The sequence below is a fragment of the Actinia tenebrosa genome, unplaced genomic scaffold (genome assembly GCF_029948245.1).
Source record: "Actinia tenebrosa isolate PJP-AT-01 unplaced genomic scaffold, QUT_ActTen_1.0 PGA_scaffold4__44_contigs__length_22323623, whole genome shotgun sequence".
Lineage (NCBI taxonomy): Eukaryota > Metazoa > Cnidaria > Anthozoa > Actiniaria > Actiniidae > Actinia > Actinia tenebrosa.
In genome coordinates this window covers 11,957,925-12,021,327 of record NW_028292581.1, presented here as the reverse complement: position 1 = coordinate 12,021,327, position 63,403 = coordinate 11,957,925, and the positions used below count along the sequence as shown (strand labels likewise).

The window sequence follows — 63,403 nt, the reverse complement described above, 5'->3', positions numbered from 1 at the left end:
GGGCTGTTGTAACGTTGCAATTAGGTTAGTTTCTGTCATACTTTTAGATACGATTGTCGTAGATGTGTAGTTGTGATTTCGGCTTTAGATATGCAGTGCAAGTCTCCGCAGGATACGGTATACAATATCAACAATACTTGCACTTAGTCCGGTGCTTGGGGACGGGTGTGCAGGGACCTACAGACCGAATGATTGATTACCCAGTAGCCAGTAAAGGGATTTAGATCTTGTACAGTTTGTGTTCAAGAATACGACTTAGATATCGAAAGTCTTGAGCCCATTGACCTTGATAAAAAAGAGAAAAGAAATTATCTTTGTGATGAATAAAAGCATTGGTACATTGTGAGTAAGACCATTGAAGTCACTTATACTTTAAAGAGCCAGTTGAGATGTCTGGCCCTAAATTCGTTGAAGCAGGGTTGCAAGGGGTTATTAGAGTCAGCGCGATTTCCAGATAAATGCGCCCAAACTTTTGATTAACGCGGTCTGTTTGTCATGATGCCGAACACAGTTGGTTTAGTAATCATAGTTTTCGTTCTTCGAGTGCCAACAGTCTCGTAAACAACGCACTATTTGGGCACGCTTAGAATAAACCATTTATTTTTCTTGTAGAAAATAAACGCATGAATCGCTTTTGCTTAGCATAAGCAATTTCTCGTCCCCATGGCGTTCGTTTTCAACCTATGGCCCCAAATGCACCAGCTAGAACTGAACCCTTTCTTACTTTAAAACAAAAATGAGAGGCTTTAAGGTCAAAGTTCAAAACTTGAAGTGCATACTTGCGCGTGCCATTTGGATCGACAATAACCTGCTTCGAGACTTATACTATTTCTGATGTTTCAGACCAAACTAAGTGCGCCTGAGCCACATGTCAATTACGAAATAATTTCTCAATCAAAGAATTCAAGCCTATTTGAGTAAAAAGCTATTTGCGTAAATTTAGCAGATTATGTGTTGGTATTTAAGCCTAATCTTATTAAAACATGCAAATAGTCATTGGGTTTTATTTCTTTTGTTTTGCGACGTGTTAAATATCTTGTCACTTTAAGTAGTGCTTTGTTACCCCCGTAGTAAAGTCCCAAATTTGTCATTGATATGTACTCTTTTGAGTTCTCATAACATATATGACTCTTCGAAATAAAAGGACAATCCCCAAAAATTGACAGCCGGGAAGTTTTCCATAATTCGTTTTAAGTGTGTTTGGTTTAACAGTAATAGTAATATGACAATAATAACCTTATTTAATTAAGTGTCAATGTCTTTAACAGAAAATAAATTAAAATAAAAAGTAAAATATTAAAATCTATACCTATATCTATTCATAAATCTGTTAATACAATTAAACTATATTAAGAATTTCTCAGGAAATGCACCTTTTGCAAATATGGGTATCATTGACTAAAAGCTTATCTAGGTCCATTTTTCTAATTTTCATGTTAAAAGAGTTAATACTAACCGATGATCTTAGATCATATCAAGCTTTGACAAAATATGTGGCTCTCAATACCTAATAGAATGCTTACCATAACTAACAGTATCAAATCTTGTAATAGTTAAATCGGCATTATTCCTGATTGAATATCGCGAAAGTACACTGAAAAAGTCGTAACTGCATTTTATGACATTTCTATCGTCCCTATTCTAGACAAAAAGCCAACTATGGTGGAAAAGGTTTTCTTATACAATTTGTGTCGGTTGCCTGTATAAGTCACGCAGCTGCGATTCTTTTTATTGAAAGGAAACATAAAATATTGTTCTGGCGCCACATCAAACAGAGAAGTATTAAGCCCTTCGGCATAACAAATATCTAATAGTGTCTGTTAAAGATTACAGATATACATCTTCCTTTTTATTTCCTTTTCTAATTTTTTTATTTGAGTTTTACGCTCCGCAATAATTTCTTTTGTCGTTATCTTGCCTTCTTCACTAGCTAAAAATGCAAAGCGATAAAAGTTATTTTTATTGCGAAGCCTTTCAACTTGCGCATGTCAGATACAGTGTGCAGGAAGTACCGACTTTTTCTCTCATGCAAACAACGTAGACTGACAGACATACTCCATGTTTAATACTCTATTTTATTCTTATATTACCTATAATCCATCCATATCACGCATCTTTTCATTTCGCTGTCCTGTCTTGTGATTTTATTTTTGTTATCAGCTGTGCATGCCAAGGTAAGTTTTTACTTCTGATCGATCACATTCCGTTTTCATTTCTTTTGTAGCCTTCGCTCTGGTCTTGGACATTTTTGAACCCAGAATACTAATTCAAAACTCAATCTGAACTAAAGATGTGTAAACAGCTTTACAGTTATTAAGGGCAAAATCTCTTCAACATGAGTGATTGTTGGCTATAGCGTGTGAAACGTGAGCGCCAAAATCCGGTATTTTTGATTGCGTGGAATGCATTTTCCAAGTGTTAGTACTGCAACTATGAAACAGAGCCTTGCATTTTGTGTAGAGGCCGCTTTAGTGGACTAAAACACTACGGGTTTCAACAATCCAGACCTTGGACGTTCCACTTGGATACCCAACCATACAGGCAAGGTAAAGCTAATTCCGACGGAATGCCATTATCTGATCAACAGAGATAAAAGGAAAAGATCTGAAACACGTCGGATTACTGATACGATTTTCAGCCTTGTTCGACTTTGGTCATTACACATGCTCTGGTTTTGAAGAACTGTCGACACCCATTACACTGACACCACTTTACCTGTTGGTATGGAACTTTTTTTACGTTATGTGTTGACATGTCCGAATTGGATACATTGTTTTCGGGGTTCAAATAATTCCTAGCAAGTTTCCCTATATATTTCCATTTTTTCGTGATACCTGTTTATCGTACTTGTTTTGCCTTTTCTTCCTGAGTTAATTTTCTCGTTGCTTAATTATCACCCACACGTCACTACTCTTTGCTTTAGAAGTTTCTTCCGTGACATTTCAAGTCTTTAAAAAAATATTAAGATATCGTTAAAACGTGCACGCTCGCAGCCATAGAATTATAAGGTAAAATGTTTACTATACTTCAGCAAAGGCAACACCACCACCAGATATTTTATACATTACTTCACTTATAACATTTAGTTGAAGAAGCTTGTTTGGGTAAAACAAGCAATCCCCCACTCTCCTTGCCGACCCCTCTCCTGCTCCCCTGGCATTCAGAATGATATTTGTCGTGATCAAAAAAAACAAACTAATTGCTCATGGTATCACGTACCACCTGCTGTTTTGCTACTTCTTGCATGACATTTCTAAGATCTCAGATATGATTGACGTGTATTTAAAATATTTGTTCGATTAGTAGATATATACTTACCAGGGGGTTGGCCTTGGGGTCATATAGGCTCTGTAGTCATGCACAGTACAAGCAATCTGTATCACAAAACCCGCACAAAACAGTCGATTTGACTAAATCCCTTTCATACAGCATGAAAGCTTACTTCGAATACCTGGGAAGACATTGATGTTCATTATTTGTTTTTTACCAGTGCATGTTTATCAGTAGTTTTCGTGTTTTTGTCCATGTGAAGACAATACCTCCTTAGGCTGCGTTCATAATGTATGGCAGGGGGGGGGGGGGGGGGAGTAGGTGAAGTTAAGGGGGCATCGGAAACTTTTTTACCAGTAAAATGGGAAGAGGACAGAATTGGGGGATGCAAAATCTTTAGAAGAAGCTACAAGAGATTGTCCGCGGGGGAAGAGGGGGGGGGGGGGGGGGGGGGGAGATTTAGCAATTTTTGTGGGGTCTTAAGAATTTTCTTTGTCGTTTAAAGATTTCACCTGCCTCCCCTCTGCCATACATTATGAGCACAGCCTTACTCTAGAACTAATATCTATTCTAAAGCTAATGTCTTGACTCTTGTTTAGTACTAGTGGTTTAACGAACCGTGTACTCGATGAACTAATTTTAGTATCATTTTTTGAACGACTCCTGTCACTCAGTAGTCTAAGGACTTTGTTAAGCCTTGGAATGTTCAACCTGTAGTCAAAACATCTTGATTTTAAAGAGACACTCGAACTTCTAACCGCTTCATGATGGCGGTCCTCGTGGAGCCGCACTAATGTACGTAAGGGCGTTCAGTCTAATATTCTTTTATTATGGAAGTCATATAAGCGAGGCTAATGAGTTTCATACCTACGTAATGTACGATAATAATAATTTATATGGCGCAAATTTGCAGGTGGTCGTAATCAAATGCTAACTCCTGATATATATCTGCTAAAAGATTCCGTATATCGGCATTTTCATATCCACCGGTATGTTCCTTTTATCAGTAAAACTGATTATCAGTATTTTCTGATTTAATTTACAATGCTTAGAAGTGTTACAGAAAATGCATTGAACAAGTGGTCAAACTTTACTTTTAAAAACACTTCTTCATCAAAATTGTTTCGAATTACAATATAATTATTTTATATTCTGGGCTGCGTTTCCAGCGTCTGGACTAGGGAAGAGGAGCTGCCTAATTTTTCTTGCTTTTCGTTGCTTCTTGCATGTCCATTCTCTTTTCAAATCTTCTTCTATCTTTCTTTTGATTTTCTTTATAAAGAGAATTTATCGTCACAGTTCACTGTAGTGCTCAGTATTCGAAAATTGATGATATCTTGAAGATAGAAAGAAAAATATGTAAAATATAATAACAATAAAATCTCAATGCACTTACAAAAGTTAAAAAATAAATTGATAATTCAATAAAACATAATAATAGTCGTAATATCAAAGATAACTGACAGAGCTTCAATATGGGAACAAATATTTTGAAAAGGATATATGTACTGAGTGTAATGATTTAATTCTACAGCAAGTTATGTAATAAGCCTGAAGCGAGATGACGTTTTACCCCCGACTCTATACCATAATAGTTTTTAAAATTCTTTCATATTAAAATTTTTAATTCCTTAGAGAATACAGGAACAATAGTCATAATTAAAGAACAAAAGCAGTGTGAAATTAAAAGGATTATGGTCTAGAGACGGGGGTAAAACCTCATCTCGCTTCAGGCTTATTGGTGTCCCAAGACCTTAACGATGCGCACAAATTCAGACCCTCTTACCTCCAAAAAGGAAGCCAAAAAGGTAGTCGTCAATTATAGTATTTATCTATATCTACCCACCCACCATTCAAAACATTCTTCCATCCTTACACAATACCGGACTTACGCATATATCACGCTTGCAATATTTTAAAAGCGGATGTCAATTTACGTCAGTAGTATAGAGCGCATGCAGTAAAACCATGAAATAAAAACAAATGATGCTAACAAATATAGTAGCTACTTAGTGACTAATAGTTGCTAGCACTCAACATTTATTAAACAAAAGACAAATGGTCTCGGCTCTTGTGTATTTGTCTTTGTATGATAAGTGTTCGGGGAGGGGGGGGGGCTGAAGCCCCCCTTCAGCAGAAAAAAACAAAACTGAAGAATTAGATGCTTTTTTTGATTGTTTTCCGTTGTGTTGACAGAACTAGAGAAACTCAATTAGCCCCCCTAAACTGAAGTAGCCCCCCCCCCCCTAAAATTTTGGTCAACATGGGTGGTTGCTGGAATGTACACTGATGTAAAGCTAGCGCTCTACTCCACTCCAACGAACACGCTCAACTTATTTTTAGTGCGCCTACGAACGGATGTCTCATTTTCCTTATCACGCGACAAACAGCACACGGTGATCAGGAAAAACATCGAAACCTACGCTATTGTCGATTGTTGGATGTGTTTATGAAAGTCCTTATCGAGGTTATATATATTTCCTCTTAGAGTTTTTCGCAAGTATTGTTAAGAGGCAATTAAGTTAAAAGTGATCAGTATTTTTCGATGGCCTCGCACACATTCTACGCAGGGTTCGTGCTACTCCTAAACTCCTTGAATTTAATTCATGTTTTCAAGGGCACTTTGAAAAGCTCTTGAATTTCATGATTTTAGAGAAACTCCTTGAATTTTTGCTTTGATCATTACTTGCATGGTTCTGAAATAGATCTAGTCAGAAAGATTGGAAGATATGAAAGTTGGCCATGTGCAACCACCGTGTAAAACCTTGGCATATTTAGCTGAACATACTCCTTGAAAATTCATTTTTGGGTCCTTGTATACTTACTCCTTGAATAGTCCTTGAATTTCAAGTGGTTACCTCAGCACGAACCTTGTGTACGATACAGGACAATTCTATTCCAGTATAGCTAGCTCTAATATAACACCGATAAATCTCTGGGGCCTCGGTTTCGATTCCTGGTTTGCACATCGCATGTGAGAGGAGTTTATTGGGTCTACCCTGATTCAAGGTTTTTTTCCCGATTTTCTACCTCTGAAAAAACTAACACGCTAAATTCCAATTCAATCGGTGAAGACAATGTGCAAGGGTATCGATAAATTTGAAGGGGGCAAGAATGGAGAATGTGGAATAAAGTGCGCTCTTTGCTCCAAATTTTGCGCGGTTTAGATCAAGAAAATATTCGATATTTTAGAGCATAGAATGTGGAAAACACAAGTAAAGGCAATACACGGTTTACTAACACCATCATTACTATAACTACTATAGAAGACAAATCCAGTCCACACGTACTTCTATTTTACAATTCCGCTCATTGTTAGAAAACGCAGCAATACCGTAGATAGCCATACAAACCCCATGCTATTTCAAAAGTCATTTCAATCAGCCTAATACAATACAAATATCTAAAATTCTTTCCCCCTTCTATTTAGGCATAATTGGAATAATTTTTGTGGCTTATTCCAGCACTCATTTACGTACAATCAATTAGAATGGCTGTCTATTTATTAAAGAAATTTTGTCCAAAAGAAGATCTCTTCTCTCTTGCCACGCCTCAAATTTGGCACAAGTCCAAATTCATTGGATATGGTTTTGGTTGGTGTCTCGAAATAGTTCAGAATTAGTCACCAAAAGGGTGAAATGTCTTGTAAATTTTCTCTCCACACGTTTCCACTGTACTCTATTTGTTCATTGGAGGTGATTCCAGGCTCGACTCTTGTTCCACTATAAAGATTGATATTTATATCTGTGGAATCTGTGCAAGTTGGATGGGCCTCTGGGCGATCAACCGCCTGTCTCACGCACTCTCGCATTCGCGCGCACGCTCACGCTCTCTCACAGTCGTTGTCGTCGTGTTACGTCTATACCTGAATTAGAACAGAATATTATCAAGAATTAGTATCTAGAAAAGGAATAAAATGGGCGCGCATTAAAACAGTTGCTAATAGGTGACTGGCTTTTGCATTCATTTTGTTGACTGGCAATCGACAAGGTGAGATATAAAGAGAATATTACACGGTGGCGCGAAGATACGTGTAATTTCTTTTTTATCATATAGATACATTCAAATATGAAACTTGTTGAAAAAATTGGAAAAACGTCATCGATATCTCCACTAGTGAGTATATGAAAAAATCTCACTGAGGATAAAAAATGCCCTACTACCCGCTAACACTAGATACTAACCATCTACAGTTGCTTAAGAGCGCGTAGTTTCCTAGACGCCCAGGTAGAAACTTGTTTAGTCTTGTGATTCTTGGATCGTCGGCCTTCTTGAAGTAAATCACTGATGCTTTGCTTATCGAACATTGGGTACACCTCACCACCAAATGCTTCGCAGATATCCCTAAGGGGTGGAAGTCGTATGGTTAACATTCTGTGCTCAGTTGTATGAAGGGGGAAAGGTAAATAAACTTAAACGTTAAAAACAGCAATTTATCTACTGGTTAAAGATTTATCCATTGGATAGTATTATCTACCCTTAGTACAACCGCGCCCTGGTTGTTTAGGCATACAATAACAATGTGCTTTATTTGTACCACAGATTACAATAAGGAGAAAATATAAATACAAGCATATTTACAAAAGGATGGTAGGGGTACCTAGAATAACTATGAGAGCTAAACGAGCTAGGTAAAACATAACGACACTTGGGGGAAAAACAGTACGAGCCTTGCGTTTCATGACCGGCAGATATTGTTGAGAAACTACGTGTTACTCATAATCAGACGATATTGATAACTAAGCTACTGTATGTTAGTATTCTTAGGAAGTCAATATACCCAATAAGTCCACTACTGCAGGTGACTGTCCCTTCAGAATGATCAGGATCTTCGGCGACTTGCTCCAGAAACCAAACGATGTGGGGAATATGAGGCTTCATAACCAGGACTTCAGCTGTTGATATCGAGAATACAAGGTATAAGAATGAATGTGGGATTATACCCTTCTCTTTCCGTTGTCTCTGGGCCATAAAACAATAAAGACCCTATTGGATACAACGTACAACTGTTGCGAGCAATGTTTAAAGTATAGCAGAGAGGTCACATGTACCAGCTTTTTCTTGCAACAAATGACCGCTACATGGCAAGTTAACAGAGAAACATCACGCCATTGGTACCAAGGGTTGAAACGTCTTTTTATGCCAATAGAATTTATTGCGCGCAGCGTTTCTGGCGATGTAATTTCATACAACAAAAGCAACTTAGTGCGCAACGATTTGTATTGTCGTTGTTGTATGAAATTCATTGTACTAGCCACTGGCCTCCAGTTTCAGTGTGGGTTGGGTTGTGAGCTAATCCCCTGCACCCGGAAAACACCACTGATTATGACAAGTCAAATTATTGTTGTCGACTCACCTGCAGGTGAAGACACAAAGGAATTAAATTGTTATGAATGTACAATACTTACGATCAACAGCCTTTTCATTGTCTCCTTTTAGACCTTGTATGATTCCAGTATAGGCTTCCAGACAAGCCTCGCGTAGTTCGTTTATGTAATCCAACATGTCATAATCAGGCTGTCAGATTAAATACCAAAGACTCAAGATAAGTTGCGGCAGGATAATGAATGGAATAAGACTACATGCACGGAAGATGGGATAAAAACGTTTGAAATTCTATCGAACCTGAAACAAACTTGGGTCAAGGCTAACCCTGAAACAATCTCTGGGCTGATCTAAGTCAGGGCACGGCTAACTCCCAGATTGAACCCTGAAACAACCTCTTGGCTGGCATAAGTCAGGGCACGGCTAACTCCCAGTTTGAACCCTGAAACAACCTCTGCGCTGATCTAAGTTGGGGCACAGCTAACTCAAAGATCAAACCCTAAAACAACCTCTGCGCTGATCTAAGTCATGGCACGGCTAACTCAAAGATCGAACCCTGAAACAACTTCTGGGCTGATCCATAAGTCAGGGTATGGCCATCTCACAGATCGAGTTTGCATTTAGCTTGTTTATAGGTTTTGCAGAGACCTAGCAAACTCTACTCACATGTGATTTCGGGTCCAGAAATCGAAAGCAAAACCCCAGAGGTGAGAGACGTGTACTGCCGCAAAAAAGCTTTTCCATTCAATAAACCAATGAATAACTAAAAGTCTCCACGATAAGAAACCATGTTACCCAAACTGAAGGGGTGGCTTTTATTCATAATCCAAGGGGATGCTAATACTTTACCTTTTCCACATTAAACTGTGAGGCCAGCGTTAGCGCACTGATTACAGCATCCAAGTATTTTTTAAAGTAATGACCAACAGCCAGGGCAATATCACCAAACACTGATAGGATATGTGGCTTGACTGATCTGTGCACATTCTCATCCTAAAATGAAAGAAATGCATTACCACTAAAGGGAAATGTGAGTAAGATTAGATAAACAGATTGTTGAGGGTTCAAAACAGTAACCGTCTTATTAGCTATTCTAAGATTGAAGAAAAAATGGGTTGGCATTGCAGTGCATTGTGGGATTGTTTTAGGGTAGATGCAAAAAATTATAAAACAGTTTTCCTGTATTCTGGTTGGTTGTATTTTCATTGGTGTAGGATAAATAGTTTTACACTTACTGCAAGATGAAGAAGTAGGATCTGCATAAAGGAGTCACAATACTGTGCAATATTGACTCCAAGTCCTCTAGCTATATCCCCCACCAGCCCTACAGCAGCAATGCACACCTATAGAAGGTCAAGAAAAAGTATTAGGATTTGTGTGACTATTTGAACATTCTAACTGGAACCTTGGATGCTGTGACTGGTTAAACATATATGAAGATGATATGAAGATAGAAGAGATACAGTAATCTGCTCTAAAAGGTACAGTACAATAGAATGTTGCAGAGATTGACAGCAGGTGCACAGGCCTCCCCACTATATTCCTACCCAAGGGTCAAAACAATAAAAAATATTTACATCAAAACCTGAAGATTTCAATCCTCAATAGAAGGGAATTCTATCATTTTGACACCCAGGTTGGAATTAGTTCTAGGTGTCTTATAACATAAGGGTACACACAAGTGACCCAATAATCAATATGAGCATATTTCAATAACATTGTCATTGATAGGTCATTCTGACTTAAATAGTTTCGTTGAATACAAAGAACATTGAATCAGTCTCATCACTAAGATCCATGTTCTTGACGAGAATAAGAAGGAGAAACACAAGTCATTCTAGCTATTCTTGAATCTTGAAATGATCTATCTCCTATGGCTTTTCGCCTATTGCCTATCGCCTTTGGTGATGACAATGTTTATTGAAATACAGTTGTTATACATGCGTGTATAGCAGTAAATCGTAGATGTTGAAAAAGAAATACCTGATATTCTGCAACATTCTTTAAACTTAGTTCAAGATAAGGAAGAAAAGGATCCATGTACTTTATGAAATCAACACCAACAACTAAAATGAAAGAAAGATAGCAAACATTGTGTGACGATCCTAACAACATCTGTGTAGGAGGCTAGGATGGCCAATAAACAAAATGGTTTAAATTTCGAATAACCTTTGAATATTCTCATTTTTAAAGTTAATTCACAAGGTAGAAATAATAACCAATCAGAAATGATGATTCTAAGTACTTCCAGCTGATCTGAAATACTGACGTAGAAATGTCATGAAGCCCGTGAAAGTTGACTAACGAAAAATAAATAGCATGCCTGCCAAATATAAAACTCATAATAAATATTGTCACAGGTATCAAGTACTTATTAGCAATGTTATTTTTTCATTTGGTGTCCCAGAAATCCATAATTTTCTCTGTTCCGATTGGCTACTTTCTTTTCTCAGATCAGTTGGTTACGATAAAATTGAAAACAGATGGTAGAATACCTTCTACCAAGGTACCGACAGCCATGAGAGCATCCTCCTGTACACCACAGATGCTGCCCTTGGAAGATGCATCAAACATTTGTAACAAAGCATTCATGATTGGATCAGCTATCTGTTGGGCATCCTGTGGATTAATCTTTCTCAGCACACTCTAAAATGAAATAAGAAATAAAAAATTCTTACAACAAGAAATGTCCCCTATAGGTATGTTCCATTGGGCACTTCAAATTCTTGGATTTCTTTGGCACTTGGTTGTTGACTCAAAAAGGTTTAAAGTGCGGATATTCCCTGCAATAATGCATGAAAAAAGCCTGTTTTTAGGGTTTCACATGGTGTGATCACACCTTTATGCAATAACAGCCATACACACATCATTTACAATTCTATTATTATCATTAGTAATACCTTCCATTTATAATATCCATAATAACTATTTTTATTGATAATCATTAAATTATGTGAGAATAAACTTGAACCTCTATATATCTCTGTTTACGAGTGCATCATTACGAAATACTGTCAATCAATCAAATCTGCCGACCCATACTTTTCGTACAATGTACATGGCACTATTCATTTCAGAGATTTCAACGAACTTATTTAAATAGTATCTTTTGTTATTTTTTAAATCTTACCTGCAGTGTAGCACAAAGTAGTGACTGGAGATCATTGTACTGACTTCTCTCAGCAGACTGAACTTGTCTCTGTGGAAAGCAAAACCATGAGATAAACTTTACTGAAGCCATAAGTACTGGCCTAATAATATCAAAAGTCAACCTCCACTTCCATCCATTATTTCTCAAGTACTGTGCTATATGAAGAATAGAGAAAGAATGGCAGAACGGCAGCCAATCAGCGATGTTGAGTGATGGGAAGACAAAGACAACAAACCAGACAACATTAACAAGGTTTTCAACACATCATGCTTCAAACCGAAAAAAACCCTCATGTATAATTAACAAGTTTGTTTAAGTGGATAGACTGTATTTGCTTGATCTGTTGTATCATGTATGATTGCCTCAAAAAAATATTCAAAACTGCTTTACAAATGTTTTTTATAAGGCTAATTACTATAGTTCATTAAGTTTGTTTTATGTTATTGCTTTGCAATTTTTCAAACAGACAGCAAACACAGTAACGAAAGTGACATGATTGGTAACAAAAGTAATACGCAAATAAGCACATTGTAGCGAAAGTACAGGATACCGAGATGTGTAGGTACCTCAAGGTGCAGAACTTGCTGTAGCCTTTGCATGATGGTCAGTGTAGTCTTCTGTACAACTCCATAGCAATCCTGTCAAAGATTACCAATCAAAGGTAGATGTGTAAAAATAATGGTTATTCAAAACAGCACTGGAGTATTTAGGTACAAAATGAAAATCAAAGGGCAATCATTACTGGTAATCATCAACACAAAAAGACAGTTGACAGAGACAGAATTCTAAACATTTCAGGAAATTTTGAAAAACAGAATATTTCAATTTTTATCTTTGAAATGGCATGATTCCATTTAAAATTGATTGTATACTTTTAGCGGAATTTTGGTTAGTGATATCAATATAAATAAGGTCATTTTACAGGACCTGCACACATACCTTTGCACTGTTCTTGATCATTTCCATGACAGCCTCGTATGCTGCACTTCTTAGATTAGACTGATTTGCATCTGGCCTGTTTGATAAAAACACGAAACAGATTTAAGAAAATAATTCATTTTTATTTTTAAATCGCTAGTCAATTTTTCTTTGAAGTTCTGAAGTTTGTACTGAGGTTGTGAACTTGAGAACAAACTTCGGAAATGGAGTGGTCAAAGTTTCGTGATATCAACTATACAGCAACTATGTTTCAATTAAATAAGGTGTATACAAAAACAATGGTACATGATAAAACAAAATGTGAGACTATTGTACATTGAATTCCCATTCTCATAAAAAAACTGAAAATCGTCCAGCCTTCGAAAAATCAAACGCCAGTGAAATTATTACTTAGGTGTTTAAGAAGACTTTTGTTCTAACCTTACAGTCACTTCCAATAGTTGTTCTACAATTGTTGGGAAGAACTGTGATAAGCAGTATGTTTGTGGTTCTTCATCAGTTTGTGTATCACTGGCTGCTTCATATGCCGCTTCACTCAGGGAATTGAAGGCCTACATCAGGAGAAAATATCAATCATTAGAATGTTATTAGTATAAGTAATACAGGATTAATCAGTTAATTTGAACTAATTAGGAAACATTTTGGTAGGAAAAAGGGGGGAGATGGGCAAATTTCTATCAGAAAAACGGGGGGAAGCACAATAATGTTATTTTAGGAAGAAGCAACAAGCCTTGCTTAGGGGGGATTGTATTTTTTTGCATGACTTTAAGGGGGGTGTTAAGAATTATTCTGGACATTTCAAATTTTCACCTGCCATCCTCCCCCCCCCCCCCCCCCCCCCCCCCCCGCCATACATTATGAATGAAGCCTTACTTACCCAGCACACATTAGCAGCAACTCTGGGCTCAGCAGATAGACTCTGGGTTAGTGTAGTAACGACCATGACCAAGAATTTCTCACTAATCACTAAATGGGGCATAAGTTCACAAACACGGCCAATAACCCATGCTGCTGAGTCCCTAACTACTACACTATCATCAGCCAAACGTTGAGCAATAACTGGCAATGCCTTGAAAACAAATGTAAAAAAAATTTTTTTTGAGTAATACAAAAAGAAATAGAAGTGCCATTGTGATGAGAAAACTTCATGTAATGTCAAATGTAAGTAAGAGTGCTGATATTCCAAACACCAAGAGCCGAGATAAAAATACGAGACCTATTCTGATATATGTTAAGCAACATCTGTTTTCAAGGTTAGAAGTGTGTAGGGGGTTCAATAAAATAACATTTTGGTGATCTACATTACTGTAAAATTCTGTTCAGTGAACAGAAAAAATTCCCATACTTACATCAGCTACATATGGTTCTAGTGTTTTAATATCTGGACCTTCTAGAATAGTACCTGAATATTTCAAAAAAATGTATCTTGTCAAGTGTTTGAAGATGCACGTATGTATATAACCATAATAAGATCAAACTAGAATAATGGACTAGAAAGACAACCTCAGCTTATTAGCATCTTTCACTCCTTCCTACCCTTTTTAATTGCTACAGCAATTCTTCTAAAGTTATACAAACTCTGTCTCCTCTATGGCAAGCCAATGGTAGCAATATTTAATGCACAAATAAAATATTTAATCCACGAAGAAAATATTTAAATCATGGCTTTAAATATTTAAAAGTGTAAAAAATATACTTAATTTAAACTTTAATTTTTTTATTTATTCCTTTTTTAATTTTCTGAAGTTTAAAATTTTTATTTAATTCTACAGATTTTTATTTAAACTTCATAAATATCTTTAAAATCAAAATTATTTATTTAATCTTTACATTTTCATTTAATATTCCTGGGACGGGCTCGGCCAAATCTGTCTGGGAACGAGAATCGAATGCTAAAAACAAAAATGGCTACGGTACCTGACCGATACTATTTTTAATGACCGATACTATTTTTAATATATATCAACGATCTTCCAGCTAAACTACAGTCCAAAGTTCGACTATTTGCGGATGATACTACTGTGTATATGACTGTGGCTATTGAAACTGATGCTGCCACCTTACAGAAAGATCTTAAACTTCTTGAAGAATGGGAAAATAAGCCGCAGATGTCTTTCCACCCTGACAACATAATGTGCTTTGAGTCACATGGCGTAGGTCTGCATCTTTTTCCTTAAGGGTCTGGTTGTGTAGGACGTAATCATAGATTACAGGCTTGAAGCTTAAGGAAAAAGATGCAGTTAAGCACCTTGGTGTCACTGTACATCATAAGCTCTCTTGGAATGAACATATATGCTCTGTATTCAAGAAAGCAAATTCATCCATAGGCTTTCTGAGACGGAACTTGCAAATTCACCAAAAACACATCAAGCTAACGCATACAAAACCCTTGTTCATCCTCAAATTGAGTATGCGTCTGTGTGGGACCCTTTTACCCAAGTGAACCAAAATAAGATCGAAATGGTTCAGAGAAGAGCAGCCAGATTTGCTTGTAACAACTACAGCCGCGAATCAATTGTACCGCAATGTTGGAAGAGCTTGGTTGGCGCAGTCTTAAGCAGCGCAGAGCTGACCAGTGATTAGTTATGCTGTACAAATTTATAAACAACTTAGTTGATGTAGATCTCTGTAATGAACTGATACCCTTGACAAGAAACTCAAGAAATAATCACAACAGATCCTTTAAGATTCCTCTCGAGAAAAAAACATATATACAATACAGCTTTCTACCATGGACAATAAATCAATGGAACAATCTACCCGCTGAATTAGTCACAGCCCCAAATGTTAATGCATTTAAAAGTGGGGTCTGTAAATTAGAACACTAACTTTGATCCTGACCTACCTGAGCACTTAAGCCTCGAAGAGAGGGCATGCTTGTAATTTGGTAAATGTAAATGTACCAATGGCGTAAACAGAAGCGAAGAGAGGAAAAGAGTTTTTCTCCGACCTTTTCCCTCTCTTCACTTCTGTTTACGCTGTCACCCATGGTAGCCATTTTTGTTTTTAGCATTCGATTCTCGTTCCCAGACAGATTTGGCCGAGCCCATCCCAGGAATATTAAATGAAAATGTAAAGTTTAAATAAATAATTTTGATTTTAAAGATATTTATGAAGTTTAAATAAAAATCTGTAGAATTAAATAAAAATTTTAAACTTCAGAAAATTAAAAAAGGAATAAATAAAAAAATTAAAGTTTAAATTAAGTATATTTTTTACACTTTTAAATATTTAAGCCATGATTTAAATATTTTCTTCATGGATTAAATATTTTATTTGTGCATTAAATATTGCTACCATTGGCTTGCCATACTCCTCTACCAAAATACCTGTTCCCTCTTACTAGAGCAATGTAATGGAAGGATAATGGCAAAATGACACATTTCTATCTGATCAAATACAGGTGCCTATAAATATGCCTGCCAAAATGAAATATATATCTAACACACCTAGTCTGGGTGCTCTTAAATTACATCAAAATAAAAGTCAGGATAGCCTACCCAAACATATTAAGCTTTTAAAATAATTAAACAAGCAAAATGCAATAAAGAGTTTGAAACTCGCTTAAAAAAGGAAAAGAAAAAACTCTTAAATAGTAGGGGGGTCTAGTCTCCCCTACCACCTGCCTCTGCACCTCCTCTGCACTAAAGGCCATAATTATTCATCTCCGTCTTACAAACTAACTCTACTTTCCCTTCCCCTCTTACCAAAGGCCATGATAGCTGCATCCCTTTCTTTCCAGTTGGTGCTTTGGAAGTTATTATGTACAAACTCCAGCATTGGTTGTACTACCATATTCTCACAGCACTGAGCTAACAACATTAAACATACGCCAGCAGCTTTTGAAGGAATCCAGTCATCTTCATCATCAAATTCTTCCTATTTATGTTAAAGAGGCTTTATTAACATATAAGGCAACCCTAACCCTATCCTACTAGCCATTCATTCTTTCTTTCATTTATTCTTTTTCTATTTTCTTCAGTTTATCTTTTGTACTTTCTTTCTTTCCTTTCTTCTTTCTGTCTTTGGTTCATTCATTCTTTAATCATTAAATTAATGGTCGTATAAATCATTATATTATTTTTATTTATTTATTTAATTATCTATTTATTAATAATTGTTAAATTGCACTAAATTAAAATATAAATCCAACACTCAAAACTGCAATCAAGAATGCCTGATCCTTTTCCTGATTGTGTAGTTCCAGAAATTATTCATACCGCCCACCCCCCAAAGAGGAATTTGGAATTTCCGAGGGGTTGGAGGGGATCAAAGAAAGAACAAAATTACAGAGTTTGTAGGGAAGAAAATCCGAATTTCCGGGGGTTGGAGGGGGGTTTGAAAAAAATCCTGTGGGGGGAGGGGTATGTATAATTTCTGGAACTACACATTTTCAACATTAGAGAACTGTGAACTTGAGTGAACTTGAGAACCAGGAAGGCTACAACCCCCAATATCAACCTACTAGCCTATTGTTGACTGCGTTCATAAATCAATTTGTTAGTCATTAGTTCTTTAAACTCACCTGCTTTGTCAAACAGTTGGTCAGTGGTTTGATGAGGTGCATCAAGGCTCCCTTTGCATAGAACCTACTTGCCTGTTCTGGGGTTCTATGCTGTTCTTCAGCCTAGAAAATCAAATCCAATAATATATTATAAAACTGTTAAGTATCCTCTAAATCAAAAGTATGTGTGTGCATGTGTGTGGGGGGGAGGGGGAGGGGGAGGGTGTTTAGATTTGAATATACAGACTTGTGTTATGCACAGTTAAGACTAGACGTTGGTGACTCTTGTCATAGTAACAAGAGGGTTTTCCTTAAGGGTCAGAGATTGGAGAATGCTCCAGTAATTGAGCAAAGTACTTCGGCTTCAACTACCATGATATTCCCCTATTATTTCAAAACTTAACGAAAACCCTACCAGGACTCTCTGGTTGGTTCAAAATCTTTGATTATTTCAAAACTTAGTGAAAATCCTGTAACAAATAATTTTCTTTACTATTATTTTGAAATCATAAAAGATTGATACAAATATAATTTACTGGTTTAAGCACCATCCCCATTGAAGTGCTGCATATAAAAGTAAAAATATTGAGGAGTGCCAGCCTCAACTAAATTGCGCAGCACTCATTCTAGACAATGCAGCCAATCACATTTAAAACATGTTTATTTTGTTGTTAACATTTGCTTGTTAACAATTACAAAATAATGTTATGATTTTTAAAGAGTGCTGTCCTCAAATAAGCGCCACCCCAGCATAAGCGCTGCAATCAAAACAATAACACTGCAGCAGTTTATCAAATAGCTACTGTAATGTGAAAATATCGAACACATACCTCAGCCAATTCAATAGCTAAATCCATTTCTTCATCACAGACTGTAGACCAAAATTCAATTCCTTGTAGACTGATTTCATCAACATCAGATTTTATAGCCTCTATCGTGATCTAATGAAAGAAAATCAGGAATTACTTACTATACTGGATAATGCACTCAAAACTTCACAATCCGTTATCAAAAGAATTTGTCAAACTAATGAAATAATCATTATCAAACCAGCAAACACAAAAGCTTTAAAAAATATTTATATAGCGGTCTAGAATTATTATTGTTTTGACAATCACAAGATACAACCAAACAACGGCCAGTCCCTTTGACCAATCACATCAATTGGTCACCAGAGCTAAAAATACAATATCATCTAAGAATTTCCGGCTAGAATTGGAACTTTGTCCGAATAGGAATAATCGCCTTGCTGGTCATTTTTGACCAGTAACGTTAAGCCAGGAACAAGGTATGACTGAGTTACATCAATTTGGCTGGTTATCATGATTAGCCTTGATCATGGATATTTCTGATTATATAATATTAATAATACTTACAGCAAAAAGAGCAACTCTCATGTATTCTTCCATATGTTGATAGTAAAGTGACATGATCTTTACAAGGCACTGTAGTGCTGCAACTTTGATCTGAATAAAATGATACATAAAAAAGAATTACAAATGCTGTTAACATCATGAAGAGTAAATTATGATACAGTATAAACAAATTAGATTTGTTACACATTTAGCGTCGATATCAGTGAAATAAAGCCGTGAATAAAAACCATGTCAGTGAAGTGATATGATATCACTTCATGGTAAAACTGTCCAATAAGATCTCTAGACATATTTTAGTTTTGACCAATCAGAGACAACCCTAAATGTATAATAAACAAATAATCACATGTTAAGAGCCTGATATTGTTTTTATTCACTCATTTTTTGTATCATAATGCTCACTCACTCCAGGACTTGCTTGTTTGCAGCATAATACAAAAAAACTCATGAATAAAAACGATATCAAGCTCTTAACATGTGATAATCTCTATCACATATTAAGAGCCTGATATTATTATTATTCACAAGTTTCCATTGCTCCAGTGAGCGATATGATATGGAAAACAAGGGTCACATTAATTTTAGGGGCAATACATAACATTACAATGTGTAATAAAATAAGAAATGCTTACTGTTGTTTCAGTGCTTTGGGTTGCATCACAGACTACTTCCATTATATAATTCCTTTCAGTCTAAAATAACAAATTTTATTTGACATTAAATAAGAAAACTGTAATCATGTACTTTATGAAAAACAGACTTGTGTCTATCAACAATCAGCTGACTGTTGGCCAATGAATGATAATAATCAATGATTTATGATTTATATAGCACCCTTTCTATATGGATATAATCAAAGGTGCTTTAAATTGAGTTGTGAATGACAGATTGCTATTATACAATTCACAAGCACTTAGAGTTTTCAATGCCAGGGTTTCTTTACATCCTCAGTGGTTCTTTTACATCCCTCCGATATTGGTTAGTAATGATGAGTGCGGACCTGTCATTTAAAGTGGTCATCTGAGCCACTTGAAAGTCTAACCATTTGCAGATGTAATTACAAAGGCAGCACTTTCTCCTCAGTTATTTTAAGACCCTGAGTGTTGGTCCGTATGAATCATGCAAACGCAGCCTATTGTTGACCAATATAAAATGACTGCCTCACAGAAAGAAAAAACTAAAGAAAACCTTACCAGTTGCTCAAAATTCTGCTTAGTAAATTCCAAGGAATTCAAAAGGGCTCTTGTTGCAGCTAATCGAATGTGAATACTGACGAAGGGAGCAGAGAAATATTAGAAAATTGATTTAAAAATAAATAATTTAATTCTTAATTCTTACTGGCTGGAGTCATGTCTGCTTTATGAGAGCAGAAAGCATGCATGCATGCTTTCTATTTTATCATTGTTATGCAAATAATAACTATTCCAATATGTACTGCATTTAAGAAATAAATAGATAAATAAACTTGCTAAAGCAGCATGGGATGGGCAGAACACTTGAGAAATGTCGAGGGACTTCACTATACATCATGGTTCTCCTTTGCATCTTCTCTTATTCTGCCAATCCCACCTTGTTTTATGAGGGCACGTGATACATTCATGCATTTTCTATTTGTCTTCTATAACCAATAATATACACTCGATTGCAGAAGCGTTGTAGCATACATTCATACAAATATCTAATTAGATGCATAATGCAAAATAACCATTTTCCAACTGATTTATAATCAGTACAATCTAATAGACAAGAAATAAAACTTTTGACCGTCATTGAATGAAACAAAAAATGAATAAAGTGATTTTTCCGTTTTGCATATCATTAAATATACTGAATGAATTAGATATTTGTATAAATGCATACTACAACATTTCTGCAATCGAGTGTAATTTACATTATAATATGATACATATATTATATATCGTTTTACCCTTCTTAAGGTAATTCTTTGAAAAATCTTTCAGAAAGCTGAATTATTTCCATAAATCAAAGTGATTAACATGTGATAAACATTATGCCATATATGTTTGTATGATAATTCATTATGAAATAATTGGGGTACTACGCACGCTATGATTGGTCGAAAACCATGTTTGATGAGAGTATCAAAACACGCTACTGTCATTTTTAATCTATTGCGTGCGCTCATTGGTCAGTTTGAATAAGACCGCACGTTTGTTATTTTATAAAACAAATCAAAAACAGTTTTCTATTTGATACTCTGATCAAAACACTTGAGATGTTGGGAGAACACTCGAGAAGCTGGAAACCACTCCGCTACGCGTCGTGGTTTCCTACGCTCCTCTCGTGTTCTCTCAATATCCCACGTGTTTTGATCAGAGTATACCGTTTTTGATCTGTTAAACAACATCGGAACTTTTTGGTAACAGTAATATCAAATACATCACATGCAATCTAGAGGTAAGTCAGTGGACTTTTTAAAATTAGCTAAATCAATATCAATAATAATAAGATACCGATAAACCGATTTGTGTAATGCAAATCACCTTGGTTCATCTTTCTGCATGCCTTGAATGATGGCTGTCAGTATAATATTTGCCTGGGTGACAAGATGTTCAGGTTCCTAGAAAGCAGAAATCATCAGTCCAATATCCAATCATGATTTGTGGTTAAAATTGAGCATGGATAGTTATCAGTGAAAAGTAGAAATGCTAGAAAATTTATAATTGCTACCTATTTCTGGTTTATTTTTATGTGGATTCATAGCCAGCATTCAAAAAGTTAAGTACTTCAAATCAAAGCACCTTTTCCAGTCCTTAAAAATAAGTTATCAAACCCTGAAACAGCCTCTGGGCTGATCTAAGTCAGGGCATGGCCAACTCCCAGATCAAACCCTGAAACAACCTCTGGGCTGGTCAAAGTCAGGGCATGGCTAATTCACAGATCAAACCCTGAAACAACCACTGGGCTGATCAAAGTCAGGACATGGCTAATACACCTTTCCATTTGGATATCCATGAAACAATGGTTTCAAGTTGAGTATGGACTTGATGAATAAAAGTATCAAGTTTAGTCTGGATATCAAACCATTGTTTCATAGCCATCCAATTCAGAAAGGTCTATTTACAGATCAAACCATGAAATATCCTCTGGGCTGATCTAAGTCAGGACTTGGCTAATTTGCAGAACAATTTGGAATTTAGCATGTTAGGTTTTGCTGAGGAATGAAAACCTGGAGAACTCAAAGAAAACCCTTGCACCTATAGAGAGAGGTCCAGCAAAGTTGAATACCTAAAGGTGAGGAGAGGGAGGAGAGGGAGGAGACATCAATGTTTCACAACAGCTGGTATGTGAACTTACAATATCCTGGCAAATGTAGCCAATTGCTTCTAATGTTTGCTCTCGTAGGGCTTCCATGTCTTTAGAAGAATTTGTAACATTGTGCACAAGTTTTTCCATCAAATCTAAATTCTGTCCATTGGGGATTTCTGCACAGGCAATAGCTGCAATACACTGGATTAAAAAAGCTGGATTAATTAACTTAATAGTGTAAAATAAAAATATAAATTTACGGTGTAGGGTTCGACAAACAAAATGACAATATCAGCGAAAATAAATAAATACATATTGAAAAACTTTCGGATTTAAGATCGCTTTTCTCGAGGAAAACTTGAAAATGTTTATAAGAATATAGTCATAAAATGTCGTATGTGGATTAAAGATTTTTGATGATGATTAACATGCTGTTGTTCAAGCGAATTCATAGACGGAAATACGATGGAATCTTACTTGTGGAGCAATGGCTGGTCTAGCTGTTTCTGTTCCAAGAGTAGCCACAGCCTAAAAATAAAAATATACCAGTTTTATAGTAAGCTTACTTGAAAATCAACACCATTTCTTATAGGCCAGAATCCATATTACTTTGATGTACAAAATGTACTGATCTGTACTATAACTACAGGTATAAAATACAATTGAGCTTTGTTATAATATGTTGTACCTGTCGAAAGAGCATTGTTTCTTATTGCATGAGTTCTTACCCGAGTTCTAATATGATCTCTGACATTTGCATCCAGCGAAAGCCACCGTTGTTGAACCTGTGCTCTGATGTTAAGATCTTTCGAGGTGAGCTGGTTCTTTAGCTGTAAACCAGCCGCCATACGAGCAACTTGCGACTTCCCGCCATCCGACAATTCATTGACCAAAGCAACTAGAAACTGAGGCTGTCATAAATCAATAGAGAAACCTTCGTAAGTACGCCATGTTGAGTATGAAAAACGAAAGGACACCGGAAACTCCATTATCAACATTCCTCAACAAACACATAGTCTATACGTTTCATGACGACTAAGCCCAACATTTAGGATTATACATACCAGATTATTAAGAGCAGCTTGTTCCAGGTACTTCTGTGCATTCTGAAGTTCGTTTAGATCTAATTTTTAAAACGATATAAATAAAATTTGAGGTTCTGGTGTAAATTTGCCGGTACTGGAGATATAAACGGGACGTAACGTTAATCGGCCATGTGCTTTCCCGCTCAAAACTCTGCTGACTTTACTGCTTTCCGCCAAACGGCTCATTATCACTAGAATACGTTACCTGATGAAACAGTTGCTTCGAGAACGTGGGTAAGATCCATCCTTAATGGCTGAAAAGCTTGGTAAAAAAGCTTCAAAGTCAGCCTTGAGTAATGGACAGTAATCTCGCACTGGAGGAAATTTTGAAATAGAAGAGACCCGAAGAGTTTTCGCCCCGTCGTGATGAGGGTTCATCAAAAACTAACCAATCACAACGCTCCTTTTCAAACTACGATAAGTTGTCGGTAAAAAGTCGGAGGCTTCTCGAGTTTACGAATATGACCCGACAGAGCTATTAAATCGTTGTTTACTGTCATTTAGCGGGTTTTTTGTCCAAAATATATTCAAGTCAATGTTTGTTTTTCTGTTTTTTGGTTAAGAATTTTTTGAAGAGTTATCAGAGTGTTAAAAATACTTCGTGGAAAATGGGGAAGACTATCAGGGAACTGGGACGAGGAACAACGTGTCGTCAACGTGAAAGTCGAGTCTTACTACATACGTCGTTAGGCGCCGTACTAACAGCGCCGTACGTAATGCATAGAATGTGTCCATGATCATCTAGTATTCTCAACTACATTGATTGTATCAAAAGAATTATATCTTGTCAAGTAGATATGGATGAAACAAAAGAAAAGCAAGAAAACAAGAACGAGTCATTCCTGTTCGATTCAAGCTTATTCCAAGACGTTCAACTGACCAAGGTTTTTGCTCCCGGCATTCTTGCTGCATTATTCTATGGAATCGTGTCAGGATCAATGTCATTTATAAATAAGGTAAATTTTCGAAAGTTCTTCTAACGAGTATAGGCCTTGGGCTTTGCTTGACTTTCTTTTAGTGTTTTTCGGCTTCATTCTTAAATATAAAAAAGTAAGCTTAAACAAATTTGCATGCTAATTAAAATAAGGAATTAATTAATGCTACAATTCGTGAGTTTATTTAAATAATAATTATTATTATTACTAGTCGTTGCAAATTGAAAGTAAAATGCTGCGAGTAGTTAATACGGGATAACGGTGATCTGATTATCAATGGGCGATTGGTTTGATATAGTAGTTGCCTCAACTAAATGGGCGATTGGCTTGGTTTGTTTGCATCGATGCATGCAATGTTGCACCGTGTGTCAACACCTTAAAGGCTCGTCCAATTTTGAAAACTTTCGAAACATCAATCGTACCTATTAACTTTGAATTGTACTCGAGATTGTGCGATTTCCTATACTACTAATAATAATAACCCTTTATTGGGTCACAAAAAAATTGGAACTTTTTTCCAATCTTGCCCATAATTATTTGCTCATTTCATTTTTATATGTAAGCTTTAATAGGTCTTTATATTATGCTGCACATGTAACTTAATTAAGAAATAATTAGATGAGGAAACTTCCTATGACTGCCAAAATTAGATGAGGCCCCTGCCGAGTCCTATTTAATCAATTTTGCATTCAGAGGAATTTTTTGGAGTCTAATTATTTCTTATCAAATCATTAATAATTCATGAGGAAAACAACACAACAGAAATCACAACCGTGAAGAGTGTTGTAAATCTGATACAAAACTGTGTTCATTTGCATAAACTTTAAGTTGGATTTTCTTGGCCAAGTTCACTTAAATTTTGAAAATTTTAGTGAAACACAAAGGAACTAACCTAGACGTTTGATAAGTCATATACAGTATTCCTGTCCGTGTTGTATCAGATATACAATCACTCGGCTACGCCAACACAGCCACTCATACTGTATATATTACTTAAAGACCCATTGCCACTTACCGTGATGCTCCGTGGTCACAGATGAATTTCGTGGTCCATGAAATTCAAAGATTCATATATTGAATAATAACTTCATATTAAATCCTTTTCCAACATAGCACTAAGGCACAAATATGATTCTTTTACATTCTTTTAAGAGTTTATTCAAAAGGTTGGGATTGTTTTTTCAGTGGTGACATGATTCAAAATTTAAACAAATTGTGATGCATCACGGTAAGTGGCAATGGGTCTTTAATTGGACGGCAGGCATGGAGTTCTATGTAACATATACAGTATGAGGCGTAGCCAAGTGATTGTATATCTGATACAACACGGACACGAGGCATAGCCGAGTGATTGTATATCTGATGCAACACGGACATGAATACTGTATATGACTTATCAAACGTCTAGGTTAGTTCCTTTGTGTTTCACTAAAATTTTCAAAATTTAAGTGAATTTGGCCAAGAAAATCCAACTTAAAGCTTATGCAAATGAACACAGTTTTGTATCAGATTTACGACACTCTTCATGGTTGTGATTTCTGTTGCGTTTTCCTCATGAATTATTCATGAGTTTGATAATACCTGTTACAGTAATTTTATTTCTAGCACTAAATATGGGATTAATAAGTAACTAATTACAACTATGAACCTTTGTGGTTGTTTTAACATTTCATTTCAGATTCTACTGACATCCTATGGGTTTCATTTTCCAAATGTATTAATGTTAATTCAAGTTACGGTCACATCAGTGATCTTAGAAGTACTGAGAATGGTTAACGTTTTGAATATACCAAAATACACAATGGAAAGGTATTTTTATAGAAATTATTATTCACTGATTAAAGAAAACTTCATTGGGTAAATCAGATAAAACTGAGACTTTTTTCCCAATATGGCCCGGACATAAATATACAGCTGATTACATATATATATGGCCGTTTCAAATATAAATACAAGTATATCAAAAATATATCAGACAGGGCAGGATATCTTTCTTGATATTTTTTTCAGAAAGCCCTGATGATAGACAACTCAAAAAAAATATGATGGAGGCTATCCCATAATTTTTGATATGCTTTAGATATATTCGTATATATATTGGAAGCGGCCATAATTTTTGCAAATGGCTGCATATATATATACACAGCGATATGCAGAAATTCTGATCCAACCAAGTATAAAGTATATATTTATATCGGGTGCATTATGAGTAATAGACTCGCGGGTTCAAAGTGGGATTAAAAGTACTAAAGCGTTGGCTGGCGTTTTGTTTAAGATAAGTTACCTTTCAAAACAAAATCCGCTTTTTCCAACCAGAAAAAGAATTCACCCTGCCTAGGACTCAACAGTCGGCGTTATTTTTTCAATATAAACCACTGTTTATTCTATGCTATTTTGATTAATACAAACGGTTTTAGTGCAATGATGATTAATATTCAAACTTTTGCTCTCGTTAGTGAACTTGTTTTGCATAAAATTGCAAAGCTTTTATTAGCTTGAGCCAAAAGAGAGAGAGAGAGAGAGAAATAAAAGAAAAAGTAACCACAAAGAATCACTTAAGTTATCAGAGGAGAAGTGTAAGATTAACCTCCATTTATCTAGAAATTATATTCAGCCTGTTCATCAACTGAGATTTGACTAAGTTGACGCTCAATAACAATAACACGGTAGGCTACGAATAAAGCAAAATATCCTATCCAGAGTAGCTCATGGACAATTTTTGTACCACTTTTGTCATAAGTCATATTACTGACTGTTTTGGTTTTGCTGGCCTCGGAGTGGTTGATTGTTTTAGAAGGGCACATATAAATAAGTGAAGAACGAGTTCAGAATTGAGCTCAGCTCAACCGAAACTTCCAAGAAGAGAGATTTCAGAACTGATTTTAAACTCAACCAATTGCAAAACTTCCAACATTTCACTTTACATCAATAAAACCGTTTACAATAAGACATTTTTTTCTAATAGTGTAGAGGTATCAAAGAGTGAACACATTCCCGCCTCTTGACTTTAGCGCTGTTCATAAACAACACTCGGTAGGCCAGCCAACGCATTGGTACTTAGCTTTGAATCCCGCAGGTCCATTACCCATAATGCACCTGATATAGTTATATACTATATGCTTGGTTGGATCAGAATTTCTGCATATCGCTGTGTGTATATATACATATATATATATATATATATATGACAATAAAATGATCAAGCAAATATACCATATTTCCTCTATTTAGTCCTCAGCCTCTAATGATTAAGCCTCCTCCAGTCTGAGGCCAAAAATTAAAGTGCGTTTCTGGTTTGGTATAACGTACAACATGCAACAAAACCTTCAACCTTTTTGAAAAAGCTGTATATACTTATATAGTTGAACATTATGTATTTGAGTGACATACCTAGGAATATTTCACAAGGCATATGTATTTTGTAAATTCCTGTGATGCACAAGAAACCTCCAGAAAAATGAATACAACTGACAAGTTGGATATTCCATGGTGTTCCATGAGAAAGCATTATATTAATATTTTGTTGCAAACCATTGAAAATACCTTTATAGGGTTCTGCATGATGGGGAAAAAACACTGAAATACTTTTGAATATATGGTTTTCCTGCATTTCGTATTGGCTGTACATTTTCAATAGAGTCAGTATATGGTAGAAATGTTTTGTAATTTTACACCAAATCATATATAAAATTATTTGAAAACATAACTTGCATGCTTTTGGTTCTAGGGCTATGAAATTTGCAATTCCATCTGTGTGCTTTGCTCTCCAGACAGCATTAGCCTTAAAGGCTTTAACCATTTTATCAATTCCAATGTAAGTATTCTGCAACATCTAGTTGTAGTAGTTTGAAAATATGTGCAGTTCAGACACATATATGGTGACCTTTAGATCCAACAACAAGCATGTGATCAATGAGCAGTACGAGTTTTATAACTGTGCACGTGGTTAACACTAAATCGTAGTTGATTATCATCTAAAGTTTCAATCTACATACACAATCATGACTACAAAAAGATAGTGCCTCTCTTTAAAAGTTAAAACTTTTACTTGTACTCATTCTCGTACTCGTTGTCAGATGCTTTGTTTTCATCCTCTAGAGTTTTCAGTTAACAGAGTGGCACTTTCATGTTTTTCAATATTTGTGTGTATTGTATTTCTAGGTATAATATCTTGAGAAGATTACTGCCAATTGTTACATTAGTGTTTACTCGACTTATACTTAAGAAAACCCCTTCCATAGTGATTGTACTTGCTATCATAATGGTAGTTTCAGGATGTGTTATAGCAGGTAAATAATAAGTTATTTCCTTCATAACCTGGTTAAGTTAGACACAACTTGCCTCACCTCTTGCCTTCTCTCTCGCTGCTCTATCACCAATAGCATATATCACTCTACCACCTCCAGCACCAGCATACCACTCTACATCCAGCACCAGCATGCCACTCTACCACCATCAACAACTTCCCTTCCACCACCACTCTATCTCCACCACCACCAGCAAACCACCCTATCTCCACCACCACCATAAGCATACCACTCTACCACCACCAACAACTTCCCTTCCAGCACCACCACCAACTTCCCTTCCACCACCACCACCACCATCACCAGCATACCACTCTACAAGCACCAACAACTTCCCTTCCACCACCACCACCACCACTCTATCTCCACCACCACCAGCATACCACTCTATCTCCACCACCACCATAAGAATACCACTACCACTACCACCACCACCAACTTCCCTTCCAGCACCACCACCAACTTCCCTTCCACCACCACAACCACCACCACTCTATCTATACCACCACCAGCATACCACTCTATCTCCACTACCACCACCACCACCACCACCAGCATACCACTCTACCACCACTACCAGCACCACCACCATCAGCATACCACTCTACCACCACCACCACCACCAGTATCACCAGCATACCACTCTACCACCAGCAGCACCACCACCACCACCACCACCAGCATACCACTCTACCACCACCACCAGCTTACCACTCTACCACCATCAGTACCAGCATACCACTCTTCCACTCTACCACAAGCATCAACACTGCCCAACATTCAAGAAAACCCGAACAAAAAAGGATAATCATACAAATAAACATTTTTTGGTTTTTTGTTACTCTTCCAGGAGTAGGAGACTTAAAATTCTCTACAGATGCATATATTTGTGCCTTAGCAAGTGTTTTTTGCCAAGCATTTTACTTGACATTTATACAAAAAACCAATGTTGAAGAAGGATTATCAACGATAGCTGTTCTTCACCTCAACAGTATAAATTGTATTCCCATTATGTTTGTCTATGTGATAATGACCCGAGAAATTCAACAAACCACTAGTTTTGCAGGGTACAAAAGTGCTGGATTTGAGGTAAGTAGATTAGATCCCACATGATGTTAATATTGTTGTGTACAGGCTGCCATGGTGGAATAGTCCCCTTCACAGTTCCCTGTGCCATCTTGAAAGGTAGCCATGCCTTTGCATTGAAGCGAGACGAACAGTGAGCTTGCAATGATATTATTACCTTTTTTAACACCTTGGACAATTATTCATGTCTCTCTCATCGTTTGTCTTGCTTTGATGCAAAGCAAAAGTGCTGGATTTGAGATAAGTAGATTAGATCCCACCTGATGTTAATATTGTTGTGTACTGGCTGAGAATTAGTCCCCTTCACAGCTCCCTGCACTATCTTGAAAGGTAGCGGTGCCTTTGCATCGAAACAAGTAACATATCAAAGGTCATTCATTGTAACTGCCTGATGAGTATTTTATGATCATACAAAACAGACCTGTAGCAATAAACCAACAAATCAATTCTAAAGCCTTGAACAATAATTCTTACAATATTTAATGCTGCTACAAAGTTAAGCTCTCTCTGAAAACTATACTAGTATTAATCAAAATTAGAATTATATATATATCAACATTTATTATCCAACTATACTCAGTAGAGTAAAAATATCACAGGAGAAAGCCTGGACCAAGTACAAATGTCCTGTAATATTTGTACTCTAGGTTATTTTGTACAGTAAAAAAACGGTTTTTGAAAATCAATTCAAAGAAGAACATTCATTTTGAAGCCTTATTTTGGAAAAAAGTAAAATCCATCTGATAATAAATAGCTCATTAGACATTTTAGGGTACTGCAGTTTAAAATATCTAATAAGATATATATATTTGCTGCAATATTAGTAAATTAATAAATCACTGATAAATCATAATTTTAACGTCTTCACAGATAATTCTAATTGTGGATGTTCTTATGGGATGCGTATTAAATTATTCACTTTTCCTTTGTGCGACAATGAATTCTGCACTAACAACAAGGTATAGTGACTCAATTAACAGCTATTCTTTAAACCTTGTTTTAATTTCTCTACCTAATATTGATCATTTGCAAATTACTTCATCGTAGCTACACCTAGATTGTTTGTAGTAAAGGATTCTTAATTTACCCTCCTCTTTGGTAAAGTCAGGGCCGAAGCCACCGATAGGGTTGGTCCGGTTTCAGGGTTGAATTAACAGTTGAACATGGCGGCCATGTTTATCATGATGTGTTTATTTATCTTTAAAACAGTCTTGTGGGAGTCGTCAAAGGTGTCTTAACAACTTTTATTGGTTTCTTCACATTTGGTGGTGTTCCTGCAACATTTCTAACCATTACTGGTATAGCCCTTAACACTTTAGGTAGTGTTTTGTACACCTATGGCAAGTACCTTGAAAACATAGAGAAACAGATCCATAAGCACGTCCATGAACAGTCTATAGAGATACATGAAGACCCTAAGGTAGCCAATGGAATGGTTGTTATTAATGGTAGTACAGATAATCCAGAATTAAAAACAATCAAGGTTCAGTCATGATAACCAAAAGTCATGTAATACATCAAACACATGAAAGAGTGTCTCATCCGATTTCCAAACACCGCCGAAGTGAGTTGAAAAAACGAGGCAGAACTTTTTTTTACCAACTTCAAAGTGTTTGGATAGAGGATGAAGCACTCTTTCAAGTGATTGTTATGGCTTTTTGAACTATTAGTAATTCTTGGAGAACAAATTATTTAAATCATAATTTGCCCAAATTTTATACTTATTAAGAACACATTTTCAAACCTCCTTACAGTAACGCTAACTAGTGATTTTCTTTGTTTCGTCCTCATGAATTAATTGAGTTTGAGAAGTAATTCAAGTATACTATTCCATTGAGGGGGAGAGGAAAGGAGGGACAGAGGGTGTGGGTACACAGCACCTCTTAGTTCCTTATAATGCAATGATATAATCACAAGTTAATTAATTAAATTCAATATTCCTAATTAATTTACTCAAACTAGTCAGTGAAAACTGTCATTTAAGTCAATAACTACTATATTTTATAAATTTTAACTTCGAATTCCTAAATAGGAGATGAGATTTTATTTCTAATTTTTAACACAAATTTCAAATGCTAACTAGTTATTTGATTTTTTTTATTTATTTATTTATTTATTTATTTTTTGTTTTCTTTGAGAAATAGGGACGACCAATTTTTTTCAGTAAGATATGACTTATTTTTGACAGCTTTCCATGTTTGCGTTGTTTGCGCGTTTTTACCGTAAAAAGTGGGAACTTCGACGTGTAGGGATGGTTAGTCGGGGACCCCCCTTTTTTATTTGCTTATTTTACTTCTAGTATGATGTTCTTTCATCGTGCGAAAGTTTTGAAAAATCTGCCGATGGGAACTTTTGCACATGAACATTCTTAAGTCAGTAACGTAGGTTTCCCACTTTACGAAAGCCACTCTATCTAGCAAAACAGCTATTAGTAATTTTCAATAGAACTAACATATGTATTTGAATTAAGATTATATATCAAGTATTTAAGGTAAATCTTTTTATTTATTTATTTATTTAAGTCAATATTCATACAGGCACATCTAGTTTAGCAATGCTAGTTTAAATAGAGTCTTCAATAATCATTGACAAATCGCACGTTTTTATAATGCACCAATTTGCTTATTTTGCCCACCAACTTCCAAGATATGCTTCGCTTTTCAGGCACAAAGGTTTTAATGTGAGGCTTCGTTGCATAATGCTCAGTAATTTGTGACAGGAGAAAAGAATAAATCTAATTTAGCACGTAGCCTCGTACTGAAACCTTTGTGCGTGCAAGCGAAAAAGCATATCTCAAAAGTGGACTCAGTGTTGTGTTCTTCCGTCAATAAATATAAATAAATAAACTTTATTTATAGAGGATAACACTTGACAGTAATCAGTTCAACTGATTAACTCGTGGTCCTCTTTTAACGTCTCTAGTTATTAGGGACGGGACACACACACACACACACACACACACAGTTCAAAAACGTTGTCGTCGACTGGCTCAAGCCTACGCGACTGGACCGAAAGGAATATCGGGTAAAAATCACTGAAGCTGTTAAATATTCGCTCTGAATTAATTGTTCCCGCTAGTAATAAGATAATAATGGCGAGAAACAATCCATGAAATGCATGTTTTCGGGTTTAGGGAAAGAAAAACAAAGTGGTTATGATTCAGTTCACAATTCCGAAAATATGAAGGCATTATAAAAACGTCTCCTTCAACACTTCCCGCTCGCCTACGAAGGTTTGTGCTGTAAAGCAGGCATAACTAGTCAGATAAAATTATGGAGTCAACTCGGCTTCAATGATTACTACCCAGAGTTCTTTTCGGTCCAGTCGCGTAGGCTTGAGTTGGTCGACGACAACATTTTTTGAATTACACACACACACACACACACACACACACACACACACACACACACACACACACACACAAACACACACACACACATGCATGCATGCATGCGCTTAAAAGTATTTAGATATCAAGTATTTATTTGTAAAATAGCCAAGAATTTCATGAAGGCATGCACCAAGCAAAGACGTGTAGAGTATGCGAAACTGAGGTATTTGCTTTTGTTCTGAATGTTCTGCTCAATTGCAAGTAATATCCACTTGAAGATCCAACTTGCAGATCCAACTTCATTTTCTCACTATGAAAAGAAGCTTGCGTTGGCTTGCGCCAGTGCTTATGCTTGTGTCGCAGTAAGATTAAGGTGTAATTAGTTAAATGCAGGGCGAAAAAAGGGAGCCCTCCTTCCTTCCACCCTGTTAAATGAGATAGTAATATGAGCTAATAGGATAGAGTGCTCTTACTTAGCCCGTGAAACAAAGTATGATTAGTGTCTAACAGTCAAAGTGGTAAAACGAGAGAAAACATTTATTTTCTATTACATATTTATTATCCTTGCTATTTTTTCATGGGCCAAGTAAAATCACTTTAAGGTATAAGGGGTGGATTTGGTCCGCATACAACCTAATCGCTACCTCAAATTGTTAACGGATTTTACAATATTTTTCCATAAAAGTTTCATTTGTGAATATTGAATGGATAGAACTTTGGTGAAATAATGATAGATGTGTTGATCATCACAGTGAATGAGCGATCTAAGCGAACGCTGTAAAGAAAGACCTGAAAAAACGATTTCAGGCTTCAACGGGAAGCCCGTAGCCCGTTGAAGCCTGAAATCATTTTTTCAGGTCTTTCTTTACAGCGTTCGCTTAGATCGCTTATTCATTGTGATGATCAACACATCTATCAATGTTTCATTTCTTTCATTTTCTAAGAGCTAAATAAACGTAGTTTTCGAACATCCATTTAGAATTGTCAGTTTTGGAACACTAAAAATGTTATTGGGTTTCTGGTGGTTTCTGCAATCTGATTGGCTCTCAGCAGTGCGATTTTATCATAAGCCGTACCATTTTGAGTTGTGAATTGTCCTGTAGTTTCTTTATTGGCCAATGAAATTGCAGGAAACATAGAATTTGACCAATTAGATCACAGAAAGAGAAACCAAAAAAGAAAAAAAATTTGAGTAGAATTTCTAGGTGAGAAACAGGGCTCTGGTACGAGATTGGTTGATAGTGAAAATCAGTACACGTAAATATAGAGCGAGCATGCGCAGTGGAAAATCTCGTTTAACCTTGCGTACGCTTTGAGGATGCCCATCAATAACCGCTGATCCCAGTAAACATATATGGCCGCTATCGCCGTTATGGGGAAGAAGATCATGAGAAATGTATAGAAGAAATAATTGAAACAAATGATCACTGTCCACTGATGTCGCAAATCAATGCATTTTGCTCAGCCTCGTCCAGTTATTGTTTATTTTTGCTTTCTCAATTAAACGCGTCTCTCACTCTGAAAAGATCTATAGTACCTTTTAGAACTATAGTTTATTAGTAAGCTTTATTTTTCTTACTTTACCAGTATGTTTTACTGTCCTGCCAATCAGATTTTTTTCAGATATTTTTCCGTGCATGACAAATTGACCTTTATTAACCTAGCTAGTTCGTCTCACTCATTTAATCGAGCTTAGTAAACACATATACTGAAATTGAAACGCTGTAAACCATGTAAACTTAACTGTTTTCTGACGTTATCCGTCTGGCTTTCACCGTCGATCAATTTACCCGACTGCTCAATTTACGTAAATTACACCGACCTCCGAAATAGTTAACTAACTTGTTTTTAATTATATCTTTAATCAGTAATAATTTTACGAATAAAATATAAAGTTTGAAATAATTGATGTGACAGATGACCGTTGAGAATATTATAGTTCGTAAACAAAACAACCTTTGGTCGTCTAACTCAGAACAAAGTTTAGGCGGGAAAATTGTCCACCTGTCAACCACTTTAAAGTTGACTGAGGTCATTTTGCGTTATGAAGCGTGTGACAGGTAGTGATTGTTAAAGATTAAAAACCAATCACTCTGTTCTCCAATCAAAACAGATCCTGCTAGTTACCCTAGATACGGCTTCTTGACCAGTAACGGCCGGGTTAGGTGACATAAGTGTGAAAGTATGGTATGATACAAGTGCAAAACATTTCAGTGAATTGAAGGTAGGGGGGCCGTGCCGTGCCGTGCACGATCTATCCTTGGTTGACCAAGGGTTTTTTTTTCGAGGTTACAGTAAATCATTTAATTACATGGTTGGCTGGAGGAGGCACATAGAACGCAATGTAGCTAGGGGAAAGAATAGTTTGAACTAGTAGTTGTAGTAGATTAAAATGGAAGAACCACAGGATACAACTTTCTATCAGGACGAACAGATCTCGTCACATCTCATGCCACATTATCTTTACGATAAAAATGAACTGCAGCTGAATCTACATCCTGTAGCTACAGAAAACAAGCTCGAAGGATTGAGAAAGAATGCTACTCCCTCGGAGCTCCGTTCGCCTGATTTTGGTCTACTTAAACTGGGCTCTCCGGAACTTGAAAAAATGATCATGTCTCTGCAAGGAACTGTTACGACTAACACGACGCCATGTTCGTTTTACAACACAATTTCACACGCTTCGATTAATAACAGCAGTGATAACTATTCACGCGGATTCACGGAAGCCCTTCAGGATTTACATGATAAGCAATCAACAGGAGAAAGCTTGATTGATATAGCGGATAATGCGGCCAGTACTGACCCCTTCTTGGGAGAACCATCCGTTCATAATAGCGGATCATTATTGAACACAAATCCAACATTACTCAAAAACACTGCAGAACCTTTGATTTATTCAAACAGTTCGACACGGAACGCAGAAACGACTGAATATTTTGCCACTAACAGTAATGTCTATTCAAACTCTAGAAGTACTGCAATGTTTAATCCATATTCTCAGCCTTGCGGAAATACAGGATATCAAGGTGTTTTTTCCTACCCTCAGGAGAACTTGGCTTATCAGGACCCGTACACTAATGACTCTAATACTGCGGCCTTGCGTGGTTTTTCGCCTTTTTCGCCCTACGGTAATGTCCTTAACCAACAAAAACAAGATCTTCAGCCTACTTATAAAATAGATCCTGGACAAACACAGATTATGGCAGACCCTGGGATTTTACAACCAATTGATTTGGAAATACAAGAGGTTGTAAAAAGAGAGAGGAAAAAGCAACGAAACCGTGTGGCCTCTTCGAAATGCCGAAAACGCAAACTTGAACGGGAAGCGAGGTTAGAAAACAGGGTAAAAGATTTGAAAGAGAGGAATATAGAGCTGAATGCAGTCGCGAATGCTCTGAAGCAACAAGTGTGTGACTTGAAGCAAAAGGTGATGGATCACGTTGGCGAGGGTTGTCAGATTATGCTCGTCCACCAGTCACAAATGTCAACAAGCTAGGTTTATTTGGCATCTCTCACGGTTCACCTGTCGTTGTTTATCTCTGAATCGATAACCGTGTAATCGAATTGATGGTCTTTCGTCTACCAAGACCAACAAACCTATACTCCAACGAATAGCTATGTTTAAAAGGTTTCACAAATTTTCTTTAATCGCGAGAATTCAGTGATTCCATTTCAGTTACTTTTTTTACAAAGTTCTCTCATATTTTCACCTGAAGTTTAAAAAAATGACATCATCCGAGAAAGATTTTTGGGCTCTTTCGAACTTCTAGATTTCAATACTTGGAAATTGATATAATATCTAAAATTAAAATATAAGTCTAAATCTGGCATATTAAGTAATAAAATTCCCAGTATCATCTAGGCAATTTAAAATAAGTCTAGCCGAAATATATTTAGTAAATCTCGTAGATCTGTAATTCATCTACATTAGATGCTTGATTCGTGTATTCATTTTTAACTAATATTAATTCATGATATATAAAAAAAACGGGTTTTGTATGAATAAGATCTGTTTGCCGGAAGCACCGAAAACAATTTGTTCCCAAAAATGGCTTTCCATTGGAATTTTGTATGATTCAGCCAATCACGATGCTTGGTTATAAATTGAGCGGGAAAAACAATTCGCGTTTGTAAGCGTGCTTCCGTATATCAAAATTCCGCCTCATAGTTATCAGTAAATTATAGAAATATATAGAATAAAAGAAAGAAAATATGAGCCATTGATATTATATTATTTTAACTGCAAACAATCATTGCTATTCGCTTCCGTGTAATCAATTTTGACCAGACTGCATTTTTTACACCTAGCTTTTGCCGGCCACCATTTTGTATTTACCTTCTTATAAGAAATCTCAAACAGCAAAGTTGTTAAAAACGACTTTAGAAAACGAAGGTTGAGTGCGCAATACTAACGCTTTTGCTTCTTAAAGCGAAAAAGAAAATTAGTCCACAAACACATCAAAAACACTTTTAATATTTCCACTTTATTTAGCATGTTGCTTGATTTTTTTTAGCCGTTCGCATGCCGAGTTTATTTTTTCAGTCAAATTAATAATGGTACAGGTAAATTCATTGATTAAAATGTAATGAGCAAATCTCTGTAAAAAGAAATTTGCGTTATAATTTAAGTAAATTTAAGCGAGACAAGTTTTGAATAAGGATACATCTACGTACATGCACAGTTACATTGCACTCTGGACGATTTGTGGTACTCGCTATCGTATTCATTGTCTGATGTCAGTAACAAAAACAAGCTGCTTAAAATATATTTTTCGAGTTCGTACAATACCGCTGTGTTCCTTGATTACAAACTCAAGGTTAGCCTCCTCTCAGTGTCTAAATCTCCACAAATACCAATGGTACGTGAAGTGAAGAATGCAAAGACTTTGAAAATTCCACAGACTTCCACATGAACACATGAATGTTAATCACAAAATTGAGACTAAGGCCCCGTCCACACGTACCCGCAAATTTTTATATCCGCAATTCTCATTTTACGGATGCGGGTTGCGTCCATACGTTCCCGCAAATTTTTGTGTCCGTATCCTCAAATTTTGCGAAAACGGATACGTGTGGACGGTAAAAACGATTCGAATACGCTGCGTGTGGACGCAAACATTTTCATATCCGCAAAAAATAATTTGCGGATACAAAAATCTCCGGATACGTGTGGACGGGGCCTAACCCTGAGCAAAAAAATTTCGAACCACTTAAAAAAATATTCAATACATTCATGAATGCACCTAATTTTCCGAAATCGCTTGATTAACCATTAAGCAATTGACTCCAAGTCATCTAGTTTTGCCTTGATGTGTTCATGGTATTTAATGACCTTATTTTATGAATTCCAACCTCGCCTTTGTAGCTATGTTTAAAGGTTGAAGTGAATGAGCTTTTATCATAGGTCCAAAACTCCCAAAACTGACACGGTTGTACGAAGGGTGGATAGCGCTATCGATATCCCGGAGGATGCCGCGATCATTATCCAGAGGACAACTCGATGCTGTCATCCAATAAATTCAGTTATCCGCTGGATAAGATTTATCCGTCGGATATCGCTATCCATGCACCCTTCGCACGAGCGGGCCCAGAAGAAGAGCACCATAGCTGGAAAGAGCGTATTTCATTGATAAAACTGTGCATAAAATTTTAAGGAAGTCCGAGATCAAAATTTTTTTTTTTTAATTTCGTATGAAAACATTCGCTGGAGGCATATAGTGAATTTCTTACCACCAAAAAAGTTAAAGTTTTTCTATAAAACTCACACTTTTCAAAAATCATATCTTTGCGATTTTTTTAACAACTTATTTCCTTAAAACTTTACAGATTAACTGCTTTTAACATGCTCTTTTCAGCTATGGTAATTAGTTTTCTGTTCTCTTTTTCACTAGTTTAAAAATACCTGATAAAAGCTCCTAGCATCATCTGTACTTATGAACATACTACTTTAACAAAAATGTTTTCCATTTTCCATTATCAGTACTTGTATAAAACCACCAGTCGTCAAAATTTGTTTCGTTTATATTTATAATTGTCACGCTTATTTTTAGCTTTAAAAGAAATAAACTTTTACTCAATACCATTTCCTATGCCTCGTTCTTTCTGTATTCCTTTTTTTTCCCGCCAAAGGACTAAATAATGGCCGGATCTAGTTAAACCGACCAATAATAATGCCGGCCGATTGCATGCATGATATTGTGTGGAGGAAAACAGCTTTGAAGGACAAAATAATCATAAATAAAAAGTTTAAACAAGAATTTTTACGCGTTTCATTGTTTTTAAAACGGTCGAGGCTACAGTACAAGGAGAAGGAATATTTGCATTAGCTTCCTCAGATGATTTGCAAGCCACTTTGATTTAAAAAATGGCTTCAAGACTTTCGTCTAAATCCATTCCAAGATTGTTAACCCTTTTGATGGTCCTTATTGCTGTTGTTTATACAACAGTTGAGTGCTTGTCTAATTCTTCAGCGAGAAATGATGGGATGGAAAAACTCCGCCAGCGTCGTGCCCCAGTTACAGTGAATGACCTTCACAAACTGATCAAAAAGCTAGAATTGAGGTAAGAATCGCCTTAAATTTTTGCTCTATTCGTATCTTCGTTGTTTTAATTCATCCCATGTTTTTTGTTTTTTGTCTTGTTTTGTCCTATCGATTTATATTTATTCACTCTTGTAGGATGAATTAGATCCAGTCACAGCGCATGATACTCGTAAGAGGTTAGAAAAATATTTCGATACCACTCAAAAATATTGTTCACGCAAGGGGATAATTATCAATGTTAGAGTAATTTTACTTGGCTCGCAAATTAAAATTATTAGTATTAGCGCGTAATACATAAACCTACAGTACTTTTTAATAGTTAGTTTAAGACAAAAAATATATAATACAAAAGTGTACAAAACTCAACAAATATATTTCCTCTTACTCTTCTTTATTATGATTTTGTAATTTAATTTTTTTTCTCACAAACTCAAGATGTTTATTTATTTCATTTTGTTCATCATATCACATACTTTGTTTCCTCCACATAATACTTCTTGTTTAATTCTTGCTATATCATGTAGGTAATAAACTATATCTAGTGCAAATCCAATTACGTACTAAATCTGTGTAAAAGCTAATTAAACGCTAGACATAAATATAGGTCTATATTTATACAGCTATTTCAAAAAGGTTGAATAATGAATATTGCATTCCAAGACCGAAGTGCATTGTGGGTCATAGTGACATTGTCTAAAGTAGGATAAATAATAATTATTCGTATTCTATTTTCAGTGTATTCCATCTGAAACAATATACTAACTACATGTAGAGAGATAAATGCTGTATATTAATTAATTTTTATTTCAAATTAACGATACCCAAAATGCACTTTGGTCTTGGAATGCACTATTCAGTGAATTCACTATTAGGAGTGGTGCATGACTTCGTTCTCAGGCTAGCTGACGCTGTTTTACTGTTAAAGATAGCAATATCAGATTGTTCTAGCAAATTACTTATGTCAATATCTTCAGAAATATAATTTGGTTTCGTACCGACGTTCTCTGCGGCCTTGGCTTGTTACTTGAGGCTCTTGGTGCGACAACGATCTTCGAAATAGGTGTATATCGATCATATCTTCTTGTCGTATTGCAATTAAGTTTATACTTATATATATATCAATTAACACGGTTGAATTCCAGGCGGAAAAAATAGTTATTTTTTTGTTTAAGGTCGAATTGGAGGAGAGCTGTACACGCATAAAGGAGGAGGTGCCCAGTATGTCTGTTTAACAGAACATCCCACATACGCTAATTACAAAGATGGCCTCGGTTCAGAAAGCGGCAACATGTGGGGCACAGAATATGAAATTCCAGGTTTTAACCCTTTTTCGACAGGAGGACTTAGTCAGCACGATGCCGTCTGTGCTGTGTGCCACGTAAGAACACGCGGTTCTCAGCTCATGATCCCTGGGACTTACATCTGTCCCTCGGGCTGGACCCGCGAGTACCATGGCTACCTCATGTCCGAGAAATTTTACCATCATTCCAGCCAGTACATCTGCGTTGATAGAAATGCTGAGTACGTGCCTGCAAGTGGAGGAAACCGAAATGGAGCTCTTCTTTATCTGGTAGCAGGAATTTGTGGTGCCCTACCGTGTTTGCCCTACGTCGAAGGGCGACAGTTGACCTGTGCGGTATGCAGTAAATAATATCGAACTCATTGGAAAAAAGAGTATTTGAAAGCTAAAAATTTCAATGCCGTTCAGTGTTTCATAAAATCAGCATCAAAATTTACTGATATCGTAAGAGCCGCGTAACAAGAGAATGCTAAAATAAAACAATTACTAATCCCAGACAATAGTCCTTTTTGGGGGAGGGGGGCAGGTGTGAACGTTTGGGGAGGACGAAGCACCGTGACTGTCGGCGACCGGCAGACGCAGCACAATTTTCTCACTCACCAGCTCAAATTTAAAATAATATGAACTAAACGGGATTGACATTATAAAACTTTATTTCCAAATAAAATAAGAATACAATATAAAGTACAAGGTTATTCAGATTATTAATAATGAAAATCAGGCATTTATACCCATTTTAGAAGAGAACAAAGACGGTGCCGATTTCTTATTAGTGTTCTTCGGTCAGTCTGACAACATACGGACAACAATAGTCAACCGTGTAACAATATCGATAATTAATTCATGACAAAACGACAACATACAAACGTGAAAGCGACGGCGCCTTGTACCAGATTTTTTAATGTTTCAGTGCGACAGCACCACGTGCCTCTGATGACCATGATCGCGAGTTTTGATTGAAATTTTGAATTGTATTTTTCACGAGTTTGTTTTTAAGAATTCTACAAATATATTTAGCCAAGAGTGCTTGCCATTTACCAGGAAAAACTGGAAATTCCGGTTGGAAATGATACGCATCATTGTAATCTGAAAGTTCCGGAAAACTCGCTCTTGCGATTGAGGTAATCCACTTTTCCCGCTCTTTTCGGTTCTTTCGGTAGACGCGTGTACCATTTGTCGGAAGTCAAAGTTTCCCGCTCTTTTCTTACCATTAGCGACTGAATTTCCAACCGGATGGATTGGTTTAAATGTTAAGCACCCAGTCATCCAATATCCCGTCTATACCATCGACTCGGTGATAAAGAACGTCGCGGTAAATGAATTAGTATCATCTATTGCTGTCACTATAGTTACTAAAACTGTTACTTCGTTTCTTGTGCGCATGCCCACTTCCTATGACAACATTCTCCCAGAATCCTTTTCACCTTTAGCGTGGGATTGAGACAAGCACTTGGAACAGGAGGGGGGTCTGGACACTGCTTAAAGTTTAGGAAACCATTTTTGCATTCCATGACAACAGCACATGATGCATCTGTAAGGCGTTCCCCGTCATCTACTTTGATTTCCCCAAACGAACAGCTTTTATCTGAGAGATCAAAAATATTTCGAAATAAATGGAAATGCTAATTTGAAGAATTAATCTGGGCATGGCAGTTTTAGCATAAGATTATGATTTATATAGCGCCCTTTGATAGATAATCCAAGGCTTTACATTGAGTTTTGAATGTCAGATTGCTTTTCAATGCAATTGGACGTTTACACGATGGTATCATTATCCTCTACTACCAGACTTCCTTGAACACTTTCTTTTGTTCAGTTAATAAGCACCAATTGTCTTACTATTCTCATGAAGGAATACAAACTTGAATAAGAAAGAAAATTCGCGAAGCATCTTGGTAGTGGAAGTCAAATGACGCCATCATGCAAACGTCCTATTTACAAGCATGAGAGATGGTTAATATAAGGTGTAGGTGTCAATGCTAGGGTTTCTTTACGTCCTCCGATATTGGTTAGTGATGATGAAGTGAGAGAGTGGAGAGACGGGACCTCCATTTTAAGTGGTCATCCGAGCCACTCAAAAATCTAACCATTTAATTTGTAGATGTCATCAGTTATATTAAGACCCCGAGTGTTGGTCCGGCCGGCACTTGAACCACGACATCCCGCACAAAAGTCCAATGCTCGTCCAGCTTCACCCTGTCCCGTGCCACCGTAATTTTGCATTGTGTTTTAGCTTTTTTGTATTCATATAATTTTCTTGCAGCACGATTTCTTACGTGTGCGACATCCCTTAAAACTAAAAGTGGCATGCAGCAGCAAAAATGTATGAATAATATGAATAATACTAAAATCATGTATCTTGTTTTATACCTGGACACAACCATCGCTTCTTGCAGCACTGTCCTGGTATTGTAGTGATCTTTAGTTTAGGATGAGCACAGCTGGTTGGTTTTTCGGGGAGTTTTGGACACTCTTTTATCTGCAGATGACCATTCATGCACTTGACTACACCAGTACACAGTTGATCACTGAGGCTTACACCATGAGGAATTCTTCGCCCACCAAACTCACAGGATGTGTCTGTTACAAAAAAACCGCTTAAATTATATTACCATTCCCAAGAGAATAAAAAGAGGAAGACATGGCGGCCATGGAGGTGGACAGTTACTAAAGGACCTTATGAGAAGTCGTTTGTTAAAAGTCCACCTGATGAAGCTCCTTTCGATATGGATATAATCAAGTGCGCTTTACATACATTTTCATATTTTCCCCTATAAATGCACATATTTTGCCTTACACTTGTGTGTGCGTGTGTATGATCGGGAGTATGTAAACAAGAAACAGCTTAAAATCCAGAATTCGTCACCATCCTGCTATATTCAGCGTCAAAAACGTGATTTGTTTATTTGCTACTACTTTTTGCTCAATAAAATACAAGAATTAAAGGACAAAACCATTATCGCGAAGAAGGTTTGAAAAAGTGTTCTTAATCAGTATAAACTTTGGGCAAAGTATGCTTTGAATTTCTCCAAGAATTATTAATGGTTTGAATTTCAAGCACTTGAAAGAGTGTTGTTGAGTGTCGGCTTTTCTTCGCTTTTTTTCAACTCACTGAAACACTCTTTCACGTGTTCGATATATTCAATGTGATAGTGTTACCTTTGCATATCCACTTCTTGATGCAGCACTGGCCTGGTCGCTTTTGGACCTCCAGTTTAGGGTTGGCGCAGTCTGTTGGTTTGGCCGGTACACCAGGACATTTCTCTACTGTAACAACACCATTACGACATGTAACTACTCCACCACACAGCTCGCCACTCCATCGATGGTTATTGCGAATCGTTAACTCGCCATATTTACAGTCAAACTCTAGAGCAGAACAAAAAGATTTACTTCAGATACTCTTACTAAGAGATAATCTCATAAAACTAACGGCATAAGCATCCAAGAGAAGGGTGTTGCTTTAGTAATAATATTTGTAATATAGCTGGACCTTCAAGTCTTTCTGGATAATTGATATCGGGCCATTTGCCCTGTCTTCTATTCCGCAGATGCAAATAAGAGAAATTAAGCTTAAGAGTCTATTGAACTATGCATATAAGAGAAAGAGATTGTCTCTCGAAGGTCTCTGCATTTGCCAGCGAATGACGACGTTTCTATCATACCGACATGGAGGAGTGTGAAATTTCACAAACGTTTGAACTTTTGCTGTCAAAAACATGTAATGAAGTCCTGAACTGTATTAGGGGGAGGGCGGTCGCCCCTCTTCCTAACCCCCCTATACCTAAAGTATATCAAACATAATCAGTCTTACCGGGTCTTGTGGCCCCTACTTCATCTCGTCTCTGAGCTCGATCCAAAAATGCTATCTGTGAGCTGACATAGTGTGGATGAGGTACCATGACTGGCTGACACAATTCCTTGCTGTAACATGCTACTCCAAAACACCTTCCATCCAACATCAATGCCACGTCACACACTTTCTTGTGGCAACACCGCTGGATACACTCATGCATGCCTGCTGACCCACCTAAGTCTTCCACGTGACCAGCACGTGTACCTCCTTTTAAGGAATAACCCGTTTTGATGTTGTCTGGGTTATGGCATCTGTGTGATGATGATTTTTTGTCTGCAATAAGATTACATGTGTAGTAAGGTCAGTCGGAATCCAGACATGTAAAATAAAGAGCAGATCCTAATTACTTTAAATTCGGCTGTTTACAAGAATCAGAAATAATTTACCACGAATTTTTTTTCCTCGTGCATAGGAAAATATTTTTCACATAGAAAAGTTTTATTAAGTAGAAGGTAGTTATAGTTTTTCTGTGACAAAAAAATCGGGATATATACGATTTCCACTAACGTATGTTTCAAATGAAAAAAACTTTTATGAGTTAAGTTGCATAAGCAACCATTGCGTATTTACGCCTTCGGAAATGCCAAAACGAGGCCTCTTTATTCAAAGTTTAAGTGTATAACCAAAAAGTTATTTTTCTTTTCGTACTAAATCTCTGAAATATGCATTTTTACCTTGGGCGTAATGTTTTCCCATTTCAAACCACTTGCTATTCTCTTGAGAATGACCTGCACAACCGTTAAACAAAGAAATGATACTCTAGAGAATTACACGTGGTTTGAATTGGGAAAACAATACGCACAAGTTTAAAAGTTTAAAAAATTGCTAAAATAAACGCATGCGCAAAAAAAAAAAAAAAAAAAAAAAAAAAAAATTGACCTTATTTAACGAGGGTGACATACATTACTGGTGACCCAGTAGTTTCCATTATGGCATTATGCAAACGCATGCTGTCCATTTTCTCTTTATACTCACTGAGCTTTGCCTGTGTTCTCTTCTTGTGTAAATTTGGCCGGTGAATGTACTTCAACAAAGTTTTACTTTTTCTTGGCTTTTTGTGTTTTTTATCATCGTGTTTAGCTTCATGATGCTTGAGATCAACGTCTTGTTTATGATGCGTTGCCTTGACAACCCTGTGCTGTTTAGTTGGCTTTTTTGCTGTTTTTTTAATTAGAACTTTACTATTATGAACATTCTTCACATTCTTCTCATTCTTCTCCATGTGTACGGCACTGTGCAGTGGAGCATGTTTAACGGTAATTTTCCTTGTTTTCTGTGTTTCATTTTCAAGTTTTTGAACATGTTTTACTTTATGTATAGTACTTAATTGGTGTATTTGCTGTTGTGGTGTTTGTAGTGGAGATTCTTTCGACGAGTTTTGGATGTTATTAGCATTCTTGTTTGATGATTTATGAACAGTGCTTTGCTGAAACGATTGGTGGTCGACTTCTGCATTCACTCCTGCTCCTGGTTCAAGCTCTTTTTGTTCTTTTATTTTAATTCGAGATTTGTTTTCTTCATCTTCGTCCTCATCTTCATCTTCATCTTCATCTTTACCAGCTTAAATGTAACATTTATATGACAGTGTTAATGGAGCAGATTCGTTTTTTTAGAAAACAAGTGGGAGAAGAACCTACATCGGGACCATATTACTTTCTGTTGGAAGGAATGAGTTTCGTGACCCTCCCCATTCCTCTAGAGTGATGGTATTTTCTGTTTGAAGGAATGAGTTTCGTGACCCTCCCCATTCCTCTACGGTGATGGCATTTCTGTTGGATAGAATGATCCTCCCCTCTTTTAAGTGGATGACTTCTAATAAGGTGCAGGCAATCAATATACAAGTCTTTTGATGATGCGCATGCTCTTGGGCTTTGGCTTAACACTTGTGAGCGCAAGTGTTCGGAGGGTTAATTAAGAGGATTGAAACCTAGAATCTATAGGTACGAGAAATTAAGAAGAGGATAGGCAATAGTCCCCTTCACACTTCCCGGCGCAAGTGTTGGGAGTGCAAGTGTTCGGGAGAGTTAACTTCAGTTAACTGGTTGAAAAACCGTACTCCAAATTATAACTATAAAACTGTTAAACTATACAAATATTTTTTACCATTTTCTCTATTTATCGCGTCTTCCATATTGTCTTCTATTTCACTGTCTACGTCCTCTCCCTCCTCCTTCGCTATTGTTTTGTCAATGTTGTTTGTGTCTTTGTGCGATGAGCCTTGACTCGTTGGTGTTGTGGACGAACCTACATTCGAGGTGTTCTCCATTTTCTTCGTTGGAAGGTCACCAGATCCGGAATGATCATCCTCATCTTTGTCAACATTATCGTCATCATCATCATTGTCATCGTTGTCAACTTGGTCATTCTTAATTTTCTTATCATTTTCGTCAGAAAGGTCAACCTTTTCTTTGTGTTCAGTTTCCGCATGTTTGTCCTCAGTTTTTTTATTCTTTACTTCGTCATCAAGTTTAGAGCTTTTTTTCTTTTCTTCGTCAATTCCACTCCCGCTTTCATTTCCATCGTCATTATCTCTATCTTCCTCAGCATCACTCTCTTCTTTTGTCTGTGGTTTAGCGGGTTTTAGACCAAGTTTCAAAGCATCTCCAACATCTTCCTTATTCGACCCACCATCCTTCTCTAATTCTTCATCCCGTGAGTCAACAGTAGAGCCTTCCTTTTGGGCAATACCACTGTTCTCTTTGTCGTCGTTTTCATCCTCTACTCCATCCTCACCTAAAGCGCCTTTGCTTTCTGCTTTTTTATTCTCTTCACTTAATGTTTTCTCCTCGCCATCGGCCCTAGTTATAATTTGAGCCGACGAATGGTTCCCAGAAATGTTAATCGCGTGTGGTGTGCCGACCAATGGTGTCGACTGATTTTCCTTTGCAGTCGACATTACTCTGCTGTCAGGAGAATGAACCACCACGTGAGAAGAAAAGCTCCTTAAATGCTCATCAGCTAAAGAACCCGAATGGAGAACGTTTGCTTGTTTCTGAGCACTTGCCTCTTCGCGTGAAACGCTCTCTTCTCCACTACCAGCTGAGCTTCCTTCGTTGTCCTTCACGACAACCTTTTCTTCAGCTTCATGCCCACCACTTCCATCGTGTTTTTCCTCTGCTTCGTCTTTATGAGGAGTGAATACTTTTGTATAATTAGTGGAGACGTCTGCTCTGTTTGGTCGTGGATGTGGAATGTATGAACGAGGTTCTAACCTCATTTCTTGTCGTGCTTCATCGTCGAGTTCCATCTTCTCGGGTGCATAGTCAGCTGCAGATTAGATAAATTTGTACATTTAGAACGGGAACTTTGGTCTAGTATAGAGTGGTTGTCATAAACCCATGAAACAACGTCTCCTAGGGCTCTTTCACGCTAGGTCCATTTTAGATCGATCTAGTTTGGATAGATCCGAGATCTACCCAAGCTCAGTTTTCGAGCGTTTACACAAGCTATAAATGATCATAAACGTACAAAAATGACAAAAACAAACCAAAGAAAAAAAAACAAAACAAAACAAAACAAAACAAAAAACAAAAACAAAAACAAAAAACAACAACACAAACACACAGGTAGTTTAACCAAAACCGGGTGCCATAATCAGCGTTCGTGCTACATTTCAAACACAAAATTCAAGGACTTTTTAAGGACTTTTCAAGACCCAAAATTACGATTTTCAAGGACCATTTTTTTCTTAACAATTTAAAGAGACAAACAAAACGCATTATTTTAGATAAATCTAAAGGTTTGGAAACTATTAGGGACTATATTAAACCATGGCAGATTTAGTTCCACTCGTTCCTTTCTTCTTCATCTCATATTACGCTATTCTCAGTTCGTGAATTTTCCAACATATTCATAATTGCTTTTAGAGACAAAACTTCCTTGTCGCTCGACGCTTCATCACGTTTCAACATCATTTAGTAGAGTAGACTGCGTGTATGCTACTCGTGAGGTGCGATATGATGAAGAATAACACATCTATCGTGTATATATAGGTATAATAGACACTAGTAGACCCAGCGAGGTCGGAAATTAATTTTTCCGAATTTAATTCCAAGGGCTTTCACCCGGAATAACCTCGTTCCCAAGCACTACAACTTACCTATATTATCTTCTACTATTTCATTAGTGCCACGCGGTCCACATACTCTCATCTTTGCATCATAATTACCGCGACCTAACATCTATTTCACCCCGGCCTGCTCTCAGTCTGACCTCTAGCTCAGCTGGTAGAGCATCGGTAGTACAATTCCGAAGGTCGTGGGTTCGTATCCCAGCGAGGTCGGAAATTAATTTTTCCGAATTTAATTCCAAGGGCTTTCACCCGGAATAACCTCGTTCCCAAGCACTACAACTTACCTATATTATCTTCTACTATTTCATTAGTGCCACGCGGTCCACATACTCTCACTAGTAGACCCTAGACAGTCAATAGACATCTACTGTGTATAGAGCGTTTTCACGTGACGTCACAGCGGCCATTATGGGAGTACCAAAACAATACATTTTCTATCCTCCGGGAATTGAACTCTATTTTATGCAAATACCTTGCAAAAAGTTTCTATTGTTTATGGCTGCCTTCTCACGTGAGCGAAAACGCTCTATAGTAGATAATCTTTCAAATAGGTCAAATTTACTATGATGCACGTTCCGTTTAGTTTTACTAAACGCATCCCACATGGAAAGGAGTGAGTATGCGCTCAAAGCCATCAGCGTCACCATCAAGATTTTTGAGTTTGCTGGTCATAGCAAGGGGTTAATCATCTACGGTCTAGGGGCCGACTAACCTCTCCCTTAGGCTTCGGCCGAGCTCCCTGATCAGTCTGTAAATCTCTGGATAGCGGTGTCGGGGTCGAAATCTCCGGCGTAGCCGTAAATGCTTCGCGCTGCCATACGACGGTTCAGCACTCGATGTCTGGAAGTATGGTCCTTTTTCAATGAATGAAAAAGTAAGCCCCAAAATAATAGCATACATAGCATGCGTCTATTGTGCCAATATATACACAATAGATTTCTATTGACTGTCTCCGGGTCTAATAATGTCTATTTTATTTTGTCTATATTTACTGACATAGATGTCAACGAGGACATTCTGAAATTTCACACTAGCGTTCAAGTCCTTTTCAAATGCCTCAATATTTCTTTTAATGCAGTCTTCTAGCATTGCTTTAATTTTGGATTCACTAAAAACATCAAGAAGCAAGTTTGTTTCTTCAAAACACCAAGTTTGTCCTCTTTTAGCTATTTTTGTAACGGTATTTTAAAGAAACAATGTAATTTGTACAGACCAGCAAAACAGATTTTGGCGAGCGTGCAACGTGCATTCAACGCGCGCGCGTGTCTGGTTTGGTGGGAAACTACCGTTCCATGAAGGTAATGGGAATAGAACAATTTAATATGAATCGGTATCGTTCACAATAGTAGCTAGATCGGTTTAACTAGAATTATCTAGAATAAACCACCTCTTGAGCTGCTCTAATTTAGATCACTTGTGATTGTTCTAAATGTAAGTTTTTAAAAACAGTATAAATCGTGTGCGAACGAATCGAATCGAACTTAATGGTCCTAGTGTAACTACGCTGCTAATTAGATTGCAATAGTCGAATAAAATACAAATACAAACATCAAATACACATGTTGAATTAATCACAGTCGCAGGTCATAAGACCGCCTGGTACATGTGGACAACCACTACACTAAAAATATCAAAATATTTACCTTTGACTCTCTGGGATGAATGTCCAACGAAAAAGATAATCTGCAAGCCGAAAAAAAAAAAAAAAAAAAAAAAAAAAAGAAGTTGTAGAAAGATTCAAATATGTTATCTAGATATCCAGAAACCCAGTTCCTGATTTCCCGCTGCTAGCTGACCAGCTGATTGGAGAAATCAGGCAATGAACTTGCAAAGGCGGTAGATAAATTATAATATAAAGCTGAGAGTATGTGGACCGCGTGGCACTAATGAAATAGTAGAAGATAATATAGGTAAGTTGTAGTGAGATCCCAGCGAGGCCGGAAATTAATTTTTCCGAATTTAATTCCAAGGGCTTTCGCCCGGAATAACCTCGTTCCCAAGCACTACAACTTACCTACATTATCTTCTACTTATAATATAAAGCGCCGAATTTTGCTTTTATGACAAAGAAAATGCATTAAAATATTTCAGGATATTATGTATCTTTCGGAAGTTATCATCGATCCGTTAAAGCAGACGGTTTTCTCTCTTCGGTCCTCTGGCTTATCGCAGCTTATTAATGTTTAATACAACTTTACAGTCACTGTATTTCAGCTCATTGAGTGATTCCACTATACTACTTGCTCAGCACAGAGATATTTTCCAGTAAAATCCTTAGAGCTCTACTGGAAAATACCCCATTAATACAATACACAAATGATAGATTAAATGCCTCTTTTGTCTTTATAACAACGACAGACTACTTACCACCATGACATAGATTGACAGACGAATTTTCTCGATCATTTTTGTTAGCGACTATATGTCCTGATCAGGTTAGATAGAAATATGAAATCTAAGTTTTGATAACTGTTACACCATGGAAACTTAAACTGTTATTTGATAATAATTGGCCATTAAAAGCGAATAATTAAAAAAGATCTATTTTATAAATCGAGAGATAAAATTTTATCGAATTCCTGCAGTTGTAAATTGATAACGAAAAGAAGCAACGTGATTGGTTGTTTCAGTTTGATTTACCAATCAGATTTTCTTTTTGGTTGAACATGAGAGTTGAACTGCGCATGAGCAGCAGGTCTGAATGGTGACAGACTGGTGGTGACGGGTGGACACAGTACAGGCTTGTTGCTATAGAAACGGTGTTAAAACAACAATAATTAATTAAAATCTTGATCTCTTGACTTTTTATTCTCAATGATTGTGGACAGCAAAATAGGAATAAAAATTATAAGAGAAAAGTTAGGAAATGAGAGAAATTTGGCCAACAAAATATATTCAGTTTGATTCTTGCTCCGCAAACTTCATGGCCTGACTCGTGGATATCAAGTGCAGTGTGCAGGCTTCAAAATATTTGTTTTAAACATTTTTTTGTGCTTTTCATCGCTTTGTTTCCGATGTTTACGCAGGATCTTACAAATCATTAAAACCAAGGAATCAGTTAGCTATAAAACACTTACAAGGGAAGAAATGAAAGAAAGAGAGAGAAAAAAAAAGGAAGTAGCTGAATTTTCAGGACAAGAGAGCACGCACGATTGCTTTTCAACAGCAAGTAGTTTGCTCAGTCAACGTCAAATCCTAGCTTTGCAAAGAATAGGCGGACGGGATTAGGACAGTCTAAGATTACCCCTGCTTTAGTGTAATAAAAAAGTTTCGATTACTGTAAAAAGCCTTGTTTAGTATGTGGCGCAATGAACGTAACACTATAAGTATCTCCAAGCATGCTAATTGGATGAGCGGTACTCGTGGCTTAAAACACAACGTTCCGCGAGGTAGGAAAACCAGAGAACCTGGAGAAAAACTCTTGAAGCGAAGGAAAGAACTTAACAAACAACTCTACTTACATATGAAACTGGGTCGCTTTGGCGAGAGGCGGAGCATTAGCGACGTTCGACACCCGTGCTTCCCATAAATGAAAAAAAAGTTTTTCATTAATAAATTTAATAAGGCAAAGAAATGTTTCACATAATAATGTTCTTCGTCATCCTTTTATTTCTAATAGCATATTGCTACACATTAAAAATAAACTCTCCATTTGGGAGAACAATCATCTACTTAGCAACATTTTTATATATAAAGGTTCAAACGCTAGGGCCGCAGGCCCGGGGTCTTGAACTCTAATGCAAAACCTAGCCCGTGCGTTTGAACTAGTTTAAAAATCAACCACACCCTAAATCCATTGTTTGATGTAGGTTCTTAAATTCTTCGGAAAACCCAGATTCTTAAAGCCGGGTGCGGAATTGATATCAACAGGAGAGAACGGGGCTGAATTATAAACCTGGGATAGGTTTTTAAATAAAGGTTCAAACCACAGGGCGAGGGCTTTCATGAAAATTCAAGACCGAGGGCCGTGTTTTGCATCGAAACAATGGAATTTAGGGCTTAGTTGATATTTTAAGAATTTTACAACACAACACTCACTGACATTTATTTTATAGGGTATCTTTAGAGATACTTTAAAATTTGAAAAGAAGTTTTACAATTTATAGAGGTTTAAAATTTTTAAATAAAGAGGTTATTTACCGTCCTAAAGTCGGCGTTCATACATAAGGGGTAACTATGCTCGAGGTCTTGAATACACACTTTCAAAGGGGCACTTGGATGAAAATCAATGAAAATTGGAAATGACTTGGAACTTGTTTAAACTTATCTATATGGCCCAGATAGTAGCCAAGCAACATGTTTACTTCACAGTCAAAAGTCGCGGGATAAAAATGATCAATTTTATTCAGCTTATAAATTGTGAGTAAATGACGTCATTTACTCAACCCTATTGTTCCTTCTGCTTTTAACCCAAAATATCTCAATAGCAAGTGGCTCCCAGACTAAAATTTTCACTAATCTGATTTTTATAATTGTAATTGAGTCATATTATCTTTGAATACTTCAATTATTCGGACTTTCAAAAATTGGGGCGTTTTCATCCAAGTGCCCCTTTCAAGGTCGGCGCAAGCTTAGGGCACAGTTTTTCCCTATCCGGATCTACTTTAGCATGGTAAATGACTTTTTTTTGGTTTACTTTTTTAAATCTTGTTTTGCAATTTTTGTTGTTGTTCATCGATTCGTTATCTCAGGATACTGAACGGTAAAGCAATCACCAAAATATTGATCAATGGAAATGTTCATTATCAATCAGTGTGTGGAAATACTTAAAGGACTTTTTTACTGTGAAGCATACAAATAATAGTTATATCATCATATACTGTATGCAACAGTTTTAAGAATCTTTATATAAATGTTTCTAGTACAGAGTAAACTATTCATTATCAATAAGTGTGTGGAAATACTTTAATAACTTTTTTACTGTGAAGCATACAAATAATAGTTACACCATTATATTTGCAACACTTTAAAAACTCTTTTATATATCCATGTTTCTATCACAGAGTAAACTATTCATTATCAATCAGTGTGTGGAAATACTTTATGGACTTTTGTACTGTGAAGCATACAAATAATGGTTATACCATTATATTTGCAACACTTTTAAAACTCTTTTATATATCCATGTTTCTATCACAGAGTAAACTATTCATTATCAATCAGTGTGTGGAAATACTTTATGGACTTTTTTACTGTGAAGCATACAAATAATGGTTATACCATTATATGTGCAATACTTTTAAAAATCTTTATATCCATGATTCTACCACAGCATAAACTATTCAACATCAATCAGTGTGTGGAAATATCAATGACTTTTTAACTGTGAAGCATACATATAATGGTTATACCATTATATATGCAACACTTAAGAACTATTCTAAAACATTGATAGTTCAACATAATGTATTACTCAATAAATCTATATACATGTATTTTGCTGTTGTTTGACTTTAAAGCTTGCTCCAGAAATCTACCATGAAATAAACCTTTCATTAGGATGCCACAGTTTTGCTAGAAGACAAAAAAATATACACAGTAAAGGATTTTAAATAAACAGAATATGGACTCAGTATCATGTGGGTAGAGTTTGTCTCTCCCTTTTTTCAAAGGTTCTACAGTCTTCATCCTTTCATAAAAATGTAACAAGCTAAATTCCAACTGGATCTGTGAGTTAGTCATGCCTAGCTTGACCTAGATCAGTCTAGAGGGTGTTTCAGGAGTTATTTTCCATCTTCATAGACACTTGATATTCTAAAGCGACAATAAGCAAGTACAGTGCCCGGGATGTCCTGTCGATCAACTGTCAATGAACTGTCTGCGCAATGGCCAAGGGACAGTGCACTATTGTTGGAGTAATGGTGGATGTTGGCCGGCCAAAAGTCGAAGGGGCATCTGAGGTGCTGTTCCTGCATTTTAACATCTAAAACACATGCCAATCAACCCAGACAAAAACCCTTTTAGCAAGACGTACAGATGGGCCAAAACTTCTCAAGCAACTCAACTGGCTTGAGACGATAAAATTCATAACTTCAAGAGTTAACAGAAGTATTGATGTACCTACTTGGAAAAGACAAGACAGCATAAAGCATCAGGTTCTAAAAATTCCTAAGGTAATAAAGTAAAAAGAACATAATATTTAGTGATATCATCAAAATCAATCTAAGCATTGTCATCACCATCATTATCATGATTCAGGTAAAGAGGAGCATAGTGGAATACCCCCACCCCCTCAGAATCTTGAAATTGAGGCTCCCAGTTATGCGATTTTTGAAATTTTGTGCGGCAATTGCAACATATTTACAGTATCGCATGAAAGTCATGTCAAACCTTCAGGCAACTCATAACAGAAAATAATCTTTTGCTGGAAAAAAAGGGGGGGTGTTTGCCACTCCTTCTCTGTGGTGCCTGTCATCGGCATATAATAAAATAATAATAAATATATCAATAAAGAGTTGTACCTGGCCACTGTTCACTTTTAGCACATAATGGCACATATATCACACCCATTAGCTTCTTCTGTACAACCTTGCCATCTGGCAGTTTATCATGCTGCTCAAGGGTTTGGTTTCTTCCCTCTGGTCCTACAGGAATTATGAGTCTCCCTCCTGGTTTGAGCTGGTCTACTAGCTATTTGAGAAATTGGAAGCAGATTAGCACTAGCTCAAGGAGGGTGGAGGGGGGTGGGGGGGGCATGTGACCTAGTGACTCAATCAAAAAGTATGATATCAGCACCAAAATTTAATTATTCCATTCGGGATTCCTGATGGCAGGAAAATAGTATATTGCCCCCAATAATTGAGAGCTTGCTATGCCCCAGCAGATTAGTATAGAGTTGCTACGAGATTAAAAACTAATGGAAAGTCAAAAAAAAAAAAATCCTCCCCCCTCTAATTTTTCGTGTTTTTAAACACCAAAACCTTTTTCGTAGTTATGGTATCTTTCAAAATTTGGGAGAGAACAAATTAGTAGACCCTTTTAGCTTGGACGTAATGTTTTCCTATTTCAGACCATGTGTTTTTCTCTTGAGTATCATTTCTTTGTTTAATGGTTGCACATGGGACGACATATACAAGTCAAACAAAAAAATCTTATTCTTAATAGAATGACACTTGGTGTGAAATCGGAAAACATTACACCCAATTCTAAATTGGTCTATTGTTATCAAACTGGACCAATTTAGACAGGAGGGGTGTGTATATGAAGTATCCATCTCTTCTATAAGACTACAGTAGTCTAGAATTTGTATTTCAATATCCCCCAAAATGTAAGTCAAATTGCAGGAGTGATGAGATTATTTGACCCTTGAAGTAGAATTAGTCCTCAAATTGATAATCTTACAGCTTGTGGTAGCTTAGGAGCAGCAGCTCCAACATGTATAGCATCATAAGGGGCACCTGCTTCATAACCTTGCCGACCATCAGCCTCTGAAAATAAAATAAGTAGATATATATTAGATCTATAAACACATAAATATGCAAACAGTCATCACCTTTTTTTATGAATTACAGCTTACTATCATTATCTTTAAAGTGTGTGACCAGCGAAGTTTGATGTCTTGCTCACTGACTAGAATTGCAAGAATTGTCAATGGGAAACTGCATTGAAAAAAACATCATCCTGAGGGGGATTTTAGACTGAATTAAAGACCCTCTAAATTCTTTAATTCAGTCTCACACACTTACACACACATACACAACCACTTACACACACTTACACACATTTACATACGAATACACACCCTTACACCTACTAACACACACTTACACACACTTACACACACTTAAATTCAAGTACACACACACTTACACACACTTACACACAATTATAATCTCTCTCATAATATCGTTTTTATTATTGCAGTTCTTTGATTGACGATTGTTGCAATTCTAGTCAGCGAACAAGACCTTAAACTTTGCTGGTCACACACTTTGTGTAAAATTGATAATCAAAAGCTTTTGGGTGCAACAAACACATTACAGTGGCTAACCATTATCCATTAACGTATAAATTCAAGGAGGTTTCATGAAGTTTGAGCAGAAATTCTAAAATTCAAGAGTTTTTTAAAACCTTTGAAAACTAAAATCAAATTTAAGAATTTTTCAAGGAGTTTAATAGCAAAAACCCTGGAATTAAAATGCGTGTTAGCAAGCCATATCAAAGGTTTTTCAAACAACTGGAAACCATAGAATCAAAGTTAGAGCTTTCAAGTCATGAGGCATTTCTGGGTCAAACTGCCCACAAAACCCATTAGAATAAAACGAAATGTTTTTCTAAATGATCAAACCTACTACTGAAACAATAGGACACTTGCATTTTGGTGTCATTTACTGCAAGGGCTTAAAATAATGGCTGGACATTGGACAATGTCTGGCCAGAACTGGGACTTGTCCAGTCAAATCTTTACCTTGACGCCATCATGCAAATGGCCTATTAGATCTTTGGACAACAAACCCTGTCGTGAAGAAAAAGTAAGAAAAATCTCTATATATTGCTTTTCATTTTGGACCCAGAAATTGTTTTTCCATATGATTGATGTCCAATTAGTATATGTAATAGGACTCCATGCTGTCCAATTAAGAAATAATTGAACGAGGAAAATTCCGAGGACTGACAAAATTTGGCAGTCAGAGGAATTTTTCGAGTCTAATTATTTCTTGATTGGGGAGCATGAAATATCCCATTACCTATTAATTATATGGCTGCCTAATTAATCCCATATCAACGAGACCTGCCCAATTAAGAAAATAATTGGACATTCACCTATATGGGATTAATGAGAAGCTGTATAATTAAAAGCTTTATAACATTGTTCTTTCACTACTTTATTAATCTCCTGATGAACTCAGACTTTTTTAAACTATGTTTGACTGCTATCTGCATATTGGAAAGCCTACAAAAAGAGTTTTAACACGTACTTAGTATCTCTACTCTATTCTCTGTTAGCAATTCTGGATTTCCCTTTTTGATGTTTGCAGTTGCTTCTGTCACTAACTGATCTATGTGATCTATTCCATACACCTTACCAGTGGGACCAACCTGGAATCAAAATTCAGATAAACTTTAGTTTTTACTATAAAACAGGGCAGTGCTCTCCCATTAAGTCCATAATTAATTTAATAAGCTTGCTTCAACGCAAAAATTATGACATCAATGTACAAACTCCGCTTATCGAAACATCAATGTGAATAGCCCATGTCTAATAAGCCTTTTTATACATATGTAGTTTAAGAATCGATTCCACTGCGCATGCGATTTTATCCCAAATTTCTCACCTTCTTTTGTCTATAACCTTCTTTTGTTCTGAATTAAACAAAAGAAGGTGAGAAATTTGGGATAAAATCGCATGCGCAGTGGAATCGATTCTTAAACTATGAAAAGGCTTATTGGTTAGTGATGAAAAGCACAATTAAATTTGTCAAAAAGTTGTCAAAAAGATGTTAATGAGAAATCAAAAACTTGTGGAAGTGTTCATGGATAGCACAGTGACTTTCTTCCATTAGTCCTGGATAGTGTGTCTGCACAGTAATCAAAGATTTACAATAGCCTTTTATGAGTTGTTAGGGGATTAGTGCTTAAGAAGGATATACGTAGGATATTCATGATCATAAATTACAAACCATGTATGCCATGGCAGCTGTAAGGTAGCCACTACCACTCCCTACATCTAGAACAGTCGCTCCTTCTTTAAGGTGGTCTTCAAGGATTTGAAGGGCATAGCAATGCTGTAAGGTGTAAGATATGGAAATATAAATAACAGTCACAGTAATCATTTTCATAATCTATGGTACTAAAAATCAAAAATCAAACAATATATGAAAAGTGATAAAATTAGCTTGTTTATTTATTTATTAGCTTTTCCCCATGAGGGCAGGGACACCACAACAGCTTTTATACCAATTACAGTGGGCCCTATAGAGTTTTAGCATGGGCACTGAAGATGGTCGTCACCAGCGTCTTCAGTGGATCTTTTACGTCCGCCTTATACAGGGTCATATAGTGAAGACAGATGGGGCCTACCGTTTTAAGTCCTTGTCTGAGAAGACTTGAAGGTCTAACCATTTGCAGATATTATTACAAAGGCAGCACCTTCTCCTGAGTTATTTTAAGACCCTGAGTGTTGGTCCGGCCGAGGCTTGAACCACCTCAAGCACAACAGACTGACGCTCTTACCAACTGAGCTAATCGGGTTGTTGTTGTTCAATTTTAACACCAGGCAACCAAATATTTTATAGTACAACTATATTTAGACAAAATAGCAGGGTTTGTATAAGAATCCTGAATGACAAATCCAGGGCCTCTTAGGGTTGAGCATTAAGATCTAAAATCCTATACTTTTCAAGATTCAGGTAGACTTAATTTAACCAGTATTGCTTTGTCAGAAAATGTACAAGTGGCTCATCTATATGATCATTTTCTTCATGGAATGCAAAGTTTTAATTAACTCTGCAATTTCCAAAAAATAATTCAAGGCCTTTAGTCAATCACGTGATTTTTTGGAGTTGACTAAGGTAAACAAGCGTTTGACTGAGGGGCAACTAGCGGATGTTAAGTCAAAACATGTCAAAATAAGTCCTCAAACTATTGTATTTGACTACTGCTACGGCATGAAACCAGAAAACAAGAGATCAAAACAACCTCCAAGATTCTACAAGCCATTGAAAACGTGGCTATTAAGGGAAGTGATGTCTATTGATAGCAACCTATAGTCCATTGCCTATTTTCTAAACTGTGGATTTATAAAAAAGCCTGTGTACAACAGCTTCCTGCCCCTCCCCCCCACGGAAAATGTCTTTTCTCTGAGGGGGGGGGGGGGGGGGGGGGAGCAGCTGTACACAGGCTACAGGTGTATAATAAAAGAGCAACTCAAAAAAAAAGTTTTAGACCATACATATGTTCTACAGTATCCTTACCATATGTGGAGCACTGATAGTAGCTTGATAACCTGTAAAAATATGAAGTATTTTAATGATAATAATACGTAAATGATTTCTCCAGTTATTGAGTTTACTTACAGTAGTTTATGACTAGCTTTATATTATATTGACTTTGAAGATCATCATAATAAACCATTGTACTATCTAAGGGAATACAATTCTTAGTTTTATTTGTAAAGCCAAATTGACTTACCTATTGGTTGAGGAGAATCCATAAACGGGTTTAGTTTAGTGTAGTTTTTTCTATCGACCATTTTAAGGACTCTTTCAACCTTTTCACTTTTGATGACTCCATTAGCTGAAGTGAAAAAATCCCGCACATTGGAAGGCGTTAGCAAGCACCAATACGCGTATAATTTAAAGTTAAGCTAGTATTTGTACCCTTTAGTTGGTTAATGAGGTCTTCGTTGCTTTTTCCTTGTGATTTCCAAGCCATATTTCGCGTTAAAATCCTGCGCACCAAGTTTCTACTTGCAGCAGGCCACATCAGCCAGGTCGTCACCAGTTACGGTAACTTAGTCTTTCTCTAACACCTCGCCACAGGTACCCAATCCCAATTTGGATTACGACTTCGGGGGTTTTTTTTTTTTTTTTGGCCTTTTTTGTTCAAAATATCCCCAGGACACAAGAACTAGCATTTCTGGAAAACATATTTTGAGAATTTTTATGGGAGCATGAAGCTACACGCCATTTAATACGGACCCTTTTTTCCGATTCCAGGATCCGTGCGATCAGTATCTTTTGAAATTTTTTTGATTCGGATCATTTTTATCCATCGATTTATAAATACACATGCATGTACGAATATAGGTTTTTAACTGTAAGGCTAATGCAAAAATAAATAAATTAATATGATAGATTATAGTTAATAGATTTAACTATGATAGATTTATCATTTTGCAGTACTGGTTACCCTGTGGTTAAAAGCGTGCGCATGTGTTTAATTGCGAGTCCGCTGGACTAGTTTTCCCGCCAAAGTTTAAAGATGGATCACCATTAGATCGATGACTTGTGAAGAAATGTTTTAAATCATCTTATCACATGGGAGAATGAACACTTTATTATTTCTGCGAAGGATTTCAGCATGTACTTTTCTTCGGCCTGTCTTCAAAGGTAAAAATTTACTACTTTAAATTGAAAATTACTACTACTTTAAGATGAAGTGACCCCCTCATTTATAGGATTTCAACCCAGAAAAAATATAAACGGTTTGAAAGCCAATTTCGTTACTTTTGAAATTCCTTAAAACGAAATACTGGAAAATCCTTGGAAGGGAGAGAGAGGAGGGGGGTAAGAAAAAATCATGAGATGGCATCCATGACAGGAGGCATAACAACTGTCTTCCATCATGCCTCATGTCATGGCTGCGTGATGATGCAAAAATGTCTCTAGTGCTGTAAGTAATATATTTATGTGGCATCTTATACACAAAATGGTACATCAATTTAACTCCAAATAAGGTTTGACTAAGACAAAATATAAACATTTATATGAATAATCATAATCATAATTTATATGAATAATAATACTTAGAATCGTATGGCAAACGCTCATTTTCTATCTCTGCGCCTATATTATGGAATGACCTGCCACAGAATATAAGACTATGCCAATCTTTAGAATGCTTTAAGTCTAAATTGAAAACGCATCTGTTTAAATCGGTATATAGCGATTTTATTTAAGCCACGTCAAAAACTAGAGCACTTTTTGATTATTTGTATATTTTTAGGAATTATTTAGGGATATTATTGCAATTTTTATTAATATTTTATTAAGTAATTTTAAGGTACTTTAGCTCTTGATTTAATTTTTCTTTTTTAGGTCTAGTATTTTTTAGGATAATTTAGTTTTGAATTTATTGTAAAGCGCCACTGGACATTTATGGAAGAGGCGCTATATAAGAAATATTTATTATTATTATTATTATTATTATTATTTATAATAGATGTATTATGCCTGATACTAGTATATCTTATTTTTGTATTCTTTTTTTCTATGGACTGTTATTCTATATATTGTCTATATGCTTTGTGTGGGCTCCTTTGTGTGTGTGTGTGTGGGGGGGGGGGGGGGGGGGGGGGGGGGGGGGGGGGGGGGGTAGGGGGTGAGGGATAGAGGGGAAGAGGGAAAGAAGGGGCACAACCTAGTGTAAAGTTGTTGATTAGTCTTGACTACATACTTTTGTGAGTGAAAATATATACATTATACACACACTAATGTATATAATGATATATACATATTAAATGAGTACCAGTCATTCTAATGAAAACTCATAACTTATAAATTAGTTTAAATCAGTATATAGTAGTAACCTATGCTAGTGCAAAGTCAAATATTCTTGACTACTTTTGAGACTGAAAAGTCAATAATTTAGATAGTCTTGTTCATAATTTTTTCACTTCAATCTTTAACCCCTAAACAAATATTAGACAACCAATAATAGATAAATACTAATTTTGAAATAGTTTCGAGTGGCTTACCTTGGAATATCCCATAAGGCACTTGTGTTTTATACACATAAGTATTCCATAGAGGAAATACATTTCATGGTGTGCCATGAGAAAGCATAATAGATAATAAATTTTTATGTTTAGTTTGAAATAATCTTAATAAGACTATTTTAAAACAACTTTGGTTTTCACATTATATTGTTACTTATCAAGACCACAGCTGTTTTAACGCAGCCTCAGTCTTGATAAATTATGATAATGTGTTCAACCTTTTTACGGGCCTAGCAATGTAAATAGTTATATATATATACCTGTTTTTAAAAAGATTTGGATAAAAATAACAACAAGTATATCAAAACTGTATCATTAATTATTGGATATTGTCTCTGACAACTTGAAAAAAATACCAGGGATGATATCCCATTATTTCTGATATAATCTTAACATACTTGTACACAAATATTATGTATTTATATATAGATTGCAAACAATATATCCATGAAATATTAGTAATACTAACTTACACCATGCTAATGCTAATTTATGCTAATTCTATTGTTTTCTTTAGTTTAACTATCACTTTTTTGAACAATTTAGTAATTAGTGTTTAACGAATATATTGTTTGCACTCTATGATACCTCATAATTTCTAATGAAGAACATAGAACATGCATGCAAAAATTGGTAAGCTAACTTTAGTTATTCTGATATAGTGCATACCTTATGTCCATGAAAAAGTTAACTGACAAATTAATTTTGTACAAATTAGGCTGCGTTCATAATGCATGGGGGGGGGGGGGGGGGGGTAGTTGATATTGAGGGGGGTTCAGGAAAATTTTGGTAGGAAAAAGGGGGGGATGGGCAAATTTTTATCACAAAAATGGAGGGGATGCACAATTGTTGACAGAAGCTACTAGCCTTGCTTCGGGGGGTTCGTATTTTTTTGCATGACTTTAATGGGGGGTTAAAAGTTATTCTGGACATTTCAAATTTTCACCTGTTCCCCCCCTGCCATACATTACAGGGGCTGATCCAGGATGTTTTCAAAGGGGGGGTTGTAGCATTGATTGAGGTACTTGTTTGGCGGGAAAGTAGCACAGGGTTCCCAAACGGAAGTAGGTCTTATGATAATGATTATTTGCTGTAGGCGAGCATGGTTGTTTCAGGTCCCACACACGGCGTATAGAAAAAAAGCGAGCGAAATGTGCTCGGCACCCCTGTTTTAATAAAACTCGCGTTGTCATGTTATAAAGAAAAATCATGATGGCTCTCATAGGGGGGGTTGCAACCCCCAAAACCCACCCCTAGATCCGCCACTGCATTATGAACGCAGCCTTAGTGCAAAGTTTTGTAGGTATACGGTTTACTGAACTTACTAATTTGTGCAAATTTGTGCAATTTCTTACAACGTTTTTCACGGATATATGGTATGCACTCAACCATACACGACTCTACATACCGTTCGTTTGTAATAAGTACTGAACTAGTACATTGATTAATATCAATCAACCTGATAAAATCTCGTAAACGTAATTATCGGTCTTGATTGAATGGCAAACACTGTCTTTCATCCTCAATAATGCATCCATCTCTTGCCGGTGAAAATTGCGTGCAAGACAAGAAATTGAGCAAAAAGGCCATAGGGAAGTTGAGTAGGAATATAA

At 36.5% G+C, this 63,403-nt stretch overlaps 6 protein-coding genes across 6 annotated transcripts; 3 read left to right on the top strand and 3 right to left on the bottom strand.

Annotated features, from left to right (window-relative positions):
- Positions 1-6,486: 6,486 nt before the first annotated feature.
- Positions 6,487-23,267, bottom strand: LOC116293409 (importin subunit beta-1). The gene is made up of 26 exons (XM_031700832.2): positions 23,126-23,267; positions 22,900-22,958; positions 22,564-22,746; positions 22,313-22,363; positions 21,884-22,036; positions 21,070-21,146; positions 19,759-19,834; positions 19,198-19,257; positions 18,566-18,655; positions 18,020-18,130; positions 17,211-17,312; positions 16,393-16,564; positions 14,035-14,087; positions 13,563-13,754; positions 13,106-13,236; positions 12,686-12,761; positions 12,313-12,384; positions 11,726-11,794; positions 11,091-11,241; positions 10,579-10,661; positions 9,831-9,938; positions 9,445-9,588; positions 8,679-8,787; positions 8,051-8,165; positions 7,455-7,614; positions 6,487-7,135 (listed from the first exon to the last, which is right to left on the bottom strand). Exons 1-25 carry the CDS (start codon positions 23,163-23,165, stop codon positions 7,458-7,460), a joined length of 2,634 nt encoding a protein of 877 aa, XP_031556692.2. The 5' UTR covers positions 23,166-23,267; the 3' UTR covers positions 6,487-7,135; positions 7,455-7,457.
- A 307-nt stretch (positions 23,268-23,574) lies between these two features.
- Positions 23,575-32,094, top strand: LOC116293417 (uncharacterized). The gene is made up of 7 exons (XM_031700839.2): positions 23,575-23,876; positions 25,534-25,664; positions 27,583-27,669; positions 28,017-28,144; positions 29,013-29,251; positions 30,119-30,207; positions 30,458-32,094. Exons 1-7 carry the CDS (start codon positions 23,718-23,720, stop codon positions 30,741-30,743), a joined length of 1,119 nt encoding a protein of 372 aa, XP_031556699.1. The 5' UTR covers positions 23,575-23,717; the 3' UTR covers positions 30,744-32,094.
- Positions 32,095-33,403: 1,309 nt separating this feature from the next.
- On the top strand, positions 33,404-38,839 carry LOC116293414 (transcription factor Jun). Its single transcript, XM_031700837.2, has one exon. The coding sequence runs from the start codon at positions 34,972-34,974 to the stop codon at positions 36,076-36,078; it is 1,107 nt and encodes a 368-aa protein (XP_031556697.2). The 5' UTR covers positions 33,404-34,971; the 3' UTR covers positions 36,079-38,839.
- Positions 38,840-38,946: 107 nt separating this feature from the next.
- On the top strand, positions 38,947-40,775 carry LOC116293418 (uncharacterized). The gene is made up of 3 exons (XM_089036793.1): positions 38,947-39,102; positions 39,260-39,293; positions 40,297-40,775. The coding sequence occupies exons 1-3, from the start codon at positions 38,947-38,949 to the stop codon at positions 40,773-40,775; spliced, it is 669 nt and encodes a 222-aa protein (XP_088892919.1).
- Positions 40,776-41,114: 339 nt separating this feature from the next.
- Positions 41,115-50,869, bottom strand: LOC116293420 (uncharacterized). Its single transcript, XM_031700843.2, has 8 exons — positions 50,720-50,869; positions 49,996-50,035; positions 46,384-47,547; positions 45,256-45,840; positions 44,239-44,553; positions 43,584-43,793; positions 42,795-43,004; positions 41,115-42,009 (listed from the first exon to the last, which is right to left on the bottom strand). The coding sequence occupies exons 1-8, from the start codon at positions 50,756-50,758 to the stop codon at positions 41,786-41,788; spliced, it is 2,787 nt and encodes a 928-aa protein (XP_031556703.1). The 5' UTR covers positions 50,759-50,869; the 3' UTR covers positions 41,115-41,785.
- A 1,069-nt stretch (positions 50,870-51,938) lies between these two features.
- Positions 51,939-59,792, bottom strand: LOC116293416 (protein-L-isoaspartate(D-aspartate) O-methyltransferase). The gene is made up of 9 exons (XM_031700838.2): positions 59,671-59,792; positions 59,483-59,587; positions 59,266-59,297; positions 57,973-58,077; positions 57,271-57,391; positions 55,694-55,779; positions 54,814-54,982; positions 54,417-54,460; positions 51,939-53,866 (listed from the first exon to the last, which is right to left on the bottom strand). The coding sequence occupies exons 1-8, from the start codon at positions 59,774-59,776 to the stop codon at positions 54,444-54,446; spliced, it is 741 nt and encodes a 246-aa protein (XP_031556698.2). The 5' UTR covers positions 59,777-59,792; the 3' UTR covers positions 51,939-53,866; positions 54,417-54,443.
- Between the last annotated feature and the right edge of the window lie 3,611 nt (positions 59,793-63,403).

Bases quoted from the DNA above. Each gene is read 5' to 3' on its own strand.
- LOC116293409 (XM_031700832.2), bottom strand. From the start codon at position 23,165: ATGGATCTTACCCACGTTCTCGAAGCAACTGTTTCATCAG. The intron at 17,313-18,019 runs GTATGTGTTCGA...TTGATTTTCTAG, and splicing joins TAGCTATTGAATTGGCTGAG to GCTGAAGAACAGCATAGAAC. The intron at 13,237-13,562 runs GTAAGTAAGGCT...CTCCTGATGTAG, and splicing joins TTGCTGCTAATGTGTGCTGG to GCCTTCAATTCCCTGAGTGA.
- LOC116293416 (XM_031700838.2), bottom strand. From the start codon at position 59,776: ATGTGGCCTGCTGCAAGTAGAAACTTGGTGCGCAGGATTTTAACGCGA. The intron at 57,392-57,972 runs GTTTGTAATTTA...TTTTGATTCCAG, and splicing joins CAGCTGCCATGGCATACATG to GTTGGTCCCACTGGTAAGGT. The intron at 54,983-55,693 runs GTAAGATTATCA...TTTCTCAAATAG, and splicing joins CTCCTAAGCTACCACAAGCT to CTAGTAGACCAGCTCAAACC.
- LOC116293420 (XM_031700843.2), bottom strand. From the start codon at position 50,758: ATGATCGAGAAAATTCGTCTGTCAATCTATGTCATGGTG. The intron at 45,841-46,383 runs GTAAAAAATATT...GTTACATTTAAG, and splicing joins CGCGATAAATAGAGAAAATG to CTGGTAAAGATGAAGATGAA. The intron at 43,005-43,583 runs GTAACACTATCA...TTTTTGTAACAG, and splicing joins CAAGAAGTGGATATGCAAAG to ACACATCCTGTGAGTTTGGT.
- LOC116293417 (XM_031700839.2), top strand. From the start codon at position 23,718: ATGGATGAAACAAAAGAAAAGCAAGAAAACAAGAACGAGTCATTCCTG. The intron at 25,665-27,582 runs GTATTTTTATAG...TTTTGGTTCTAG, and splicing joins CCAAAATACACAATGGAAAG to GGCTATGAAATTTGCAATTC. The intron at 27,670-28,016 runs GTAAGTATTCTG...TTGTATTTCTAG, and splicing joins ACCATTTTATCAATTCCAAT to GTATAATATCTTGAGAAGAT.
- LOC116293414 (XM_031700837.2), top strand. From the start codon at position 34,972: ATGGAAGAACCACAGGATACAACTTTCTATCAGGACGAACAGATCTCG.
- LOC116293418 (XM_089036793.1), top strand. From the start codon at position 38,947: ATGGCTTCAAGACTTTCGTCTAAATCCATTCCAAGATTGTTAACCCTT. The intron at 39,103-39,259 runs GTGAATGACCTT...TCACTCTTGTAG, and splicing joins AGCGTCGTGCCCCAGTTACA to GATGAATTAGATCCAGTCAC. The intron at 39,294-40,296 runs GTAAGAGGTTAG...TTTTTGTTTAAG, and splicing joins AGTCACAGCGCATGATACTC to GTCGAATTGGAGGAGAGCTG.